Below are 72,089 nucleotides of genomic sequence, written 5' to 3'. Positions count from 1 at the left end.
TATTTTACGCGGGATATTGTTGGTTCAAAATGTCGGAAGAGGTGCGACGATATGGGTTCTTCAAATGTGACTCATGTAGACGTCGATGGGAAAGTGCCAATGTGTATTGCAAAAAGGATTCATTTGAGGTGAGCGTGAGCTTTGCACCCACGAAATGGCTACAAAAGTAATTTCAGCACTATGATAATGTATATACTTTGTTGAGCGTGCTTAAATAAATTTAAATAACTTCTTGCCTCAATTACATTTAGCTATGATATTTTGCAGTAAACCTTTGACGAGAGCGTATTTTAGGCGTAAATCTCGTATTTACTGCATTGAAATGCACTTGTCTCTGATTGGCCGCTGAGGCGATCTGCTGTTGCCGAGTGGAAATTTATGAATGAACTTTTGCCGCACGCATTGCTAGCTCCAACCTTTTTTTCTTTTTCAGTTTTTTGTATTTTATCTGTACTTGGAGCTGGTGGGGGAGAGAAAGCATAAAATACATTGTTATTTTTAATAGCTCCAACTTTGCAACATCACGGTAGTATGCGCTTGTCAAAGGTTGACTGCAAAATATTATAATTGAATACATATTAACTTAACCAAAATTAGCAATAATTGCATTGACTAATTATAACTTGATACATTATAGTTAACCAAACAAATTTGTACAAGAAACTCAGGCAACTCAAACCAATTGGGTTGTTGCAATTAGGGATATGAAAATAATGACACTTTGATTTGTCAAAATAGGCTTTGTATGGTCAGGAATGTTCCCGTTGCGCAGAAGCAGGCAATGATGACGTAATGGTGTTCCCTTACCGAGTTGAACGTCTAAAGTGTCCACGCTGTGGATCCAATGCAGGATGTAGCTGCTTCGAAGAATCATCTGAAGGTGAGGATATAGAACTGACTCACTTTAATTTTAATTTATGCCTCCCGGGGGGGGGGGGGGCACTCCCCCTTTGGAGGTGAAGCGTAGGGCTGTTAAGATCAGACCCCACTTTTCAGCGTCGCTGTCACCCAAAGACCCCATATTGTTTACGAACACATGTTCTGTCACACGAAGTCCACTATTTTTCCATTTGATCTGTCACCCAAAGACCCTAATTTTTCAATTTGAACAGTAACTTTCATTTATCACTGATTTTTTTACTTATCATGCTTATTTTGAAAAAAAAACCGAAAGAAATTTGAAGCCATTTAGAGCTGGAAATTCGATGTTCGAGGTTTCGGTGGCGCTGTTTCGGCTCTCACCCAAAGGTTCCATTTAAAAAAAGGTAATGTTCGCACCCAATGACCCCATATGTTTTACCTTTTCTCTCTCACTGAATGCCAAAAATCGTGCTCTCACCCAACATGCCCAATGACCCCATATTTTGTACATTTTGCTCTCACCAAATGCGCCTTACTGCGAAAGTGCCATGCAGCCCTACACCTATATCCATTTCAAATTGAAGTGCCCCCTCCCCCGGATTTATGCTTTCTAATGTTTGGGAAAGACATGTTTCATTCTTATAAATGTTGCAAAGAATTTAAAAAAAAAAAAAAAAAAAAAAGTGAAAAATAGTGCAGAAATTCGGCATTTCAATGAATGCTTAGACTTGTTCTAAATCTGTAATTTTTGCAACTCGATTGTCAGAAAACATGCCAAAAATGCATGATTTTTGGCTCTTTTTTTTCAAGAAGCTAATAGTAAAATAGTAAAGTTTTTCTTTTTATCTCCAGTTAGTACCAAATGATTAGAATTGAGCTATGTTTCATTTGGCTGAACTTAATAATATCTTTTAATCCCCAAAAATAAGTGCTGTATTTTTCTGAAATGTAGAGGAGCGCCTTCTCAAAAATATAACCGACCGTTTAAGATAGTATCGTAGGATTCCTGTGGCGAGATACGGTGGACATCTTTATCACATCGATTTATGTAATAATTATTATCTTTTGTAGATGATTCAGATGACGATGCACGTCACAATGACCCTACCAAGGCTCACAGATCAGACCTGTGTGGTCGATGCCTCAGTGGAAAACCGTGTAGACATACATGAACTATGGCGGTGAGGAGGAAGAGGAGGGCATGCTATTAAAGATTATGAACACGATTCTAATTATTATCATAATGATGGTCATGGGAATGCAGAAGATGATAAATTATGTTCAATTTGATGATCATCGCCAAAATCACGATGATGATGATGATGATGCCGAGTGCACATTGAAGCTCATTGATATTTACTGCTGTAGCAAAATGTTGAACCAAAAAACTAACCATATTAGTTCCCTAGACGTTACTAAAAATATTATACCATAAGCAAGGCTTCGTGATTCATAAATTTTAAACGAGAACCAAAAAAGTCGACATAGACCACCTAAGCATGGACTATCGCAGGATATCGCGTTTTTGCCAACATTTTAACGGCGAAGCCAGCTGAAGCAGTACCCCGTCCTTCCATTCGTTCGTTCATAACAAACATTCATTTTCGTTACAAACTTTTGGTAAAACACCGCAAAAACTTAGAGATATGTAGTGTGTGAAATGTATGCAGTGAAGAAGTTTTGCGTGCATGGAATTGAAGATTTGTTGCTCTATTTTCTGTCAAAATTTTGCGACACGTGCAATGGCGGTAGATTTGTTTTGCTACTCATTAGCAGGCTAAACAACAATGCAACACATTAATGTTAATGTGTATTGCCCAATTGAGTCTATTTGTAGTTTCCCAATTATTTCAGTGACAAGTGAACTGATTTTGATGACTTGCGCACCATTTTATAGAAGATGTTTTTTGAATCATTTTAATTTTACTGCTGATATTTTAAGTAATGTCCCCCAATCCACAGGGCCTATTCTTATTGAGACACCCTGTATATTTGGTTGATGGCATGTAAAACTGTAGTCATTTTAAAGTAAAGTTGAACAATGATGGCGCTATTTATCTTAAATCTAAGGTGTAGACACGTGTACAGTGGAATTATTATAGCGAGATTCACCCGCTTCGCGTTGCCACAACACCCCCAGGCCCGCGGAGGGGGGGGGGGGGTGGTGGTGGCGTGCGAAATCTGCAAAAAGTCTCTTTTGTCTGTAAACAATAGCAAAATTTGGCAAAAAATGTCAACAAGTTAGATAAATATACCCCGAATCATGAACTTTCTGTGAAATTTATCAAAAAATAGGATCCAAATATCAATTGCAGTGGGGAAAAATTTAGGTCTATTTTTGACCAGAATGAAGATTTTTCTTGAAAAGGTCTGCATTTGGAAAAAGAAAAAAAAATCCTACACCCCACCCTTAAATAAACGGAAGCAATCACGGGAGTGCATGATCACTAAACTGGTGACATACAGAGAAGGAAGTAAGTTTTGACTACGCAGAACTACGCACGGCAATATGACACGATATAACACACTTTAGCGCGTGCGTGTCGACGCGATAATTGTATTTGAACCAATCGGAGGTGTATAGCAACAACGGGACTGATCGATTCTAAGCCCTAAGTAATGTAGGATTTAATTTGATTAAAATTTGGTATACTTTAATATGATTAAAATATTATTTGAATTGAAGTGTTTAAGAATGAGAATAAAGGTATTGTTTTTAGCCGCTGTCGTGCATCTATCGTCTCATATGTGGTGTGATCAAGCAAAATCAGTCTGAAGTCGGTCATATTCAATTTTCAGTTTCTTATTGAGTTGTAATAACTTAAACATTTGCAAATCTACAGGTTGTTCCTGAAAGAACTGTATCGTCGGAAAGTGATTTTTTTGAGTATTTTAACGCATAAACCAAACATATCTAAATTATCGACGTGGTTGAGGAATATATCAGCTATCACATATCAAACATGCTGCATTCAGCGAGTTTTATTGATTTACTCAATACCCTTTTCGTTTTTTAAATCATAGCAACTTTTCAAGTGGAATAATACCCTTTTTGAGCAGTGTACTTGTAAATTATTAATTATTAGTTATAGGCCTACTTGTAATTATGAGCATGAAATCATATTATCAGATAACTATAATGTGACGTGTCATGTCAAAAGGAGACATTTTTTGGCAGATTATGAATTTTGAGGTTTTTACATATCTTAAATATAAAGATATTTTGCTCCACAACGCCGTTTTCCCCAATGAAATCGGACATTCCTAAGCGAAGATATTGAGTTCGTAAGTTATGGTATTATACAAATATTATTGACAATGTTGAGTGTACGAATTACCTTGAAAAATATCTCAAAAAATACAAGATGCCAGTTATATTCCGGTCTGAAACAATCAGACAATATTTTAAACATTAATAACATCACAAATTCGCAACAAACCTAAATTGTGAAAATATCACCCCGGGCACATTCTTGGCTATTTCTCCATTTACGATCCTGCCCAAAAGTGTCTCCTTTTGACATGACACGTCACATATATCTGCTCCTGACGTCCCGGGCACAAAGTTCAAATGAAATTAACAACTACCTGCAGTTGCAGGGTCGTTTAGAGTTTATATTTGTACAACATACATGTTATTATTAGTTGTTAGGGGAATTCCCTTTCAGATGTACAGTCACGTTGCACTGAGTTTAACGTATTGCACCATCAATGAATAGAAATAACGCTTTCTGTCATTTCATCAATTTGCATTGAATTTATGCAGAATTATTCTAAATCTAACGCGAATTGATCAGTATTTGCGCGTGGATCTACTTGTACGACGTCTATAACACCACGACTTGGCTACAATCATAATTGCCGCTACATTTGAAGTAGATATTAGTATTTATAGTGCAGACTAGACTGCATCGGAAATATATATATAATTGTAGATTTTATTTATAGTGACTCGACTCAAATTCTTACTGTGGGGTCATTACAACAAACATTAATCTGCAGAAAAATGCATTCGGTGAACATGAACAATATTAACTCCGACTTTGATACTGAGGCGTTTTGTTGAATTCCATCGTTGAAAACATGTCTCTACATCGACTTGTTGATAATCAAGACGATTTGGTACGTCGATATGGCTACTTTCAGTGTCCATGTGGTCATCATTGGGAGAGTAAGAATGTGATGTGCCTTCGAGGAACCACGACAGTAAGAATGACTTTAAAATCAAGGGTTCACATTCTTTACCAGGGTTCTTTCACTTGAAGTAATGAAATCAGGTTTCTTGCTTGCAGACAAACATCATAGACATAGGCTAACCTCTTCGGGAACCTCTTTAAGTTATGATTATGTTAAGATTTATTTACAATACTCCCTCCCCCTTAAAACCCCAATATTAGTAACTTGCTACCACGCAATCAGCGTAAAAGGTACGCGGCAAAATAAAGAACATCAACTCAATCACACAGTATGTCTCGAAACTACCAATTTTATAATGTTTTTTATTTGGTAAAATGCACCAAAGTGTGTGCAACGTGCCATTGAAAGTAAATACCAGGGGTCAACTCTACAGCGGGTTCTTTCTTAGGACGTACTTGCACTCAGCCACAATGGCAGCCTTCAGCCACAATGGCAGCCTTCAGCCACAATGGCAGCCTTCAGCCACAATGGAAGCCTTCAGCCACAAATGGCAACCTTCAGCCACAATGCATGACAACCTCTATAATTGAAGACCGAATTAAAAAGACTAGTTTGCGTATGACGTCCTGTCAACCAGACCAAAAAATGCAGTACTGCACAGATTAGCAACCAATCACGTCGCGCCTTTGCCCCGACGTCAGACGCAAAGTATTATTATCATCATACTTTTTATATATTTATATAATTTTTATTTTTCATATTATTATTTCTTTCTTACAGCCTGGTGCTGGTCAGCGTCAGTCGTGTTTCAAATGTGGAATTCCCGTATCCGCTTACAAAGTAGAGACTCTAAAATGGTCATTAACAGGCTACGCCAATAACTTCAGCGAAAATAGAGGAACTACAATTAGGGGACAACCTCCTATGATTGGACAAAACTGGCGACATACTCAACCATTCTTTTCCATCAGGGCATTTATGCCGATCATCATCGTCCGAATAGTTCTTTGTATAGGACCAGCTCCAAGACAATGGGGGATGAGGAAACGAATGATCTTTTTGATCATTTTGTACGTAACCTGGACTAAATCAATAGAACTCTTTCTGTTCACGTTATTCCTTTCTTGGTTTTTCTATTTCTTTTGAAATTATGACACATTGGATACATGAAACGTAACTGAAAAAACTATTTGGGCGTGCGCGAGCTATTGTGTGTGAGAGGGTTGGGGTATGTTTATGTGAAGGTTGAGTCATTTACGTTTGTTGACTTTGATCTGACTTTTTACCGCCTAAATGGGAACATACCATCAGAGGACGTCCACGGTTGTCGGAATCATCCCCAAATATAGTTATGTATACCTTATTTATAAATTCGAATTGATAAATTCAATGTGGGGGACATGGGCGCAGCCATTACACAACTACCCATGAGTTAAAGTACCTAGACAGTTATTCACTGCATGAAATGAATGAGAAAAGAAGATGGCGGTATTCCTGAATTTCCACAAAAGTGCCTACTGCAAAAAAGATTGGGGGATCCTGTAACTTAAATTATGTTTACTAAAGTTATCTAAAACATTAAAAAAAGTTATCGAGTGTCGTTAATTTTATAATGGTTTTTATTCTGGAAAACACCAAATTTTGAGCGACAAGTTGCTGAGATCAGCAAGTACAGGAAAGCTATTCACTATGCTAGGATCAGCTCTCCAAACATACAGGGACCAGCAACAATGTCAGTCTCCAGTGGTTTCTCTCACCGTAATTTATAAATTCCAATTTTAAAAATAATGGAATACATAGCTGAAAAAGCATCGGTAGACTAGCCTTTTAAGCACATGTAGGGGTATGCGAGCACGCGTACGTTTATGCCTCTAAACGTGGACAATTTCATGAAACCGGCACACGACCATTTTAGCATAAACTAAGCCCGGATAGAAAGTTAAGGTGGCAGTGTTAATTTATTGTTGCTCTTTAATCAATTTGTTTCTTTTATCAAGATGGAACTGTATCTTGCTTGTATTTAAAGGATGTCTCCGGCAGTCACAACATTATGCCGTATTGATTAATTATCAAGCACGAATCATGTGGTTGTATTTAAAACAAGCTCATATTCACCATAAAAACCAATTCATACAGTCGTCTCTCTACACAACACGCCATATTCAAAATTCCCGGGTGCCGAAATTGTCCAGTGCAATGGCGTCCTAGTAATACAATGAAGTGAAGGCTAGCAACAATTGAGCAAAGTAACCATGACGTCATGGAGTCATCATTTAAAGAGATCGGTTATTTGCAGAGACAGGAAACAAGACAGTCACAACGTATCATCATTCTGAGACACATAAATGTGCAGCATCTATTTCTTTGTTCATTTAAAGGGCACCGATGTGCTCTGTTTACTTAACCATGAACTTCACTTTATTTTACTCCTTCGACTTCCAACTTCAATACTTGCTACCCTTTACTTATCTCTGACTTATCTCATGAACTCTTTCTGCTGACATCTCAATACTTGGTGTGCCCACCATCACTGTCTATCACTGCCTGGATTCGTCGTCGCACGCATGGTCACAGTACAACGCATTTGGCTTGCATAGGAGCTAAGTGCAACTTTCAACATCCGACTTGAAGCCACTCAAGCGCCCATAACTCGACCAAATGATATCGTAGAGCAACGAAAGAGGTATCAAAAGGAGAAAGCTGCGCTGTTTATACATTAAATAAGTTTTTGCTATATATTTCAGTTCCCGATATATCTGACCATCTATAATCGTTTCGATACTTTCTGGGTTGAGTTTATATATATATAGCACTTGATCAATTGTGACATGAAAATTTGTAGATAGTTCAGAAATACAGTATTATAAAGTCTTCTGATAAATATGTGTGATTGTTCACATGAACAACCTACATCAAGTACCAAAAGGTGTAAAATTGACCCCCACACCCCACACCCCTTATCACCAAAGATATTGAAACTCAATAACGTTTACACTGCATAGTCCTTCTCATATACTCGGGTTACCACAGCAACAGTATGATGATTTGTAAGAATCAAGGGAACCTCAATTATGACGGATGCATACGGGGCTGCAGTGGCAAATTTGACTAATTTGACATGCAAACATCTTACATTTTGTATGTATTTCAAATTTACTTGCCATTTTCATTTATTATTATGTGATTGTACATAAATGACAGGATATCACTAGAAAGTGAACTTTATCAAGATTCATTGCCCATATTGTAGTATGACATACTGTGCTTTTAAAGTATTAACATTTTTGCGACATGTTCAAATCGTGTTGCATATCAAGGGATAGCTACTTTATCCCCCTTTACAATGACACCATATTTAAAACAATTACCTTTTTCACGGCTGAATCCACGTCTTGTGAATGTAGTAGGGTCACAAACAGAATGTGCCAAATTGACCATTATTCTATGCTCAAGCAACACAACAGCGGTAGCCTGGTCACACGTTGCTGTGAGATGGCATTCCATTCTGCAACCAGTAATCATTGCAGGTCATTCAATGTGGTTGGCTACTCTGGCATGCACAGCACGACCAAGGTGGTCCCACATGTGTTCAATCGGGTTGAGGTCTGGGCCCATGGCAAGCCATTCCATTCACTCTACTCCATAATATTATATAGGTAGTCGTTGGTTACCCTGGCTCTGTGTGGGTGAGCGTTGTCATCTTGAAGGATTGCATTAGGTCCCAGATTGTGAAGATATTGGATTGCAGCTTGCTGCATAGAATAATGGCCAATTCGGCACATTCTATTTGAGACCCCATTACATTCACAAGACGTGTTCACACAGCCGTGAAAAGGGTGATTGTTTCAAATGTGGTGTCATTGTAAAGGAAAATAAAGTAGCTATCCATTGATATGCAACACGATATGAACATGTCACGATTAAGCTGAGATATAGATGCTTGAAAATACTTTTGTTGAGGAATTTATTAGAACCATATTGCTGCTTCATAGTCTGATTAAAAATTATTAAAGACATCAGTTGAAGTATTTTGTAATCAGTGTGTTGACTCTGTCATTAAAAGTCAGACGATAGCTAACCGGTAAAAACACATCCCAAAAGACATTGACCTTCTCCAAATTCATGAAACAAAAGGATACTCTAAGGTGAGCCAGAAACATTCCATATGGATACTGAATACAAGCCAATAGGATTTTACTGCATCTTTCCAATCTTGGGTTACTGTCATTTAAATGTACGCTGTGACATCAATTTTAGGACCATTGCATTAAATGCGATGTCATAATCGGCAGAAAAAATTTCTGCTTCCAATACTTTTTATAAATTTGGCATTCGACAACCCGTTTTGGTATACTGGTCATTAATAAGTGTGTGTGTGGGGTGTGTGTGGGGTGTGTGTGTGGGGGGGTAATTACCTTTTGTGATGTGTTTATGCACATACCACCATAGTTTGCTTTAAAGACAGCCCAAATACGTAACAAAATAAATTCTCAGAGCCCAATACGTAACAAAACAACATTCTGACTCCAGAGGAAAAACATTGACAAAGAAAGACTCAAAATGACTCAAAATGGGTTACTGGGTCAATACAAAGTTATTCAATAGCAAACATGTGCACCTACCTCCCACAACTAATTTGCTTTTAAAACAACCAGAGCCCAATAAGTAACAAACGGTCTTTTTTTCACTACAGAGGGAGGGGGTATGAATAATGTAACTTTGAGATGATTAGTTTTGTTACGCATTAATTGGGCAGGATGATATTTTTTGTTTTGGGTTTAACCCGTATTGACACAGTGAGGGAGTATAAATAATATAGCTTTTTAGTTTTGTTACGTGTGGGGCAGTATGGCATATTTTGCCAGTTTTATAGGTGGAAGAAGTTTGGTTTTTACATCGACATGGGTGTTGAAATAATACCCAGTAAGCACAATAAGTAACAGGTAAGTTTATTCATGCTATTACTCCCAATTCCAGAAAAAAATTCAACACTAATTTTTGGAATAAAAACAATATTAAAATATAGAGCTCTAGATCTTTTAAGATCTAGAGCTCTATTAAAATTAAAATTAAAATTAAAATTCTTTAGTTCGCTCTAGCGGCCTATACATGTTCAATTTTATTGATCAATATTAAAGACCCTAGATAGAAGAGTGGATACAAAATATACCATTGTGCTTTAACTTTCGTCTGTACAGTCTACAATGGTATATTTTGTATCCACTCTTGTATCTAAGGTCTTTAATATTGATCAACAAAATTAAACGTGTAAAAGTCATCGTCAATATTATCGTCATCTGAATTTTCATAAGCTTCAATTATTACTGTCTCGTTACACACTTATTCATTTATCAGAACCTTATTTGAAATTACTGGCAAAGAGCCATACAGTTTCTTGTGCCAATAATATGGCTTTTTGAAGAACACTATCTTGTCTCATCACCTGAATGATATTTTCAACTGAAACATTATACATAATAATTGAAGACCGAATTAAAAAAAGACTAGTTTACGTCTGACGTCAGAGCAAAGGCGCGACGTGATTGATTGCTGACCTGGGCAGTACAGCATTTGTGGTCTGGTTCACAGGACGTGATACGCATACTAGTCTTTTTGAAGCAGCGCCCGCAGGCGATGCTTCCCTATTTAATTTCACCGAAATGACTTGCATACGATAGGTGATATGCCTCAACTTTTGTTTATACACCATTCAAAATACATACGATAATCGAGCTCAAATGAGATCGAAAATTGTAGGTTAAGCGCATGCACATTCTGTATTTCTTATGAGTTTGTTTTGTATGGCAGTACATGACTGAGAAAGAGATTAAACATAGTTGGTCTTTTTAACAGTCATTTGTCATGGGTTTGTTTTACATATGTCAGTAACTGACTGAGAAAGAGATTACATGAGAGTGAAAACATAATGCATTGCGAGTCAAGCATACTAGCGACTGATAACAGCTGTTACGTCATCATTTTCATCTGGGTTGTCAGTGCAGCATGGTCAGTTGATATAAACAGTCTTATCTCTCACAACTCAGTCCCGTATTTTGCGTGTGAGTATAGGCCTAGATGTAGTTCACACAGTATTCAGTGGAATAAACGAATTGGAGTCGACAGTAATGTGGTCATGAATAGCGATGGAGCGCCAAATAAACTTGTTCTGCATAAAATGTTGTCAATTAGACCTATAGCAAACAATTGCCTTGGATATCGATTGGCAAAGCATTCTTCAATCTTCGGATGATTGATGTATAGGGGTGCTCATGACGGGGCTCATGATTGTAGTTTGATGGAGACGATGGGGTCAAAAACTAGGTTGAAAATGTTATTTTGTCGTGCCGCCAGTTCATGTCATGTCATGATTATACTTTGATAGAGGACGGGAGTAAAAAACTTTGATTAAAAAGTGTTATAAACACAAGGAAAAGCAAGGTTATCGGAAATATTCAATTATTCTCATGATCATACACGATACAAAATATACGTGGGGGGGGGTCTCCCTGGTTGGAGGTATACGGGGATGTGCCACGGTTTTAGGGTACCCTACCTTTTCAGCGATTTTGGTATATGCTTATGGGTGGGTTTTAAGTGCATTGGACCAATATTTAAATGATAAATCCTTGACGCTGCTTAACCCTTTAAAAGGGTTTTTCTTATTAATTCGGTCTTCAATTATTATAACCTCCAGCTCACGTAGAAAGCTTTCCTTGTCGATGGTGGCGCACTCTAAAGAAATTTCAATTTTCGAGAGTCGAACAAGAAAACCTTTCTAATAATTATTATTTTGTCGACTTTTTTAATGTAATTATATATGACAGGCCTATGCTTATCCTTAATTCATATGCTACCCCAATAAATTTTTAATGTTCTCGTGGAATCAAATGCAACCCCTTTAACGGATGCAAGCCTACATGGGTAGTAAATAACGTCCGGTGAATATACACAGCTCTGAAGTCATGTTAAATTTGGCTAGCACGATTTCCCTGAAATTAAATTTTGTCAAACTGGCGCAAAAAGGAAACAACAATTTGTGATTATTAACCATTTTCTTCGGGGATTAGGCCTATTAAGTTTTTATGTAGATATTGTACCGTCATTCCAGTGTTCGTTTCCACTGCTTGAAAAAAAGCTTTTGTACAAGATACTAGATATTTTGGCATATTTGTAATGTCCCAACTTACACCTAATCAGATTCAGCCAAATTTGATGTGTTTTTAGGACAACAGAGCAAGTTTGAATCAAAGTCATAATTATGGCTTTAAATCCACATAGAACACCACAGTTAAGCAGCTAAGAAAGTAATCGAGTTTTCTTTCATTTGACCCCATTAGTTTAGCTTAATGACCACAAAACTTTCCTGCTTCCATTTATACTAATATTATTTTATAATATTTGGCAAGGAATAACGAAATTAAAATATGACCTCTATTGGAGCTTTAATATTAAAATATACTTTAATATCAGGGCTCTTTTCGAAAAGATAATTCCCAAAGAAGACTTCCCAAAGTCTCAGCATTAAATTCGCGTTATTTAGAAACTTGTCACCATGGCGTACAGCGGTGTGGCATGTACAATGTATATTGCGACATATGGGGATTCCCTGGAAATATATTTTTAATGCTGAGGCTTTAGCATGTACAATGTATATTACGACATATGGGGATTCCTTGGAAATATATTTTTAATGCTGAGGCTTTGGCATATACAATGTATATTGCTACATATGGGGATTCCCTGGAAATATATATATTTTTAATGCTGAGGCTTTGGCATGTACAATGTATATTGCGACATATGGGGATTCCCTGGAAATATATTCATATAGATATGAATATGGAATTTCGGTGTTACGGAAATGACTTTATGGTTTGATTTAAACAAAGTCAGTCGATATATAATAATGAATCTACGGACACGTTTTGCAAATCAAGTATAAATTCATCAGTTTATATTGAGCTACCTGCTGAACATAATATTTACAGGAGGGTGTGCTGGATCGAAGCTCATAATTGAATTGAAGCCGATTTAAACCGAGTTACTTGTTCCGTGTTCTTGTCTTAATGGAATATGACTCAGAATATGCTGAATATCCAGATTTGACTTGACTCCTCCAATTTTGATGCTACATACGATAAACAGGTATGTATATAGCCTATATATATAAAATAATTAAATAAGTTTAATTAACACATCATGGCCACTACTCCGAGTTTCATGCTACAAACACATTGGTACTTTGGATTCTAGGGAGTATTGTACAGTTGCAAGAAATTTTGGTAAATCATCCACAGCAAAGTGCTCAACCAAGAAGGGAGCTGGAATACATTTAAAATAGACTTGGTGATTTATTAAAGCATTATTTACAATATTGTTTCATGCAGTCCAGCCGAAGCCGACCTACACTCATCAGAATATGCTTATCACTGGAAACTGATTATGATGCCCCGATTTCTAGCGCGGAATGCTCACGCCGCGAAGTGGCGGAGGCGACGGCGAGCGCGAAGCTCGTTCACCGAGCGTAAAGTGCGCGGAGCTAGTGCTAGATTTAGACAGTTTAATTGGCATAAATGTACTGGTCAAAAATGGTTACATAACATAATATAAGCAATTCAAGTTCATGAAGGCAGTCAATACTTGATATATTGATCAGTTGTAGTTGATCAAGAGATGCTTCTTCCTGTGTCTACAAGTGTTTATTAGCTCATTTCCTTTGTTCAGTGAAGAGAGATGAGGCTTAAATATGATAAGGTATTTTTCCTCCAGACAAAGAGTGCATAGTTTGTTTGGTAGTTGAATAGGCCTTAGCCCGACTAATTAATTTCCATTTAGTTGAATAAGATATTTTCTTATCCTTTAATTTCCAAATGTACTCGCTCAATGTTGTTAAACAATTGCCTTGAAGGGGACAGTCAACTTGACTCGTTCAAAACACGCTTTAATTGCCATTCAAGACAATTGTTTAGCTTCCAGTATAATTTACCACCCGACGGTAACTCGACTTGACAATTCACATCATGAAACATATATTGGACTAACCGCTAACTCGTTCAAAACACGCTTAAAATTGCCATAAGAGCGACTTTAATAACAGTGACAAAAGGCATTCAACAACATTGAACATTGCAAAATTTCCTGTAAATAGAGCTTAAAACATTACAAAATGCTATGTAAATAGAAATTTAATAATTCATTTTTCATGGATGATCTCAACCTCAAATGAACAGAAAATTTAAAAAATAAATTTCTCACTCAAACAATGACCTCTCTCTCTCTCTGTACCACTACTTTTTGTAAAAATGTAACAAGAGTAGAATATTCTAGGGAGACTCCCGTTTTAATGTTTAGGGATTAGTCAACAAAACTGGCAAAATAAATTTCCACGTTTGCTATTGTTGGCAATATCAAAATGTTTATAGAAAGAAAAGCATTGTTTTTGTCAAAAATAACACATATTTGAAACCTTTCCAGCTCAATCAAAGATGGGTTGATGAGCTCGAAGTTTGTGTTTTACTACCATTCCATACTTTAATTGCTGAGAAAATCTAAAATATACAATACCTCATTTCAGCCTCTTATTTCTCTTAACAAAAACGACTCATTTTCAGCCAGTGAAGGTATACCCTTGATTTTATATTAATGCTGTTACGTAATCAAGTGTGTGATATAATTTTTTACTTGAGTTGTTTGAAAGACAAAGATACAGTGTTGATGTGATCACAGAAAAATGCCATGAAAATAATTCATATATAGGGTTACCAGTCAACTCTCATTACATACTGACTGCCTCTCGTATCATCTGAAGATAAGAGTTTGTGTACTTATTTATTAACCGATAATATTATGATAAATAATAAATGAATTATTTGAAGTATAATTAAGATTCATGATTTCCAGTTCAGCAGTATTGTTTTGACACTGACCAAAATGAAAAAAGGACAGGACCGGTCTTCGCAATAATTAATGATGACGACGCTACATAGTCTGCATATTGAGCTCCTGTCTTTAAAACAAACCTTGAAAGCTTGAAATTTAATAACAGAGAAAAAAGAATAATATCTACTATAAACATTAGTTGAATGATTAACCAGAAGGCAAAGTGTCGATCGCGGTCAATAAATTGTTTGCACTTTATCCTTACGGTCGGCATTATGTTTTTTGGCTTGAAATGTTTTATCACAATTATATATATGCATGCTCCCACTTATTTTGTCATAGATCTACTTAAAACGGATTGGCTTCCTCTAGGCTATTGAAGAGTAATGGCTAGCTACTTGGAATCCGAGGGGTCCGACGAAGACTCCGACGAAGGTACGTAGAGTTTATACTGCTAGTGTTAGTGTTTAATACCAGAATACCCTAGATTAAAGCAACATGGTTATGTAATATTTTACATTAAACATCTAATATTCACTACTCGCTCACAAAAATAACAGAACATTGCTATGGTTGTATGTAGGAATAAACATGAAAAATGACCGCAAATGAGCGCAAGACCGCAAATGAGCCCTTACATGGCCTTAAATATTAACCCACTATGGCATTCCTTAGTCTTAGAATAGATTATTCTTACAATAATTCGTGTTTGTACTGCCATCTGTATCATTAATGTAGGTCATATAGCGGATATTAAACATACCCATTCCTAAAAAATGGCGGATATTATTTGTGTTGGGTGCTAATTATTCTGCATACACTATACTTTCAATGTCATTTTATACATGTTAAAAAAGTGCAATATTTCATAATACGATTTTAAAGACTTTTATAATCAATTTTCTAAATGTTATTTCAAATTGTATATTTTTGTGTGGTTTATATCTTGTGCAATGCCTTCCTAAATATTTAATTCTAATTGTTCTTATGTGTATTTTTATATTGTAATTTATTGTATGTAATGTGGCCTACGGGCCACGAATTGGCAATAAAATAAAATATCAATAGATATCGGAGTTGAAGTTGAAGTTCTGAATGTGGTCCAGGAAGCTGTTCCATGTCAGTGCATTTTGTTGTTATGTCAGTTGGACAACTGTTTGATTACTGACCAGTGTTTAGAGAAGAGTATTGAAGTAATCCTGTGTGCAATATTGGTTAATTTTTATGGACAGGATTTTAAGATATGACCTTGTGAAAAATTATAAGTTTCTTTTTGAGGCCAGTTTATTTACCACCCAACGTTCTTTTTGTTGATTCAACGTGGTATCTTTTCCCGGACTCGATTGTATTTGTTTACTCCACGCATTTGGCACTTTCGGTGTTCAGAGTCACGCGACATCGCAACTACTTAGGCTAATCTGTCAGCCAAATCGCGCGAAATTCGAGATCTAATTGTTGTTTGCAAGTAAACTTCTCGCACTGCCGTTCAACCACTCCTCATGTAAAAGCGGGCTGCCTTTATCCTCTCCCCCTAAAAGTTTCGATTCAGCATTTCTCATGATGTTGAAACGATGCCATTTCTTTTTTCAATCTGATAGGGGGCAGGGTCAGGTACCGTAATACGGCATCCCAGTAAATAAGACAGATGATTTTTCAACCGAGCAGATTTCCTCGTCGATCTTTCCCAACTGCGCACTTTGTGAAGGCACGGTTGTTAGATGGCATGTAGAACTGTATTCAAAGTTGAACACTAAGTTGACCCAACATTTGTTAAATCTTGTTTGCATCTTTACAAGGGGTAGACACTTGCATAATGGCATTAAAAATCATAAAAGTTATTTTAGTAACGTATATATAGCAAGGAAGTATGCAAACTGAAGGTTTTTCCTGACCCAATAGTCGCAGATAAGCTCAGTTTACAGGATGAAAATAGTGAGGAAAAGGAGATATTTCCTGCATGAGCAGTTACACGGGCAATGAGTAAGTGGGCCTCATTAGAAACAATTGAGGACAGCCAAATTGATGACTTAGGCTACAATTTGGAAGACACATTTGTGTCAACGTTGAATGAGAAAGGAGATAAACTTCCTTCTCTAGGGGATAAAAAAAGACCCCTAAAATGACACAGCTTCTGTGCATTAACAAATTGGGGAAACTATAAAAAAAACCTTTAAGTCATGACAAGCTAATTCTGGAGCAACAAATTGGCCCAGAACTCAAAGAGATCAATCAAAGGGAATTGACCCTTAGTCCTTTTGAGCTAGTGTATTCGAGTGGACACACATTGCGCGGGCCCTTAAAGTTGTTGAAAGAAAAGTGGCTAAATGAGAAATCAGATAACAATTTATTGGATTATGTCTCCAATTTTAAGCATATAGGCTTAACAGAGCAACTGATTTCGCCAAAGAAAACTTGACACAGGATCAGGCCAAAATGAAACAATGGTATGATAAACATGCCAGAAAAAGAGTGTTCAAACCAGGTGACAAAGTTCTAGCAGTGTTTCCAATTCCAGTACACCCATTGCAAGCTAGATATCATGGCCCATGGAGGTAGAGTCGAAAGTGGGTGAAGTAGATTATATTATCAAGACTCCTGGTAGACGCAAGAGCAGGCAGTTATGCCACATAAATGTGCTCAAAGAGTATGTTGAAAGAAATGATAGTGACATTTCAAAACCTGTGTGACAAAATAATGTTGACAAAAATGCCCATGTAGTCAAACTCGCCGCTGTACTGTCTATATTCAATGTAAACAAGAGAAATGATGGCAATTCTGATGTCACATTTGACCAGGATAATGAGCTGGAGCACAAAAAGTATAGCTGAGTATAATGTAAAATTGAACAATTCTGACGTGCTTACTAACTTACACCAAAACAAAGTGAAATTGCAAATTTGCAATATATTTCCAGATATGCCAAGTAAAACAAATGCTGCATTTCATCATGTAGATGTTGGTGATACAATCCTTACAGAGTCAATCCCTTGAAAATAGAACATCTCAAAAATGAGATCAATTATATGCTAGACTATGATATCATAGAACCAAATAGTAGTGAACGGAGTTCACCCTGTATCCTTGTTTCTAAAAATGATGGGTCATACAGAATAGTCGCAGACATGAGAGCTGCAAATGTTCAATCAAAGACAGACTCGTATCCTTTTCCGAGAATTGATGATTACACAGACAAAATTAGGAATGCAACATTTGTTAGTAAATTTGAACGTTTGAATGGGTACTGGTAGGTTCTACTCACAGATCGTACAAAAGAGATTTCTGCCTTTTGAACACCATTTGGTCTTTACCAGTACAAAGTTATGCCATTCGGTTTGACAAATGCGCCAGCCACTTTCCAGAGAATGGTGAACAAAATTGTGGCAGACATAGAGGGATGTGAAGCGTATGTAGATTATTTGATTGTTTACAGTCAAACTTGGGAACAACACATGGAACAACTCCATCAATTGTTTAAGAAGCTGTATGAAGTAAAATTTACATTTAATCTCATCATTGGTAAAAAGTGAGTTTTGCCATGCCACAGTCACATACTCAAATGTTATAGGTCAAGGTCAGGTGAAACCTATCAAAGCCAAAGTTGAAGCAATTGAGCATTACCCCACACCTGTAAACAAGAAGGCACTCATGAGATTTCTAGGAATGGTTGGCTATTATAGAAAGAAATTTGATAAGTTGAAGAAGCCTGATTTATTAGCACTTGCCAAACATTATGACTTGAAAGTAAAGTAAACTACAAGAAGACAATTAATCAAAAAGGTCTTGATTGAGGTTTTGGTTGATGAAGAGTATTTTGAGGATTCTATTTTGGGCAAGAGAAAAGAGGTCGAAACTGAAATCGGTGGGGACTCAGCAGTTAAATTGAAAGAGTTGGAAATTCAATTAGAAATGAAGAAAATGGAAATGGACCAAAAGAAAATAGAAATGGACCAAAAAGAAAAACTGGAAATGATTAAGTTAGAGAATGAAAAACAAGAAAAGATAGCTCTTGAACAACAAAAACTAGACATGGAAAAACAGAAAATGGCTGTGGAAGAAAACGCGCGCCAAGAAAAAATGGCACTTGAAGAAAAATTGCGTCAAGAAAAGATGGCGATTGAGCACCAAAAATTAGAAACAGAAGAAAAAGAAAAGGTAGCAAAATTGGAACTTGAAAAACAAAAGTTAGAAATGGAAAAAAAAGACAGGTAAGCAAAGCTCAATTTGGAAGCACATTTGAAAGAAAAAGAAATTGAGGAAAAATACAAGTTTGAACAAGAGAAGTTGGCAAAGTTAGGTGACAAATACTAATCTAGTTTCTCCTTAAAGTCATGGTTTGATGTTACAAAGTATGTAAAGCTGGTGCCTAAATTCAAAGAAAAAGATGTTGACGAGTATTTCCAACATTTTGAAAAGGTAGCTACAAATTTGAAATGACCTCCAGAGCATTGGACCCTACTGTTACAAAGTAGTTTTGTAGGGAAGGCCAGGGAAACTTACTCAGCTCTACCAATAGAGAAGTGTAACAATTATGAAGAATTCAAACAGGCAGTCCTTAAGTTCAGAGATTCAAGAAAGCAAGCAGATCAAACCCATGTAGAATTTGCTAGAGTATAAAAGAACAAATGTTTGACAGGTGGCTTGGTTCAAAGATGATTTCGGCCAACTTAAGCAATTGCTTCTTATAGAAGAGTTCACAAAATGTGTCCACGCTGACATTAAAACCCACTTGGATGAAAGCGCTAGCAAAATTAAGACTCTAAGTGACGCGGCGACGATGGCTGACGATTATGGCTTAACGCACAAGTTGAATGCAAGTAAATTTAGTCAAAACAGAAGTTACTCAAACTGGTTCAGCCATAACCAACCTAGAGCAAATCAGGGTGGTACACAAGAAGGGAGATCTCAGTCTAATCACAGATCCTGGTCTAATTCACAGCATAGTGCTGGTGGTAGAGGGACCCCATGGAATACAGGTAGCAAACCAACAGGTGGGACTGAATTTAAATCCCATTTAATTCGCAATTTCTGTAAGAAACCAGGACATACAGTGACCACGTGTCGAACCTTAAAAGCCAAACAAGATGCACAAAAACAGCAGCAAACTGCTAGTAATACTGTAGGATGTGCAGTGTCACTTGAGTCAAAGAAACAAGTCAGTCAAATCAAGAAACAAGAATTCCCACAAAAGGGAGGTGACACAGACGAGGTGTGTGAGGAATTTGAACCATTTGTGTTAGAGGGAGTAGTATCACTAGGTGATAATGGTAGTCCAAAGCCCATTAAGATAGTGCGAGACACATGTTGTACACGGTCTATGATTCTGGAAGGAACTTTGCCCTTTAATGAGGATAGTTCAGCTGGTAATGCTTTGATCCAGGGTATTGGGATGGAAATAATTAGTGTACCTCTCCACAAAATTAACTTGACATCTGACTTGGTTTCTGGTCCTGTAACCATAGGAGTTAGACATGAAGTGCCAGTCAAGGGAGTGTCCATGTTGCTAGGAAATGATTTGGCAGGGGTGAAGTTTTTTCCTGACCCAATAGTTACAGATAAGCCCTGTTTGCAGGAAGATAATAGTGAGGAAAAGGAGATATTTCCTGCATGTGCAGTGACACGGGCAATGAGTAAGAAAGCCTCATTAGAAACAATTGAGGACAACCAAATTGATGACTTAGGCCGGCTACAATTTGGAAGACACATTTGTGTCAAAGTTGAATGAGAAAGAAGATAAACTTCCTTCTCCTGGGGATAAAAATACCCCTCAAAATGACACAGCCTCTGAGCATGAACAAATTGGGGAAAACATGAGAGACCCATTATTTAAGTCATGACAAGCTGTTTCTGGAGCAGCAAAATGACCCAGAACTCAAAGAGATCAATCAAAGGGCATTGACCCTAGAAGAAGCAGAACAAAATGCTGTCTGTTTTTACAAACAAGATGATGTGCTAATGAGAAAATGGCGCCCGCCTGATGTACCTGCCGATGAAGAGTGGAAGGTAGTGCACCAAATAGTGGTACCAAAAGTCTACCACACTGAAGTTATTAACATAGCACATGATAGTCCCATGGCAGGGCATTTGGGTGTTAAGGAAACTCATGAAAGAATTCTGAAACATTTCTGGTGGCCCACTCTCAGAAAAGATGTTTCTGAATATTGCAAAACATGTCACATATGCCAAGTAGTAGGGAAGCCAAATCAGAAAATACCTCCTGCTCCATTAAAGCAAATTCCAGCCTTTGATGAACCATTTAGCAGAGTTATTATTGATTGTGTAGGCCCCCTACCAAAGACTAAGTCAGGTAATCAATACCTTCTGACAATTATGTGCGGGTCAACACGCTTTCCTGAAGCCATGCCCTTGAGAAATATTAAAGCAGTGACTATAGTGAAAGCTTTAACTAAGTTCTTCACATTTGTGGGGCTCCCCAAGTCCATACAGTCAGATCAAGGATCAAACTTTACTTCTGGAGTATTTCAGCAGGTCATGTATCAATTTGGTATAGAACAGTATACCTCAAGTGCTTACCATCCAGAATCACAAGGTGCACTAGAAAGGTTCCATCAAACGTTGAAAAACATGATCAGGACATATTGTTTGGAATTTCAGAGGGACTGGGATGAGGGAGTGCACTTGTTGTTGTTTGCTGCTAGGGAAGCTGTTCAGGAAACATTAAAAAAGAAAAGAAAAAAAGCGCAGTGATTTATAGTGCGCTACGCACAGGCACAACGCCTAGACATTGATCCACAAGCCTCAGCACACTTTACAGTTTGTCGCTGACCACTACGGCCCACATCATTCCATAAACCATTTAACAGCTAATCAGGGACTTTGCTGCTACAACAAGAGCGCACACCCTAGACATTCCACAATTAACCATCGCAACCAGGATCAGCTCCCCGAGTTTTCGTACGGGTTACAACGAGACAATTAACAGTGAGTTCCTTGTCCAAGGGAATTTCAAACTCAATTTTTCACGAGAGCATACTAAGCACCACCGGGGTTCGAACCCGCAACCTCTCGTACCATAGTCGAACGCCTTATCGATTGAGCAAACTTGACTGCTTTTAGGATTTAGTCCTTTTGAGTTAGTGTTTGGACACACAGTGCGCGGGCCCTTTAAGTTGTTGAAAGAAAAGTGGCTAAATGAGAAATCAGATAACAATTTATTGGATTATGTCTCCAATTGTAAGCATATAGGCTTAACAGAGTAACTGATATCGCCAAAGAAAACTTGAAACAGGGTCAGGCCAAAATGAAACAATGGTATGATAAACATGCCAAAGAAAGAGTGTTCAAACCAGGTGACAAAGTTCTAGTACTGTTTCCAATTCCAGGACACCCATTGCAAGCCAGATATCATGGCCCATGTGAGGTAGAGTCAAAAGTGGGTGAAGTAGATTATATTATCAAAACTCCTGGTAGACGCAAGAGCAGGCAGTTATGCCACATAAATATGCTCAAAGAGTATGTTGAAAGAAGTGACAGTGGCATTCCAAAACCTGTGTGTACAGTAAAACATGCTGATGATGTAGACAAACATGCCGATGTAGACAAAATCGCCAATGTAGACAAGAGTAAAGATGACAATTCTGATGTCACATTTGACCAGGATAAAGAGCTAGAGCACAAAGAGTATAATGTAAAATTTAACAATTCTGATGTGTTCACTAATTTGGACTCAAAGTTAGGTCATCTTTCTCAAGATCAACAAAGTCAAATTGGAAATTTGATTCACAAATTTGACAATATATTTCAAATGTTGCATTTCATGACGTAGATGTTGGTGATACAAAACCAATCAAGCAGCATCCTTACAGAGTCAATCCATTGAAAATGGAACATCTCAAAAATGAGATCAATTATATGCTAGACAATGATATCATAGAACCAAGTAGTAGTGAATGGAGTTCACCGTGTATTGTTCCCAAGCCTGATGGTTCATACAGATTGGTCGCAGACATGAGAGCTGCAAATGTTCATTCAAAGACAGACTCGTACCCAATTCCAAGAATTGATGATTGCATTGACAAAATTGGGAATGCAAAATTTGTTAGCAAATTTGATCTTTTGAAATGGTACTGGCAGGTTCCACTCACAGACCGTGCCAAAGAGATTTCTGCTTTTTGTACACCATTTGGTCTTTACCAATACAAAGTTATGCCATTCGGGTTGAAAAACGCACCTGCAACATTTCAGAGAATGGTGAACCAAATTGTGGCAGACATAGAGGGATGTGAAGCATATGTAGATGATTTGATTGTTTGCAGTCAAACTTGGGAACAACACATGGAACAACTCCATCAATTGTTTAAGAAGCTGTCTGAAGTACAATTGACAGTCAATCTGGTAAAAAGTGAGTTTTGCCATGCCACAGTCACATGCTTAGGATATGTTGTAGGTCAAGGTCAGGTGAAACCTATCAAAGCCAAAGTTGAAGCAATTGAGCAATACCCCACACCTGTAAATAAGAAGGCACTCATGAGATTTCTAGGAATGGTTGGCTATTATAGAAAGTTCTGTCCAAACTTTTCAGAGATAGCAAGTCCTTTGACTGATTTGTTGAAGAAAGATACAAAATTCATTTGGTCAGAACAGTGTGAAAATGCTTTTCACAAAGTCAAATCTATACTCATGAGTTCACTAGTACTTACTGCACCTGATTTTCAGAAGCAGTTCAAGTTGACTGTTGATGCCAGTGACACAGGCTGTGGAGGTGTTGTGATGCAAGAGGTAGACTTCTCCGTAAAAAGTCCACTTGCCCATTGTGCATACTCTGGATATTGCACTTAAGTGTAAAACTCCGATTTAATTAATGTGTGCACAATTGATAGATTTTCACAATTGATCATCTTTTCAGTCACCGTACTCCCTCTGTTTGTTAGCTTCCCAAGTGGACTACTGACATTGGATTGCGGTCAGAATGCTTAACACGGCTGTCTATGAGCTTCTATGGATGAGATTGTCGGATTCCTGGCCTACCAAAATTGGCCATGATGTAATGCATCTTTAAATGGATCTGGCTTGTGATTGGTCGCACAGATCTCGTTATTGTTTAAATACTCCGGGCACCTGCCATTACCATTAATAACTACATGGTACAGAACTATGCCGCCTTTGTGTCGGCGGGAACACTGCGCGTCTTGTACCATGCGTGTATTTCCAGGCTATGTGCGTGCGGTTAAATTGGATGATAAACAAGTATGATTGACAGTGTTTGGGTTAGGGATCGAAGTTCCTTTTAAAATTCAATGTCCATAGTCTATTTTTAACTGGGACTAATATGCGATTAATAAACTGGTAGATTCTAAAATCAGAATTGTTCAGTATTCAGACTGAAGTGTTTATATAATGACATTATGATGTTGCATTCAATAATATAAGCCTACGTATAATTTACTTTTACTGTCACTAATATAATTATATAAACTTTTTCATAACAATTTTATACTAGTATTTTGATGTAATAAATATCAGTATAATTTCGAGTTCAACATGATTAATAACATGTTTTATTTATCAAAAATCGACTATGGCATAGTCTATGCAAGATCAAATTGACCACCATACTTTTCAAGGAAATTCAACAAGCACCAAAGAAATTACTCCACAATTGAGAACGAGTGTCTAGCATTGCTATTAGCACTGCTACATTTTGATGTGTATTTGGGTACCACAGTATACCCTGTGCTTGTTTTCACAGATCACAATCCCCTCACCTTCATCAACAGGATGAAGAACCAAAACCAAAGACTGGTGAGGTGGAGTTTGACCTTGCAAGAGTACAATCTGGACATCAAACATATTAAGGGAAAAGACAATGTAATGGCTGATGCCTTGTCCAGAATTGCATAAAACTGACAAACAAAAATTCCTTTAAAAGGAACTTGTGTGACAAGTAGTCACTGTGTATATTGAGTTAAACACTCAAAGTTAATATTATGTTGAAGTTGATGTAAAAGAAGAAAACAATTACGAAAGTTTTCATTACATTCAAACTTTCTTCTTTTAAGGGTGAGGGTGTCATGTGCCCTGAGTAATTTAATTTGATTATCTTTGTTTACATGAGACATTTGAGGGATTCCCCTCTCAGCAAATTGAATGGATAGCTGGGACTTCCCCTTGTCAGTATGTTGCACAATTGGAAAGTCCCCTGAGATTGTAAATTGAAAATGATGTCATGGAATTCCCCTAAGGAAGTGATGTAATGAGAAAGGTTAATGTTATAATTAAGGCTTGGGAATTTCCAAGATCACATTTGGGCTATTAATATTTGGGATTTCCCACTGCTTGATATATAAGAAAAGGTAAACACATTTCTTCACAGTTTATAGTGTTGATCTGGGCTAACTAGCTAATATGCTTACAGTCCAATTCCTTCAGAGAAAGGAAATTGCAAACCAGAAATATTGTATGTAGTCAAAGTACTACTATTTGCCAGTGTTGTCGGAGAAGATCTAGAATACGTCAAAGAACGTACTTCTTCCAAGAAAGGAATATATTCTTCTGTCGACTTGCTGAAGTCTGGTGTTTTGATTCAACGCAACTGTCAATATAAGTGGGGACTACTGCATCGCAGTCCTGCTTCCTGAAGATATTGTGTGAAAGATGGAAATAGCACCAAGTTTGGAGAAAGCAGCGCAAGGAGTTAAGTTTGGAGAAAGCAGCGCAAGGTGATAACGGTTTGGAGAAAGCTACCCCATTTTTGTGTGAGGATTTCATACGCAAGGATATTTATAAACGCAAGTGTTCACTGGACTTCGCTGATTTTCGCAGGACAAGTGAATAAGGATATATTATATCAGTCGTCCAGAACATTGCAAGAACTTTATGATCACCAAGAAGAAGAATGCTGGCTAAGTACTAAATAGATAAAGAGTGTCTATATTTGATTATTGTGTATGAGCATTTGTTGTCATATATTGTACCAATCATAACGTGCTTTAAATTAAAGACTTGGATTTTGTTAGCTTAATCAAACAGTGTATTTGTGTTGTGCATTCGTGTGGATTTGGGTAAAAGGTGATTTTGGCCTTGAGTCAAGTACGACTCGTAACAGTACCTCTTCCAAGATATTCTTCTGTCGACTTGCTGAAGTCTGGTTTATGAAGCAACACATCTGTCAATGTAATGTAACTATGGTACAATGATGAGATACATCAGGCTCGTCGTTTGCGGCGAAAACTAGAGCGTCGATGGCGAAAGTCGCAGCTTGAAATAGATCGCCAAGCTTATGTTGAGCAGCGGAATGCCACAAACTTGCTGATTGAACATTCCAAGCAGGTGTACTATAAGCATGAATTTAAGAATGCGGACTGCAAAGCTATTTTCAAGAAGGTTGATGGCTTACTAAATAAAACTACAAAAGAGCTTCCAGTCCGTGATTCGGCAAAGGATCTCAGCAATGACTTTGCAACTTACTTCAATGATAAGATCAAAGCTATTTATCTCTCGCTTGAAGATGGGCTGACCGATCCTAACTCTAAAGGGTCTGTACCTAGCTCTCCTTCTCTTTCTGAGTTTGATCTGTTAAGTGAGACGGGCGTTCGCCAGATGATAAATAAAGTTGCTAAGAAGTCGTGTTCGCTAGATCCTGTGCATACATGGTTCCTTCATGAAAATATTGACTCTTTTGTACCAATCATAACTAAAATCATCAACGGTTCTCTATCGACAGGTATTTTTCCAAGTTGTTTAAAACATTCTATTGTTACCCCACTCATCAAAAAACCATCTCTTGACCAAAATGATTTAAAAACTATAGACGGGTATCAAATCTCTCCTTTGTATCCAAACTGATCGAAAAACAAGCTTGTACCACTATAACCAACTATATTGATAACTATCATCTAGGTGAAGAATTTCAATCAGCGTACAGGAAGGCACATAGCACTGAGACGGCACTCATGAGAGTTAAGGATGACATCATGAAAATCTTGCTCAACGCCAAGGTGTCTTTCTAGTGTTGCTAGACTTAAGCAGTGCCTTCGACACTGTCAGCCATGAAATCCTCATTAACAGGCTTGAGTTTGATCTTGGTATAAAGGGTACTGTTCTTCAGTGGGTCAGGTCATACCTTTCAAATAGATCAAGCAGTGTGTTAATCAACGGTGTGCTTTCAGACCCTATGTCTTTAGAGTTTGGTTTACCACAAGGGTCTATTTTAGGACCACTTGGCTTTACTTTGTATGTTCTGCCACTTGGTCGTATAGTTAGATCTTTCGATTTGAATATTCACATGTATGCAGATGACATACAATTGTACAAAAATTTGGGGATTTGCCATTTGGTCTAATACCATTTCGTCTAGTATCCATTTCGTCTACATCCATTTCGTCTAAACCCATTAAGTCTATATCCACCACGTCCAATAATCATTTGGTCCTTTAACCATTTGGTCCGATAACCATTTGATCCGATAACCATTTAGTCTAATAACCAATAAGTCTAAAACCATTTAGTCTAACTACCATTTAGTCTAATACCCATTTGGTCTATAACCAATAGGTCTAATAGCCATTTGGTCTAATACTCATTTGGTCTACAAACCATTTAGTCTTACAAGCATTTAGTTTATTAATAAATAGACGAAATGGTATTAGACTAACTGGTTATTAGACCATAATGAGTATAAGACATAACGGTTATTAGACCAAATGGGTAATAGACCAAATGGTAATTTAAGAAATATTAGACCAAATGATTATTAGACTATATGGTTAGTAGACATACCGGTTATTAGACCAAACAATATTAGACTAAATAGACATTAGACCATATGATTATTAGACTAAGTGGCAATTAGACTGTCTGGTAATAGATCAATTGAATATAGACTAAACGGGAATTAGACCAAATGGTGTTAGACCAAATGGCAATAGACCAAAAATTTTAACTATTGGCAATGGGGTAGGGTTTGACTAGGGTCAAACAAAACTGACATTCAGCGTATTCAACGCATCCAGAACTGGGCTGCGAAGATGATATGTCAAGTCCGTAAACAAGATCATGCAACTCCATGTTTGGAAGAATTGCATTGGTTGCCTGTGGAAAAATGAATTGTGTTTAAAGTACTTTTATTTGTTTACAAATGCCTGAATCATATGGCTCCCAATTACATCTCCTCTTGTATCACTCTCAATCAACCTGGTAGAGCTGGACTGCGCTCAGCATCTGACACCACACGACTGACAGAGCACAATACATCTAAATTGCTGAAGTCTGCTGAGCGTGGGGCCTTCTACTATAATGCTCACAGAATGTGGAATCGTTTACCGATCAATATCCGTGAATCTGCATCACTTGCTGTTTTTAAGAAGGTTCTTAAGACACATTTGTATAATTCTTCCTAATTGTTCTGTAGCTCTGTATATATTTTGCTTGTGTGTATGTAAACAGGAGGATCCAAGACAGTCCTGTTTTCCTGAGGAATAGTGTGAACGGTGAAAATAGCAGCATTTTGGAGATAGTCAACTGTGCGAGGATTTTATGCAGAGCATATAAAAGTCGTCAGTGGACTTCGCTTAACAGTGATCTTCGCAGAACAATTGAATCAGAATATAATTATATAAGAACTTTGAAATCAACAACAACAAGAAGGCTGCTAGCTTAGTAACATTATTAAACATTTGTATTTGAATGATTCTGAATGATTGCATGTATTTATGTTCACTCACATGATTATTGTTAAGTCATACTTTACTTTTGATTAAAGACTGAGATATTCTTAACTTAAGGGATGTGTAATGAGCGTGAACCTGGTTTGGATTCCAGCGGGAGTGTGCCTGTAACAGACACTAAGCCAACGGACTATTAGCTGTGAGAAGTTTGATAGTAATCCTTGATATTGCTGAATAGAATAAATCAATACTGATAGGCTTATTTATCTAAAGTACGATGCTATTCAAATTGATAGACGTTCCATAGGGCCTATAAACTAGGAATATAATGTGAAATCGATAAATCAATCAAGGTTTCAAGTTATCAACAATCAATAATAAACCGATGAATCATGGAATATTACTAATTACTTACTAATCTACCAAATAAATAAATAAATAAATAAATAAATAGGCATAGGCCTAAATAAATAAATAGATACATAATGCAGAATGCAGTTAGTATTTTAGTTAGAAAATTCCAAACATTCTTTAATATTATAATTTTCTGCTATGCACGTAAAGGACCTGTGCTTTTAATATCTGCGCCTAATCAATAATGGGTCTTTCACACATGTTAAACTACTGACTGCATCCCTGTAGGATTATCTACTGACCAAGTGCTAAACAACTCAGTAAGGGCGTATTACACCAAATCACTGCGCGGAAGGTGCAATGGTGATGAGTTCTGGTTAAAAGTATCATGCTACTGGAGACAATGTGGTGTCCTTAGGGACCATGTTCTTCGTGAGTTTGGCATGTTCTGATTTAAATGAAAGATGCTAACCTATCGGCAGCCTATTACGACAATGGTCTAAGTCATCCGTTGTAAGTTTGAGAACAAAGTACAAAATATGATTCAAGCATGCATTTAAACATTTTTATTCACCATTATTTGCACAAGAACAAATGATAATGATACAAATTAAAGGGAATAATCAGAAATAATTAGGATGAACTGATTACGTAACTGATGCATGCTTGAACCACATTTTGTACTTTGTTCTCAAAATTACAAAATATGACTTTTGTCAAAAATGACAATTATCGTAATAGGGTGACGATATAGCATTTTTATTTTTTCATTCCAGAAATGCTTATTAAAGTAAGATATACTCTATCTAATGAAATAGACGACTTTCAAGTACGGCCCTCCACCAAGGTCGGCGAGCTGAAGTTAATACTTGGTTATAGGTTCGGGATCCGACCGACGAATCAACGTCTAATCGTTGGTGATAGACCTTTGGGATATGACTCGAGGACACTGTCTTATTATGGAATAAGAGATGAATCTGTCATACAATTGATAAATATGGCCAGGGTGGTGGCTCTGGTAAGTTGCAAAATCCTTTCCATTATTATGCGTGAACTTATTTGCCGGAAATTTAATTACAACTCCAGGTACTGCTGGAAATCATTTTTAAATGGATCTGTATCTTCAAATAAATTGGGTATGAGGCTATAAAATAGCAAATTAAACCATATTAGACATAGAGGGTGAGTCCTATAGAGAAATTCTATATCATGAGAAGCAACAACTGAGTACCTTCAATAGGAATTTTGAAAATTAATGTAGTATTATAAAGAACTCTCATATACTGTCCAAAATGGTAAAGCGGAAATCAAGATTGAGAAAAAAAAGCTGAATATTACAGTGTGTGTCACAGGTGCAAATCCCCTTCACAACCACCCTGCCCTCCTCTACACACAACTCCCGACCACACAATCCCTACAGAATTATGCAGTGACCATGTCCAAAAGGGGATAAAAATAATGTATCTGGTACTCTTTCAAGCATCTTGCTCTACGAGCTTATTGACTGCCCCTTGTTTCTATTGAACCATATCATAAAAAGAGGATACCCCTTTCAACATATAAACACTAAATTAAACACCTATAAAACTAAACTAAACACTTTGGAATAAACACATCAAAGCATTTATAGTCTAAACACAGTGCAAATCACATTGTCAAAAACAAAAGAGAGACATATGAATTTACCCCTACCCTACATTCCCCCACCCAACTCACCCCACAGCAACCCACCCAAGAGCACCAACACAAGACATGAAGACAGATAACACGAACCCTTTGCACTTGCTTAATCAGCTTGTTTTATTTTTACCATCGAATCTTAAATTTTTTTACCGTCGAATCTTAAATTATTGATATGATCATTTTAAGACCAGTTGTAGAATGATTAATACGATCATATTAAGACTGTATAGGACTCCTCCAACCCATTGAGGGCATTTACTTATTATTGCACAAAATAGATATTTAAAAACAACATAAGATGGAAATCTGCTCAGGGTCCTCGTCCAGTCAGACATATGAATTTACCCCTACCTACATTCCCCACCCAACTCACCCCACAGCAACCCACCCAAGAGCACCAACACAAGACATGACGACAGATAATACGATCCCTTTGCACTTGCTTAATCAGCTTGTTTTATTTTTACCATCGAATCTTAAAACCATTAATGCAGCAAGTACAACTCAATACTTTGACATGATTGGTTCGCCTGCAATGGAAGGTATCGATTATACTGCTGAGCGATTAACATCAGCTGGTGGAAAACTTCAACTGTCCTGTGGACCTGTGACTTTGGATATACCTTCAGGAGCACTTAATAGAAACGTTTACATAACTATGTCAATAATATCTCCAGACACAGAAACTGATCTTCCGTCGCTTGGCGACAAATTTCTTGTGGCACCAATTGTCCGATTGACTCCTGACTCACAGAAATTCAAGAAACCTGTTACGTTGACAGTTGGACATTCAGCAGAGGATTTGACACGTGCAGATATTCAGGTTTGGTACAAATCCGAAATTCCAGGTATATATGGTTTCATTTCCTTATTATTTTCCATGTATAGTACGAATGTCATCAATTCGGTTTTTCTTCCACAGAACAGGCACTCATTAGAAAATTATTTACATGTATAGATATACCCGCATATGTTTGAAAACATCACGTACACACATTTTATCAATTACGTTTTAATTACAACCTTTGTATCGGGGCAGGGAAGAAGAATTCATAATTTCTTATTTCTCGACCCAAGGGCTATAAGAGGAAATTGATTTTGTTGGGAATGACCTTTCTTTTCCTTGATCTTTTTCGTCATTCTGTTTTGTTCTAGTTTTCTCCTCATACAGCCCAGTATGCTTATAATAAGCTTTAAAAGCTTGGCTTGAGCAATTTCTGCAGACAGAGCTCGAATCCTATGTTGGGTTATGATCGGCTTTCCATAGTATACCATTTTGTTATACAATTTACATATCGAAGTTTTTACGCGATTTCCCGGCCACGTCACTAAACCTTAGTAAGACTTGCCCAATTTTCAATTCAGTGGTGCTTTACTCTAACACAGTAGTCAATATTCTGTGATTTTCGTTGCCTACTTATAAAATCAAAAAAATATGCCGGGAGTTAGGTACCATTATGTCTGATTTGTGCAGATTGACATTTTTTTTTCACATGTGGACACAACTACGAACACACAGACAAATACGACACCATGATAGAAGGTCAGGTGAAGTGTCAAAGATTTTTCGTGACTTCAAATACTACTTGTATTTCATATCTTATACCTGCCAGTAGGCATAAAATACAGTGTGATATAGAATAATACTATGTAAGAAATGTATAATAGGTACAAAATATACGATTCTGTATAGTACAAATAATACTATGTAACATGATAATAATTGCAGAAAATATGACGTATAAATACGTGTCAATTTAGGTATGACCTATTTTTTATGTTCATATCTGATGTGTATTGAATAAGAATATAACAGGTGTCAAATGGTCACCTTTTGGCATTCCCAGATATCCAGGGTTAAAGTTTACACAGGTGTCAAAATTCACAATTGTTCCGATTTGGTTAAAATCTACTTTTAAATATTCCTATGGTCATAAGGATTCAATAATTATATACCTATCTACGGACACACCATTTGATTTTTTTACAATTTAATATACCTTTATACAGAGTTGGGTGTGGGATAGGTCGAAGGTCAACATTTTAAATCCACACGGGACAAAACATAAACATTTTTCGATTTTGATGGAAATGGTCTCGAATTGTTTATCTCGGTAAAACAATCCCAAAAAGAATAGTTTGCCCCATGTAAGACATCTGCTACAATCAACATACCGTAGCATGTTGATGCCACTTGCACAGAAATGATCCTTGTGACATCCTAAACATTTTAAAAATAATTGTGACCCAAAGGTCAAAACTTATGGGTTAAAGGTCAAATTTTAAAATTGGTCCAATCGTGCTCAAATTCAAAAGGAATGTTCCATACGATATTCTAAACATTTTAAACTGAAGGCCTATATATAATAGCATCACTGCTTTTCTCCATCTGACTCATTAGCTCAGTTGGTAGAGCATCGGTCCAGTGATCCGAAGGTCACAGGTTCAAATCCTTGATGGTCAGTGAAATATTTTACTGGCTGTCATTATGTATGTGGAAACTTGTGTTAAAAACCTTTCTCATATCCTAAAAATATTTATGACCCCTAGATCAAATTTTAGGGGTCAAAGGTCAAATTTTAAAATTGTTCCAATCGAGCTCAAATTCAACAGCAATGATCCTTATTACGTTCTTAACATGTTAAGTCAAAGTTTATGGGTCATTTCTGTTTAACGGCTAGGCTCAGATCTATAGCTAGATCTAGTTAGTCTTTGATTTCTTCTTCTTTCTCCTGGCCTCTTCTTCCGCAAACAACATGAAATCAAGCTGTTATTGATGCATTGGTCACTACTTGCATGGGTATTCAGGGTGTATACAGTTTGACCTTTGTTGTATGTCCTTTGACCTCGTAGTGGCTTGGAATGGCAAAATTGCTAAAAAAATCTTATCTCTAATATGCAACCTTGTTGACCCCACTTGCATATGTGTATTGTCATTAACAAGCTTTTAATGTGATTACGCAGAATTGGGGTCAAAGGTCATTTGAGGTCATTTCCGGTGCCCTGTAAAATGGTGCAAAATAGGTAATTTTTGGCTATATACTTGGCTCTATAGTAGCAGCTGGTCCATTAGTGGCAGGTCAATATTATAAAATGTGTAGAAGACACCTATGGTGTATTTTACACAATTAATGTTATTTCCTGACCGGCGGCTTGTATCTAGTTTAATATTTTTCCATGGTAACAAAAGTCCTACATAGTGCAAACTATTCTGTTTCTGGATTACTTCATCAAGATAAACAATTTGAGACCATTTTCATCAAACTTGGACATTTTCTGGTTTTGCCCATATGTGGAGCCTAAATCTTGACCTTCGACCGTTTCAGTAATTACTCCAGATTGATAGATACATTTGGAATCCTTATTACCAGAGGGGTAATAATATTTGGTAATGGTTTTATTACAATTTGAGCAATTTGAGAAATTTCGAATTTTGATTCGAGACCTTATGTAAAAATGCTTAAATAATAACAACACTGTGACAGAAAGCTCTTATTAATATGTAGACCTACTTTTAGTATTTTGTTTTTGTTCACGCAGGTGACAATGAATGGAAGCTTGACTTTGATGGGGAAAGCGGGATATCGGATCCTAACGTAGTAGTGTTGAAAAATAAGATAAAGCTACGTATAGATCACTTATGTATATGGTGTATCTTCGGGCTATCTTCACTGACAATGCATATTTTACCATACGTTTCTAATAGCATGTATTCAGCGTATGAGAGGACATTAACGGTCTTTGTGGTATCAAAACACCAAGCAACGGTGAGACTGTAATCATTGGCTTTATTTTAGCCCAACCCCCAAAAAACCTAAGAACACACACACACACACCCGCCACACCCCCACACACCCAGCCCCACCCCCACACACCCACATAATTATATAAACAGTTCATGTCATAAAACGAATGTCGTGATCACAAATTATGTGAATCCATTGAAGGACAAATTAAAGTTTTCAATAAATTCATCTCTTTGACTTTGAAGATATGTCATCTGTCAAGTTGGTTGCAACGTGTGTCTTTGGGCATTTGGAAAATATGTAAAGTTTGAACTTGGGTAAGAAGATTTTCAGGGTTACAGTTGCTTTGTATAGATAAGCTTAGGCAGGGGCGAATCCATGTTTGTGAAGGGGGGGGGGGGTACTGCAAATGCGACGCCTCAGTAAACACAAACATGTTTTACAAGAATTTGTCTTTAAAAAACAAAGTTCACGGATCAGGTGTATAGTACTTTGAGTTACTTTGATCTAACATCAATATTCATATACGAACCTACTCTGCACTGATTTGACAATAAATAAATGATTTCAGGCATAAATGATAGTTGCATCTTGACTATGGAAAATAATTTTCAAAAAACCTCATTTTGCATTTAGGTTTTTAAGTCACCTACAGGAAACAAATTTGGCCATTACTACTACGATACTACGAAGAAAATGACATCAAATGTGCACTGTATCAGCCCAACAGATGCTATTTTCCGTTAGACGCCCCGTTCCTTTTTAAAAAGAAGTTTTATTTGGAAGCAATGGGTTTCAGGAATACTGCACTCGGAATACTGCATTTTGGCAATATCTCAAATTATTTTGTTGAATAGTTTTCTATACAGATGCTAGATGCATGCATTATCACTAAAGTAAACAAATTACACTAAATTGTGGTCTGGCTAGTTTTTGTCCGGGATACATGGGCGTATTTTCTTGGGGTGGGGGTGGGCTTTGGGGGCGCGAGCCCCCCGGGGTAAAAGCGGGGGGGGGGCAGCCAAAACGAAGGGGTGGCAAAAAGAGAGGCGGGGGAAGAAGAAGGGGCGGCAAAAAGAATCAGTAAAGAATAAAGGGCGGAAAAAATTTGAAAAAGTATAAAAATTTGTGACAAAATGGTACTATACATGAAAATGTGTTGCTTTTAGGGCGCTAGCGCCTATATAAACCTATATAAACCACCGAAAAAAAAATTTGGTCAGCCTTTTCGGGCTGTTGAGGAAGGGGTGGCAAAATTGAACTTTCTTCAGCCCCCCGGGGCAGGAGCGGCCACGGTACGCCACTGGGATATTTGTTTTCTCTGGGCTATTTGCTATTTTACACAATAAGTCTTTTGTGTCTTAGATCCTATTCCTGGGTATTGGTTGGGTCGCAAGGTAGGTGGTAACAACACACTATACAGGTAACACAACTTCTAATAGTGCTCAGCACTATGTCGAGTCGTGTGATTTCGGTGTTAAAAGCAAACTTTCACTTGATTTTGTCTCTTGTGGGGGTAAATAATGGGAAAAAAGATGTTTTCATTTTTTTTTTCGTGGGAAGTGGTAAAATCCAAGATGGCCGCCAAAATCCTATAAAACTGACTGACATATGCAAAAAAAAAGCTATATATCACTCTCAAAATATGCTAAAAATGTAAATTTCAAACACTGGAACTATGTAGGCTTGTGTCAGACACTCAAAGAAAGATTTAATATTTCGGGGTAAGTGGTAAAATCCAAGATGGCCGCCAAAATCCTATAAAACTGACTGACACATGCAAAAAAAGCTATATATCGCTCTCAAAATATGCTAAAAATGTAAATTTCAAACACTGGAACTATGTAGCCTTATGTCAGACACTCAAAGAAAGATTCGGGGTAAGTGGTAAAATCCAAGATGGCCGCCAAAATCCTATAAAACTGACTGACACATGCAAAAAAAAAAGCTATATATCGCTCTCAAAATATGCTAAAATGTAAATTTCAAACACTGGAACTATGTAGCCTTATGTCAGACACTCAAAGAAAGATTCGGGGTAAGTGGTAAAATCCAAGATGGCCGCCAAAATCCTATAAAACTGACTGACACATGCAAAAAAAAAAGCTATATATCGCTCTCAAAATATGCTAAAAACGTAAATTTTAAACACTGGAACTATGTAGCCTTGTGTCAGACACTCAAAGAAAGATTTAATATTTCAGGGTAAGTGGTAAAATCCAAGATGGCCACCAAAATCTTGTAAACCTGACTGACAAATGCAAAAAAAAAAAAGCCATATACCGCTCTCAAAGTATGCTCAAAATCTAAATTTCAAACACTGGGACTAGCATTGTGTCATGCACTCAAAGATAACTTTAATATTCTAGAATTAAGATTATTATTCAATATGGCGACCAATATGGCTGCTTATATACTGCTTAAATGTATATAAATGCATGAGTTTGTTTTATGATCACGTTTCAAAGTGATTATGTCTTTAAACCAAAAGCACAATGTTTTATATAACCAGACCCTTGCCAGGTCCAAGATGGACGACATATCAGATACAGTACCTACTCATGGCACTAGTGCATGGTTATACACCACTAATAGGCCTGGGCGATGCATGGAAATGATGAACTATTTGTTTGCGTGGCATCTGAAAAGACTGTATAAAATCACTGTAATTGACCAAGTTATATTGCCAAAAAAGTACATTTTGGGTTTTGATGCTTCGAAATGGTATATTTTTCTCATTATATGACACCTTTTAGCATATATGCGCCCTATCTAATTAATTGCATCTTTCAGCTTCGAGGGTGCAATGCCATTTTGTTTGCGGTTCAGTGCATTTAAATAAGAAAAGTCTCATTTCAACCTATGTTGAGTTTTTGATCATTTTTGATTATTAAATCATCTAGTTTCACCTGATATTGGTGGCGTTTAACTATATTAAAGCAGGTGAGAGTTCTAAATTTGAGAAAATTTCTCCCGAAATCAGCCATTTTGCCATTGACAACAGTGTAATGGGTTTAGGGGTTTAGACTGCGTTATCCAAGATTCACGTCCCTTATCGGGGGTTAGGGCACCTTATCTGGGGTTTAGACTGCATTATCCTAGATCCACGTTCCTGATCTGGGGTTAGGGCACATTATCTGGGGTTTAAACTGCATTATCCTAGATTCAGGTCCCTTATCTGGGGTTAGGGCACCTTATCTTGGTTTAGATGCCTTATCTGGGATTTAGACTGCCTTATATGGGGTTTGTGTTTCTTATCTAGGGTTTAAGGTGCCGTATTTGGGTTTTTTAAACTGCCTTATCTGGAGCTTACGTCCCTTATCTGGGGTTTAGATGCCTTATCTGGGGTCTAGACTGTGTTATCCCCAGTTAACATCCCTTATCAGTGGTTAAGGCAGCTTATTTGGGATTTAGACTGCATTATCCTATATTTACATCTCTTATCTGGGGTTAAGGTGCCTTATCTGGAGTTTAGGCTGCCTTATCTGGGGTTTACGTCCCTTATCAGGGGTTAAGGCGCCTTATCTGGATTTAGATGCCTAAAGAATGGATCTGGGATTTATACTGCCTTTATGTATGGTTTACATCCCTTTTGGGGGGTTTTACATCCCTTATGGTTTACATCCCTTATTTGGAGCCTTATGGGGTTTAAATGCCTTATCTGGGGTTTGGATTGTGTTATCCTAGGTTTACGTCCCTCATCTGAAGTTAAGGCGCCTTATCTGGGATTTAGATGCCTTATGTGGGATTTAGATGCCTTATCTGGTGTTTACGTTCCTTATCTGGTGTTAAGGTGCCTTATCTGGGGTTTAAACTGCCTTATCTGGGGTTTACGTCTCTTATCTGGGGTTTACGTCTCTTAGCTGGGGTTAAGGCGCCCTATCTGGGGTTTAGGTGCCTTATCTGGGGTTTACGACCCTTATCGGGGGTTAACGATCCTTATCTAGAGTTAAGGCACCTTACGTGGGGTTTAGATGCCTTATCTGTGGTGTATGTTCCTTATTTAGGGTTAAGGCACCTTATTTGGGGTTTGGACTGCTTTATCTGGAATCTATGTCCCTTAATCTGGGGTTACGGCGCCTTATCTGGGGTTTAGATACCTTATCTGGGGTTTAGACTGCGTTATGCTAAGGTTAAGGTATCTTAGCCCCAGGTAAGGATCGTAAACCACTGATAAGATAAGATAAAGGCTAAATTCTACATTTTAGTGGTGGTTATTTTTAAATTTTGGTGGCCATCTTGGGATTTAAGGTCCTGTGCTGTTTTAGATTATACCAATGGATTTTTAGACCCTGTAAACATGGGTATAGACACCAGCATCATACTTCTAGGACTTTCTGCACCCAAGATATAGCCCAATTAATTTTCAATGGCGGCCATTTTGAAATTTTGGCAGCCATCTTGGAATGATAGGTTAAAGGCAGTTGTAAATGACTCTATTGGATTCCTTGACCCTGAAAACATGGGTATAGACATCAGAATCGTGCTGCTGGGTGCTTCTCTGACCAAGTTATGGTGATTTTAAGGGATTTTGGCGGCCATTTTGAAAAACGCCCTCTACCAAGAGCTCCCCACACTTTTCGATGGTGCAGACCCCTCTCATTTTATTCAGCGTCCTCAAATCTATAAAGAAACACCTTCAAAACTTCTTGTACTCAACCCTAGAATGGGACTTCCATTCTGTATCCTACTAAAGCGCAATTTATGAGTAAAATATGGCAAATTTTCAATCACGGCGGCCATCTTGGATTTTAGGCACTAAACGGTCTTTAAAAAAATGAAAACATGTTTTATTTCAATCTTTACCTTCCAATGTAATGAAATCAATTGAGAAATTGCTTTTAACAAACAAATCGCACGACGTCCCCTTCATTCAACATAGCGCTGTGCACTATAACCCCCCTAATACTTTTTAAAATAAGTCAAAAAATATTTTACGAAATGTAAAAATTTAAAAAGATATGTATAGCCCTGTTTGTTTTACCCCTGTGGACCAATTTATAGCGTCACACATCATTGCGTTCAGTCACAATGGTTAACTATGTAAGAAAAGAGGCCGTTTTAAAAGTTGCACCTGAGCCCATATCACAAGTTCTAAGTTCCCCGTAAATACTTTTTAAAATAAATCGAAAAATATTCAACGAAATGCAAACTTGTAAAAAGACATGTGTAGCCTTATTTGTTTTACACCTATGGAAGAAATTATAGCGTCACACGTCATTGCGTTCAGGCACAATGGTTCATTATGTAAAAAAGAGACCGTTTAAACTGTGTTAAAAGTTGCATCTGAGTTCAACTCTCAAACAATTCAGCAGGCCAGGCCTATTCATGTGTTTGTTCAACAACTTGTCCTATGCCCTTGTACAGGTGCCAATAGTTGTTAATCCGTGATAAATCCACAATTTGAAAAAAGGGTATACGCGAACGCAAGTTAATGGAAGCGCGTATACGCGATACGCGTCAGAAATTTGCCATACCTGGAACTTGTGTGCGCAAAATGTTGTTTTCATTATTTTGGAGGAAGCGGCTAAATATTGCTCTTTTATTCTGTAGTTATTTTGCTGCTATCAAAGCATCGATCTTCTTGTGTTTAGTGGCAATGACTAAACTGGTCATTCCTCATGAAATAATCGTGTGAATTAGACGATCTTTATAGCTTGTTTTCGTTGTTGAAAGGGATTCGATCATGTTTCGCCGTTGTTCGTCATCGATTAACAACTAGCGCCTGGCGCGTCTGCGTTTACGACCTCGCGAAGACGCATCGTTGTTAGTCAGTGATGAACAACGGTGGAAAATGATTGAATCCCTAATTACAGAAACCTGACTGCTATGGGCTCAGGTGCAACTTTTAAAACGGCCTGTTTTCTTACATAATTAACCATTGTGACTGAACGCAATGATGTGTGACGCTATAAATTGGTCCACAGGGCCAAAACAAACAGGGCTATACATATCTTTTAACATTTTTACATTTCGTAAAATATTTTCCGACTTACTTTAAAAAGTATTAGGGGAACTTAGAAGTTGTGTTACCTGTAGGTCGAACGGAGGGAGCATGGCCAACCTTGAATTGGCTTCGCCTGGCTCCACTCAGATTAAAGGCCAGTCAGAGCGGGACAGTCCTGGTTGATCGCAGCCAATTTGTGTTCTCGACTCGTGCTTTAAAAACTTCATTCAAACATTGTGTTAAAATAGTTAATGTGATGTGCCCAGATTATGTTAATCATTTATCTTTATTTACTATTTAAGCTACTTCAGGAAAGTTGGGATTCTCCTTAAACAAAGTCAGGACTATGGATGGGGAATCCCCAAGATTGTAAAATGGATATGACATCATTTTGGGAAATACCACAGGAAGTGACATTTTTGTGTTTAGTATATAAGAAAATGTAAACACAATTATTACAGTGTTGTTGTGGGCTAGATAATGTCCTTACAGTCCATATGCCTACAGAAAGTTAATTGCGAATCAGACATATCTTATGTAGTCAATGTACTACTATCAAGTAATGTCGGAGATTATCTAGAATACGCCAAAGTGCGTACCTCTTCCAAGAAAGGAATATACTCCTCTCACCTTTGTTCCATAACCATTAAGGTGTAGCCCCCGAATGAAATGTACTGAGTATTTAATTATGTTTGTACTCACTCCGGTAGTAGCATTGTATGTGCATTTTACATCCGAACTAAAGTGCTATTCTAGTTTTATGGTCATTTTAGTGTCTAAAATGGCCCAAAATGAGGGTTTTTTAATTACTGCCGTTCATTTCTAATCGTCATCCCCATAGACTTTACATGTAAAATAAAATAATTGAATAGCTCTTAGTTCGGATGTAAAATTCACACAAGATTCTGTTTGAGTGATTATAAAGATAATTACATACTTTTCATTCGGGGGCTATGTGGATTTTGTTTTGTTGCTTTACTTGTACAATGTCATAATAGGTCCTCTCACAATAAAATGTCCATCTGAAACAAAGATGTTCTGTCGACTTGCTGAAGTCTGGTTTGTGAAACAACACATCTGTCAATATTAGTGGAAACAGAGCAGTTAATGAGGCAGGCCTGTTTTCCTGAAGAAATAGTGTGAAATGTGAAAATAGTACCATTTTGGAGATAGTCAACTGCGCGAGTATTTTATGCAAAGGATATAAAAGTATAGTCTTTAGTGGACTTCGCTGAACAGTGATCTTCGCAGATTGATTCTGACTGATTGTATGTATTTATGTTCACTCTCAAAATTATTGTCAAATCATACTTTACTTTTGATTAAAGATTCAGATATTGTTAACTTAATCAAACAGTGAGTTTTGTTGTGCACTCTGAAGGGAATTTGGGTAAAAGCATACATATTAGGCCATCTGAAGCAGAACGTAACACAATTTTGTAATAAAATTCGTATTATAGTTCTAAATATGATATGGGGTTCATATGCTACATACATGTTATGCATTTTTTACATAAGTTGTGTACAAAAATACATAACAATTATGTAGTAAAAGACCTAATAGCTCAGGTAAAAAAATCTACATAAAAGTTATGTAAATATTTTACCTAATATGCATAGTATTTTTTTACTTATCTGTTATGTTATTTTTACATAATGGTTATGTAAAAAATACCTATTTGTTTTGGCGTTCATATGCTACCTAATGTTATGTATTTTTTTTACATTACCTGTGTAAAAAACTTTCTGTGTGTACAAGCTGTATCAAAATGATTGATACCCATCAGTTTTCATTGATATTGAATGAGTATGACACATCAAAATTCAACATAAGATGGAAGGAATTTGTACAATAATTGTATAACAATACATTCTGTACATTTCAAGAGTATAATATGTTGTATTTTGACGAGACAGGCTTTTCAATAAACATCAAACTTGACGGGTACCAATTATTTTTATACACCCTGTAGGTGTAACGTTCGCAGGCTATTTTAGCTCATTAAAGTATTTAGTTCCAATCGTTTTAAAAATCATTATTATGGAAAACAAAATGAGTCCTTACCAATCTCACAATAATTGCTTTAATTATCTTGCCTTGTTATTCAGATTATAGAAGAGATGCTCACCAATTCGGGATCATTCATTATGTGTTGTAGGCCTAAGAAGCTGGTAAAACGGATTATATTGCAAAGATGTAGACCTTTGCGAATTGAAGTCAAAGGATTGAAGGATATGAAAGGCTCGCAAACGCAATGGGAGATCAAACACGCCATAAAGGTAAATGATCTTAAGAAATCTACAACGTGTCTCAATAAAAAACACCGGATGCTTTTGTTTTGTTATAATTCTAAAAGTATATAATTATCAAAATCATAACATTTAAAAAGGAGCATATAACTATGGTAACACTATCTATTTTCTACATATCAGTGCATATTGCGTTTGATGCAACACAAAGCGTAACGAAACACCATTTTTTTCATTCTTTCCCTCATTCTCAATCTCTCCCTCTCCTTCCACTCCTGTTTTTTTCCTCCTATCTCCATATTCTTATATCCCTCTCCCGTTCATCTATCCTCGCTCTGTCAAACTTTATAGTCTTGGCCCTGTCCTACAGACCCGTATACATTTTTCAAAGAGGAAAGTTTGAAAGTTGATTCGAGTAGGGTATGCATAGGTCTTCCAAATTCTACTAGGTGGAAAATTCCAAACCCGGGCAAACTATGTATATGGTCATTTTTCAAAATGGCCGCCAAAATGTACCTATGAACCAGGTAAAATGACAATAACTCTGAAACTACTTGACCTAGAGGGGTGATTGAGGTGTCTATCCCCACTAAATCAGGGCTGTCTGATTGAATGAAGGGGGTTTCATGGATGTCTGAGGTTCAGGACACCTGTAATTCAAGATGGCCGCCCATAGCAACCATAATCATCATATTAGCCAGATGATATGACAATAATTCGGAATCTGCCTGACCTACAAGGGTAATTGAGGTGTCTATCCCCCACTAAATCAAGGCTGGCTGAATGAATGAAGGGGGTTTCGTGGATGTCTGAGGTACAGGCACCTGATATCCAAGATGGCCGCCCATAGCAACCATAATCATCATATTAGCCAGATGATATGACAATAATTCGGAATCTGCCTGACCTACAAGGGTAATTGAGGTGTCTATCCCCCACTAAATCAAGGCTGGCTGAATGAATGAAGGGGGTTTCGTGGATGTCTGAGGTACAGGACACCTGATATCCAAGATGGCCGCCGATAGAAACCATAAATCATCATATTAGCCAGGTGAAATGACAATAATTCGGAATCTGCTTGACCTACAAGGGTAATTGAGGTGTCTATCCCCACTAAATCAAGGCTGGCTGACTGAATGAAGGGGTTTCATGGATGTCTGAGGTTCAGGACACCTGTAATCCAAGATGGCCGCCCATAGCAACCATCATCAAATTAGCCAGGTGAAATGACAATAATTCGGTATCTGCCTGACCTACAAGGGTCATTGAGGTGTATATCCCTACTAAATCAAGGCTGGCTGAGTAAATGAAGGAGGTTTCATGGATGTCTGAGGTCCAGGACACCTGAAATCCAAGATGGCCGCCCATAGCAACCATAAATCATTGAATGAAGAGGGTGTCGTGGTTGTCTGATGTCTAGGACACCCACAATCTAAGATGACCGTCCTAGTAACCATATAATATTCACATTAACCGGGTGAAATTACAATATCTCGGTAACCATTTAATCTAGAAGAGCAATTAAGGCGTGTAACTTCGCTAAATCAAGTCACACCAAATCCAGATGGCAGTCATAGCAACCACTATAAACCAAATGAAATGTCATCAATTATAACCTATGTACCTATGAAAATCAAGGCTAGTTTCCATGGTTATCTGAGGTCTTGGACACCTGAAATACAAGATGGCTACCCATAGCAACCACATGCATATTTCCACAGTTATAACTCTTGCAAATGATTTAACATGAAATGTTGCCCACTAAACCAATGTTACGTTATTGATTGTTAGTTTTGTTTGTTAATGTTACAGGTGAGTAGAGATTGACAGACATGACAGAGGAAAAGGAAGAATGTACATCTAAGATCGATGGACTTAATCTTGGGAATAAGGAACCCATCGATCTCAGATGTAATTTCTTCCTTTTCCTCTGTCATGTCTGACAAGTGGGGGTAGACACCTCAATCACCCCTCTAATTCAAGTAGTTTCAGAGTTATTGTCATTTTACCAGGTTCATAAGTACATTTTGGCGGCCATTTTGAAAAATGGCCATATACAGAGTTTGCCCGGGTTTGGAATTTTTCCACCCAGTAGACCTATGCATACCCTACTCGAATCAACTTTCAAACTTTCCTCTTTGAAAAATGTATACGGGTCTGTAGGACAGGGCCAGGACTATTACCCCCTCTTATAATGCCCCACTCACACTCCAGGGCACTCCAGTTTTTCCCTCCTCAATGGCGATGTCAGGGGTTTTTCTTTTAGGAGGGCGTGGGGAAAACATTGACAAAAATGGGTAAAACGGCCTAAATCATAAAATATCACGGCGGCCATCATCCAACAGACAGGAAGAGGGTCAAGTATGAGGACAAGATGTCCCATGGGGGAGCTGTTCGTCCTCTTGGCTACCGCCACTGAACCTCGATCCCTGTCCACTTCCAGTGCCCTCCCTCTCGTCCTCCTTTCTTACCAGACGCTACCATTGACATGTTCTATTTAAAATATGCTCTTCCAGAAGTAGGTCACACTGATAGCTCCAGTAAAAACAGACCATTTATATGGGAACTTTATCCCCTTGCCGTTGAAATTATTAAAAAGCTTCATTTCTGAATTTGTGTACGTCATGAGCACACACAAAAGTATACAGAGTGTCCCAGAAAAAAATTATCTTGTACGTAAGTCGAGAAATAGACATAAGAATCCAATAATGTAAACAAGGCAGTATATTATTATTTCTGATTTTTATCAATGATATGCCAAATGTAGTATCACATGGGAAAATATCTATGTACGCAGACGATACCACTCTGTCTGTCAGTGGTACTGATACTGATATTATTTCTAAAAAGATCACTGACGATTTTTCAGCAGTTAAGGCATGGTTAAATGTTAACAAATTGTTTAATTCTTAATACTGACAAGACAAATGTTATGGTCATTGGTAGTGAGCCTAAGTTACGCAATGATAAATGCTATGCTTTTTCAGTTACCATTGATGATTGTCAACTTGTAAGAGTTCATAGTGCCAAATGTCTTGGATTGAAAGATTGATTCTAAATTACTTTGGCACGATCATGTTAATTCAGTCATACAGAAGTTATTTTGTAAAATAGGACTCATGGGACGTCTTAAAATATTTCTTGACGTTCGCACTCTTAATGTTTCATATAAGGCTCTTATCCAACCGCAGTTCGACTATTGTAGTGTAAATGGTTTGGTCGCTTCAATGAAAATGTACGTAAAATATGTGTTTTACAGAAGCGATGTGCTAGAATAATATTGCGTGCCAACTATCTTACGTCTTCTGATATTATGTTTCCTATATTAGGATGGAATCACTTCCAAATCGGGCAATGTGTTTCAAATCTCTGTTAATGTTTAAATGTCTAAACGATATATCTCATTCTCCACAGTACCTTACCAACAGATTTTCTTATGTGCATGAAAAGCATAATGTTAACAGCAGACAAGCTGCGTCAAATTTATTGGCTCTACCGCCTTGTACAAATGGTTATGACACTGGATACTTTAAATCATCTTTTTCGTACAGTGGGGTTGAGGTTGGGAATAAGCTGAGTAATGATGTAAGAAGTTTAACAAATGTGCAGACTTTCAAGCAAAGATTCAAGTCTTAAAATTTGAGCATGTACTTGTTAATGATGTGTTTTTATTTACTTTGTATGTATTTCTGTATTTTAATTTTGTATCTAATAGTTGTATATTTTATATAAATTGCATGTTGATAATTGTTGCCTTTTAATGTCATGTAAATGTATTGCAGGGTCCCATCCCAGCAAACACAAAAACGTTTTTAAAACGTTTTAAATAAGTTATATTTTGGCTTTTGGTTAAGGTAAAAACGTTTTAATAACATTAAAATGTCGGGTTATATAAAGGTCATGAAAACGTTTTAAAACGTTTTGTGTGAAAACACACTACAACAATATTTCTAAAATGTTTTCAAAAATGTTATTGTAAACTATTTTTTCAAACATTTTTTGCCAAATATTTTGTCAACACTTAAATAACATTATGTCAAAATATTTGCCACCAGCAAACACAGAAATGTTCTTAAAATGTTCTCTTCAAAACGTTTTAATAACATTTAAATGTCGGGTTATATAAAGGTCATAAAAACGTATTTAAAACGTTATTGCAAATATTTTGGGCAAACATTTTTCGCAAAATATTTTTTCAACAAAAAATAACATTCTGTTTAGAATGTTTTGTATCAGGTTTTCAAAAATGTTTTTGGAATGTTGTTAAAACGTTTTTATACCCTTTATATAACCCGACATTTAAACGTTTTCTGTAAAGCGTTTTGTGTTTGCTGGGCAGTAGCTTATCAAAAAATGTTTTTCAATGTTATACAAACGTTTTATACCCTTAATATACCCTTTATATAACCCGACATTTAAACGTTTTCTGATACCTTTTATAACCTTTTGCGAATGATGTCGAAAACGTTTTGTGTTTGCTGGGATGTTAGACCAGCTATTTGGCTGAATTGGGCTACCCTGGATAAATATGAATAAAATAAATAACATAAATAAATAAACATCAGCGCGCATTATGTAATCGTTAATATTTTTCGCAACGAGTCAACTGAATCAAATAAATAAATAATTTTCGAATGTGATGCACAATAAAAATAGGCTATGCGCTACATTTTTTTAATTTTTTTATTCTGATGTCTATTTCTCGCCTTACGTTCAATTTTATTCATTAGGCAATTTTTTCTGGGACACCCTGTATACTAAGCTTGACGTTTGGAACAGAAAATTATTTAAAGAAAGGCATTTTCAGTGATTTGCTCATCCGGACGATCGTAAAAATAATCAAAATTCAGATTTTGGTACCATTGTCATTGTCATAGATGTGGTAACATAGCCTGCTGGTGGTTTAGCCGAAAGCCGTGTATTTAAGACAAAGTAAGGCATTTACACGAATCTGTAATTTACTGACAGTATATAAATTAGCTACATGTATTTGAATAGGGCTTCAACTTGTTTGCTTTGTTTTTTGCCAAATTGTTCATTTCAAAAATATCAAATGACAATTTGAATAACTTATCCTTCATTTTAAAGCAATTTATAAACGATTAATTTTTTTTCGCCCAGGCTCTAGCCTGGGTGATATTACATTCAGTCAAGACCTTGCCCTTTGAACCGAAATTGGCTACTTTGAAACGAAGTAGGCAAATGCATTTGATTCGTCCTCATTAAATGATTTTACAGGATAGTATCTAATAGATCTGCAGGCTACTAAAAAAGTAACCTCACTCCCCATGACAAAATTCATAAAACTGTATTCAGTAGTGTTTGACTTTACTAGGGAATGGATGGAATAGTAACCTCATTCCCCATGACAATTATTCATAAAGCTGTTCAGTAGCCAATGTTGAAGTTATTTTTTGACCTAGGGATGATGTTGCAATATGAAAGCTGACAGGTGAATGTCTGGAAGTTTGAAAGAAGTCACTAAATTATCAGTAATACTTACCATGGCTACTAATTCATGAACTTGGCTAGCTGACATGTCTGAGGTCAACTTCTTAAACATCCATGAACTTGCATTGTTGGTCTTATCACAGACTTAATATACAAGGAACCATTAATCTACTACTATTAAAGTATGCCTACTATAATCGGATACTAAATTAATTTAAAAAATCCCTTTGCTCCCATCATGCAAGTTATTCCACTTAGACTGTTTGATATAATTGTATCAAAATATTGCACATTAAGCATTGATGAAGCATATTGCCAGTGAAACAATCTCACTCACAAAAATATAATGTTTTGATATCCTAGATGTGACCTCACATAGTAACACCACATGCAATGCATTCATATGTCATTTATACATTATACAAACATATTGGGTTAAAGAACTGAAACAATGGGGACTAATGTTACTCTGACTGCAGTCGGAGGTAGTTTATAAACCTTATTCAGCAATCATAGCTCAAAAGAGAGAGAGAGAGAGAGAGGGAGAGAGAGAGAGAGAGAGAGGGAGAGAGAGAGAGAGAGAGAGAGAGAGAGAGAGGGGAGAGAGAGAGAGGGAGAGAGGGAGAGAGAGAGAGAGAGAGGGAATAGATATGCAGTACCATTCGATTTATATTATCAATAAGCTTCAATATACGTGTAGGCCCTAGCTCGTATCCCAGGATCGTTTTTGACATCTCGAAGGCAGAGCAATAGAAAGGCGCTGAAACAGTGGTGTAGCTGTAGGGAGTGGGGTGGGGGGGGGTGGGGGGGCAAAAATAGTCTATTTTCTATTTGGGCCCCCGGCCCCCCCCCCTAGTGCACTGCAGGGAAAAAAGAGAAAGGAGGCAGAGAGAGAGGAAAAAGAGAGGGGGGTGGGAAGAGGGAGAGAGAAGAGGGAATCCATACGATATGTATAGTTCCATACGATGTCTGATCCCAGGATCGTTTTTGACTTCTCGAAGGCAAAGAAATAGAGAGCTATTGAAAAGCTGATTGCACAAAAAGTACCTATAGGAGCAGTAACTTGACTAGTAAAAATAAAACAATAAAATGGCCAACCCCCCAAAAAGTCAAAAAAGGTGGTCAAGAAGGCTGTGTGCGACACAAAATTGGCCGATTTAGTCATTTACCATTGGGCTGCAGTTCAAACGCAGGGCTGGATTCGGCCAGATGGGCCCGGGACCAGGGCCCCTAAAATTGCCTAATGTAATTATGTTTCCTTTTAGCCCCAAAACACCATGTTTTGGACCAAAATATGGTAACATTGCAAATGAATCTTTCTTATATATTTTCCATTTTGCAGGAAATATCCACAATTGACATGCAATTGGACGGTCGTAATTCGTCCTGCGATTTCAAGTTAAGAATAGGTGTTAACAAACCTGATAGCTTGCCCATAGCAGGTATCGTGCATGTCTCGCAAATTTATAACTACCATCCAGTGGACATTCCTGTATATATTGGTCATGACGGTGAAGACACAGGTACTATTTTTTTATATAAATAATGCTATAACAGTACTTATGATACACACTAAAAATATTAAATTGCATATTTGATTTAAAACATTATAAGTTATGTACTGTTTACTAAAGCTTCCAGACCATGTTTGATCACATCAAGCTTGTACCGCGTAATATATATAATTTGTATATATGATTATTGAAAAAAAAGTCTTTTCTGATGCTTTATGTTTTCAAATACTTAAGGCGTGGGGTATGGGCGAACTTGAAGTACAGGTATCTGGAGAGGGGAAGCAACAAGTTACCCCAAATCACAGCGGCAGATATTGACTGGGCCGTCAAGTGCGAATATGTATTTATTTTGGAAGATTCGTGTTTGTTTTAAATTTTGGGCCGTTTTTCCAAAAGGCGAATATCTTTTCACGCTCCTTTCAGAATTTTTACCTGATCGTCGGCTTTTGCAGGCAACAGAATGCAGACTGGCTCACGATTGATGTCGTATTCCTCTATGTGGGTCACTTGATGATAAAATTATATACTTTGAATTCCTTGTAACAACATACACATTTTCGTCTGGAAACAGGGTTTCAGATTAATTATGGAACTGTTGTAGTCTTCAGCGCCGTATCAAATCTCATAATAAGGGCATTGTTTTTTGTGTTTTACTGACTTATTTTTTTTTTGGTAGATTAGTAAGTAATTAGTAATATTCCATGATTCATCGGTTTATTATTGATTGTTGATATTAACTTGAAAACTTGATTGATTGATCGATTGATAGCCATTTCACATATATTCCTAGTTTATAGGTCCCTATGGAACGTCTATTAATTTGAACGGCATCGTAAATTAGATAAATAGGCCAATCAGTATTGATTGATTCTATTCAGCAATATCAAGGATTACTATCAAACTTCTCACAGCTAATAGTTAGTTGGCTCAGTGGTAATGCACTGAGTTTTACAACAGGGAGTTTCCGGGTTCGATTCCCAGCTCTGCCTATTTTTTTCAAGGCTGAGAAAAAATGCAATTTCTGAACTGTAAACTTATTTGGCGCGCGATCTGAGCTGGTCCTTTTCTGATGGCTGTGTCTCTTACAGGCACACTCCCTCTGGAATCCAAACCAGGTTCCCGCCCATTATATATCCCTTAATAACTACTATATGTGACTGGACACCACGAATCAGCCGTAAAGTCGGCCCTCGGTCAATTTTGTTTTATTTCGTGTTTAGAAAATATATATCATAAGCTTTAAAATGGTATATCATTTGACTTCAAACGATATCCAGAAGCGGGGTTATGTTTTGTTGAACTCTGTTCCTTCAACAAAATTGTACCTTTGTTCGGTTCTACATGTGTCTCATTTTCCACATTTCTGGTAATAAATATGAAACGGTCATATTTGGCGGTCATTTCAAATCATCCCCAAGTCAACGAGGTTCTGAAAGCGTCAAGAGCATTTGGTAAACACAATTGATAGTTTGAGATCTGAAAAGAATGCTTCCATCATTATTTTGGGTGATTTTAATGAATTTAATACATCTCTTGTGGAATGTCATGCCAACATGAGCCAGCTTGTTACCTTTCCAACGAGGAAAGATGCCACCCTTGATAAAATTGTCACTGATATCCATTCGTTTTATCAAGACCCAGATAAACTTCCTGCCATTGGTAAGAGCGATCATTGTTGTGTTGCCTTACACCCAAACAAACAAGTTCGCAAACCTAAAGCTGATCGTTCGTATGTGCGTCCTTTAACTGACTCTTCAATTCTCAGCTTTGGGCATCTGTTTTGGAAGAACTCTTGTTGGAAAAATTCCATACTCATTTTCCTGAGAAATGTGTCAAACACAGGGAGGATGACAAACCCTGGCTGACTGAATCCATAACGCGGTTTATAGACCAGCGTCAGAAAGCCTATATGTGTGCGAATATGGACACCTATAAACAGTTACGTAATAAAGTGGAACGCGAGATAGTCAACGCAAAAAACAGCTTTTACAATAAGAACATCGATGGGTTGCGTTGTAACCAACCGGGTAAATGGCACAAATATGTTAAAAACATAGCTGGAGGAAAATCCACTGCAAAGACCATAGAGATCGATGGAATCTCAAAGGATCCTCCTATTATCGCTGAAGCAATCTACAATCATGTTGCTGATATTTGTAACCAGTTACCCCCGATTGATCTTAGGAACCTGTCCGCTTATTGCCCTACTCTACCTCCGCCGCGGATATTACCTGGTGAAGTTTAAAAAAAATTACGTAACATTAAGTCTAACAAGTCCACGCATCCGGCTGACATTCCACCGCGAGTCACAAAGGAGTTTGCATTTGAACTAACTGAGCCATTAACTCACATATTTAATTGTTGTTTAAACCAAGGTGTGTTCCCAGCAGTATGGAAAACCTCATCAATAACTCCGATACCTAAAACACCTAATGCTAAAAGCCTTGATCAACTAAGGCCTATCAGCCTTACCCGCCTCAACGGTAAGATCTTTGAGAGCTTTCTGGCTGAGTGGACTATGGTCGACTTTTACCCTCACATTGATAAACAGCAGTACGGTAATGTGAAGGACAGCTCTACTACTCACTACCTAGTGGATGTTGTAGACACGGTCCTTAAAGGTATTGATGAGGCTGGCCATTATGCAACCTTATGTGCTGTTGACTTTACCAAAGCCTTTGACAGGATTAATCACAATATTGCTGTTCAGAAGTTAATTGATATAGGTATTCGCCCAAGTATTATTCCTGTCATTAGTAGCTTTTTGTGTAATCGCACCCAATCTGTTAGAATCAAAGGCAGGTCATCAGCATGTCAATCTATTTCGGGGGGAGTGCCTCAGGGCACTAAATTTGGTCCGATTATTTTTTCCGCCATGGTCAATGATGCTGCGTCCGAAGCCCCCCTGAAATGGAAATATGTTGATGACCTGACGTTTGGTGAAGTTGTAAATGCTAAGACAGGTGGTTGTTCACAACTGCAAAAAGATCTTGATGGTTTAGGTGAGTGGTGCAACAAAAATGACATGCTACCAAAACCTTCCAAATGTCATATTATGCACATCAGTTTTTTGAAAAGGAGCATTCCTTCAATCCTTTGACTCTCAATGGATCTGTTTTAGATGTCACTCAGAATATGAAACTTCTTGGTATCACCTTAGAAAGTGATTTTAGTTGGACTACTCAAGTCAATTCAATGATATCTCGCGCCTCTAGACGAATGTATATGCTATATGTTTTGAGACGCTTCAATGCTTCGTGGGATGATTTATCTTCAGTTTATCAAATGTACATTCGGCCTATCATGGAATATGCCAGCCCTTTATGGCATACTAGTATCTCCAGAGCACAGTCTGAGCAGATGGAGCTCGTCCAGAAGCGGGCGTGTCGTATCATCCTGGGCCAGAGCTACACATCTTATCGGGCTGCTTTGGAGAAACTAGGTTTGGTTTTCTTTATGTGAGAGGAGAGATCAGCTGTTGGTGCGATTTGGCCAAGGTTTGCAAGCGTCTGCTAAACATTCTCAAGTGCTGCCTAAATCCAAAGGTGATCGGCACAGTAGGAATCTTAGGTATGCCCAGCAGATTGATCCTCCTCGCTGTAAGCGAACCATGTACATGCAATCTACCATTCCTCAAGTTGTTCAGCGTCTTAATAATCTGTGATTTTTGCCTTTGAATGTTATGCTATTGTATGCATTTTGTTGTTGCTTTGTATGCTGTTTTTATACATGTTTTTAATTGTTACCCAGGCGTATCAGGTCTGTGACCTGCTTTCTGGATTGCTTTATACCTTAATAAATAAATAAATAAATAAATAAATAAAATGACCTCTCATTGTTAATTGTTGGTTATACATACCTAGACAAAATACAATGCTTTGTTATCCCCACTTGAACAGGATTTAGCCAAAGCAAACAAAGACAAGAACTATTTAAGGATTCTATAGAAATAGGTAGAAGCTTATTATCCTTTTCAGCAATAGTATTATTGATTGATTTAAACAGTGTTTGATGAGATACTTGTCGCACCAAATAGAGGTACCTATGAATACGACCGTCACGCACATTTTACACTGTAACTCAGGGTACAATTTGCCGACTTTACGGCTTATTCGTAGTGTCCAATCACATATTATCATTTTTAACAATTATTAATAAAACAAGTGCTGAAATAGCTAAGTGAACGTGAAATATAATCTGTCTGGTTCGCTTTCCGTATCGACGCATTCTCCGATTGTTTTATTCTTGGGTTTGCTCTGGTTCTTATTTCGTTTGGCTCATATTTGTAGTATTGGAGTTAAATGTTTCGTTTTTGTTGTTCTGTTTATATTTAGTTTCTTCTTGTATCATTAAATTGATCTGGAATTTGTTTGTTCTGTTTCACAATCTGTCAATCTATTACATATCTTTAAAACAACAGTGCTGAATTAATACCGAGAGTCTCGTTACCATTTTGTGTTTAATTCAGCGTTCGATTTTGACGTATTATGTCAATAAAAGAAATGCCTTTACTGGTTTAAATTCTTCTTCACGTTTTCAAAGTACTAAATGGACTGTCTCCGATCTATCTCACTGACTACATCGCTACCTACATTCCACCTAGGAGAGGCCTTCGCTCTGAGCTGGATATTACTCGCCTTGTCATCCCCAGGAGTAATAGAAAAATTGCTGATGGTTCATTTAGTGTGTCTGGTTCTACTATCTGGAACCAGTTACCGGTTACCTTACGGACTTCTCTCACAATTGAAACTTACAGAAAGGGTCTTAAAACATATATTTTCTAATGTCTTTTGCTGTTGTTATTTTTTGTATATGTTGTAAAGCGCAATGTTCATTTTATTTTGGTGTTGCGCTGTTATGTTATTGTTTTGTTATGCTGGATATTATCAATGTCACAAAAGGAAAATAGAGTCAATTTTGTACACTTAGCTGGTTTCTGCGTGCTCGGGTGTATCGAGGTGGAAACTGTGCGTAGATGCATTTATAAGATAATCGTTTTTGGAGTCAAACCTTTTCATATGTCGTCGAGTCAAAGTGTTCCCTTCATCCAATCAGAATTTTTTTTATATCGAATGAAAGCTAACACTTCCCCCTAAAACACTTTTTTTCATTGGGTCAACAGATAACGCAATTTAATGTTTATAGCAAGGCGAGGTAAATCTGTTGAAAAAGACCTATCCCAGCACAATTTTTGACCCAAAGGCCAGTGTAATGGGAGAGAACATGGAACTTCTCGAGCATCATTATTTCTGAATTGTATGTCAATTATTGGAAAGGAAATGAGTCAAGGAATCCCATGGTGACGTCAGATTTGTTAAAAAATCTCAAGTTTTTGAAAAAAATCACAAAAATTCACTTTTTTACCCCAATTTTTTGTGACAACTTATAAAAAAATCCGTTCGGAGTAAAAAAAATCAGTTACCTTTTCATACGCGCAGAGTTGCGCCGCGTCACGCGACTCGAATCGCGTGCGTAATCACAATATTTCGCATTCGTGCATTTCTGACTCATTACTTCCCGCCAATTTACTAAGCTGTCTGGATCCATGTGACTTTTTAGAGTTGAAAAGAGTGAAATAAATTAAACAAAAATACGAGTAAATATTAGCAAGTTGTATTTTATCAGTTTCAAGTGAAAGAATACATCTTAGTGTTGATAAATATCAAGAAATCTCAAATTCGGGCGTGGACGAATGTGTCTTCCATTTCTCTGGCCTTAAAAAGTCAAAACCTCAAGTGTTCCTTGCAATATTTTTCAGATTTTATGTCATTAAATGAAAGAGCACACCTATGTTGTCCATATACTAACCTCATTTTAATGAGCAATGGCCAATTCTCTTAAATTGCAAATCTTGTGCAAAAAGTTACTATTTTCGCATGTTTTGTCATACGGTTGTAAATTCAATGAACTATGACTTTGCTAAAGTGCGCTTACAAATTGATATTTAAATTTTTGCGCACATTAACAAAGTTGGCGACAACATTAGATTCACCCAAGAAGGTCTGACGGACAAAACTTCCATTTGTGGATTGCTTGATTACTATCAAACAACATCACACTCTCTCAGTATCAGTATTTCGAAAACCAACACGTCAGTACTCATCAATATTGGCAGTTCAGCTCTAATCATTGGTCCAGAAACTTGGTGTGGTCAACACACTTTACCACAGGGCTGATGCCATCATCACAAAATAGACTCTGAAACGATCTCTGAGCACCAAGACCTACGCCACGCCTTGAAAACGTGTTGAATGGGAATTTGACAAAGCCCTTAATCGTGGTGACAAAGACGCTAAACCAGTTAACAAGGACACCACTTCTTATGGTTCCGGTACCAAGACTTATATCACCATTCTCTATCATGGGGATGTCTTAGAGAAATTAAAGAGGATTTACCGCGATCACGGCATCACCACACACTTTAAACCAACCAATACCCTGCGACAGTTGCTAGTGCACCCAAAAGGACAAGCAGCCTAAGGGCCGCATAAGTGGTGTAGTTTACGGTGTCAAGTGCGCTGAAAATCAGGAGCGCCAAGGATCTTACATTGGCGAAATCAGCCAACCCCTGCAGAGTCGCATGTCTCAACATAGACGCGCCAGATCAAGTGGCAACGATTCGGCTGTCTACAAACATCTTGAGGGTGTTCACAGTTTTGACATTGGCGACGTTGTCATCTTGGACCGTGAACCCCGTTGGTTTGAACGGGGAATCAAAGAAACAGTGCGGGTAAAAGCCATACAACTTTCCATCAACACAGAGGAGGCTTAAAGGCATTCCTACAATACACTATGATTGGGAAATTTGATCAATATAGCCTAATTTCAAAGGCAAAATCTAAATTTACCACACACACAAAATGGTGATTTGAAAATTGCAGCCAATAAGTTAATAGTCGAGACTTATCAAATTAAATTTGATTTTCTTATAGGTAACATTCATACAGGCTGAGTCAAAAAGAAGTAAACTCATGTTTGAGGGGCTATAACTCGAGATCTGTAATGAATCTGCTAAAATGAAAACACCACTGGAAAGAGCAAATTCTACAAGTCTTTGAATACAACCACCCATTTTTGTAGCTACACACGGTTTCACTTCCCAAGTAGGGGCCTACCTATATTGATTGGTAAGGCACGATATTAAAATGCAAATAAAGTTCTGTGGCAGGTGTGGTTTCGATCAATAATTCCTACATGTTAAAAGGCTCTTTTCAATGTGACTACAATGTGACTACATTGCCCTACATTATAATAAAACCGGCCAAATGACAACATGGCACCACAATTTACAGCACGGGAGCGCACGTTTCTGTCGACGCAGTATCATGAAACTAAAGAGTCCCAATGAAGTTCAGCGTCTTTTTCGTCTCCAATTTCCTACAGCTAACCGGGTTTCATGTAAGGGAGCAGTATATAAGAATTTGAACAAGCTCCATGTGCATGGGACACTAAGGAACAGACAGCCGGAAGCTTCAGGCAGACCACGAACTGCTAGATCACAAGTGAACATTGCTAGAGTTAGACATGCGTTACAGCAAGACCAAAGATCAGCTCAATCCTTTACCCAACATTCCCAAATCAAGCTTCTGCCGGATCGTTCGTAAAGACTTGAATTGGTATCCCTGCAAACTATAGTACCGTCATGGACTTTGTTGAATATTAATTAAAAGCAAAAGTTGTCTTTTCAACAATAAATCCTGTTAGCACTTTGCTGATTCGTCGAAATTGAAATGGATGAAAATTAGCCGTGTGCAGCTACACAAATGGGTGGTTGTATTCAAATGAGTATAATCTTTAGTTTGCTGTGAGCAATTGCAACAATTCGGTTTTTTTTATTTAGACGTATAGACGTATTTTATTTTTAGCAGATTTCTTGCAGATCTCGAGTTACAGCCCTCAGACATGAGTTTACTTCTTTTTGACTCAGCCTGTATTGTCTCACTGCATTAATTTTATTCATAAGTCTTAATGTTTTGAATGGTAAATAAAAGGATGAAAATACCAGATATTTGCACACAATCCCAATGCAAGGTATGGTCAACTGTGCCACATGTGTACAATTTCAGACATACCAAGGTCAGAAAGCCCATTTGGGTTATGGGAATGTCTTTAAACATCCTCTGCCCTCAACAGGAGCAAGGGCGTTAGATTGAATCTGTCACATGGTTGGGATCGGGTCAGCAAGCAGCTTCCTCATCAATTGACCTCAGATAACCCTAAATCATCCACCCAGCTGAAGGCCAAAGGCTTTGGCCGCAACGTCGGTGATAACATGAGTTTTTCTAGTTGACATGATTTATTTAATCACAATTTACTACAGACTATCCATCAACAGTCAAAGTCCCCATGCTATATGTGAATTCTGTCACATTCAGGAAGTAGGGCCTATCAGTACAAAATATTGCTTTAAAAAAGGAGGGGGTCATCGACTATAAAAAAAAGAAAAAAACCGGATCATTGGGTATAACAAAATTATAAAAGGGGGTCATTGGGTATACATTTTGAAAAAGTGATCATCGGAAAGAAAATTCTCTTACTCTTTCTGGACAATCGCACCCATTCATATATTACATACTGTGCACACGTTGATCTATCGCAGTGTACCGTGGTCCTACCGACCGACCCTACTTGGCAATTCTGTCCCTCCGTAAAACAGGGGTTTTCGTCGTCGCATAAATGTGCCCTATAGAATATTATAAAAGAAGAAGATGACCATGTTGCCTCGAATTCGTAGAAACCAATTTGCACATCATCTGACTAACAGATCTAACTCGTTTGTTTTAACAGGATCTTTTGCTAACATTTCATTGCTATTCAGTATAAACATTATGATTCCAGATTTGTGATACAAAGCTTTTGGTTGTTTCAGATAATATGGACGCATTGACGGAAAAGTTATCAAGCAGCCGGTCAGGAAGAAAACGAGGTAATGCTATATAATAAGCTATCATATTAAAGGGGGTAACCCTATTGGTTTTGGATATGGATTGTCTTTAAAATTACATAATAATATCAAATATCGCCCCTTTATGCTGCTTTGTGAAAAACGAGAGCATTTTCAGCGTAAATGTGAATAAATAGCCAAATTTGCAATCCAATACCTTGGTATACGTGAATTGCATTCTGGGCAGGCAAGCAACAACAATAATTCCCGCTCGTATGACGAATGCTGACATGCTGTACAATGCCCAGCCCGTATTGAACGGAAAATATTTGGGTTTTTTTCGTACCGTTTCAGAAAAAAAGGAAACAAAATATATTTCCCCTTGCAATATGTACATTTCAAATGAATATAAAAAGGTTTGGGTTAAAAATAGAGAGGAAAAAATCTTCCGATACCGGATTTTGAACCGGGTACCTCACGGTTGAAACCTGATGCGCTAACTAATTGAGCTATTCGGCCCACTACGAGCGACGTGGAAGTTTTATAAATATATACGGCGCACCGTCTCCTCAGCAGTTAGTGTGGTTCGCTTTTTCACAGAATGTGTATGACGCGAAACCAAAGTAGCTGTTGAGGAAACCCATGATTCGCAATTCATTCCCTACCCAGAAATCCGAAGTAAGTTTTAGTATTTACAAACTGGTAGCCTGTAAAAGCCGCTGTGTTTCATGATTTCTCCGAAAATACATCGACTTGGAGCGTCAAATTTCAGGATAGTAATGAGAAAAATAGTATCTATCATGTGATACCAAAACCTCATCAACAATGAAAAAAATCGGGGGGATCGGGGGTTACGGACCTTTAAATGGTTTGCCCTTTTTTTCTGCCACACACTGAACCTTAACGCGGCTGTGTACTCTAGACGTTGTTTCTTTCGCGAAATTGAGCTTTTTCGATATGTATGTGCTCTGCACTGTTTTATGGATTTTCTTTCACTATTTCACTCGTGTTCGCTATTTAAAAGGAAAGAAAGTCTTTGTTGTACCAGCGGGGTACACGCGCGCAACAACGCACCGAGTTTCGTAGTCGCGCAATTTGTTAACACACATATACGCTACACATACGCGATACTTATCTGCATGCGCGGCGCATCCTATAGAAGCACCAGGGAAGCATTGATTTTACAAAAACCTAGTGGTCAAAAATGGCTCCGTTTTAGTTGGTAAAATGTGAGTTTTTTCAAGTTTTTTCCCTCGATTTAAATATCAATATCCAAATGCACAGAAGCTTTACGATGCAAAACGGCAACATATGATACACACAGCAGCTATTGTATGTGATAGTTTTAGTCAGCTAAGGGCCGTACACCGATGATGTGTATTTTGCCAAATTGTCGCCCCCAGCCAGAGGTCAAAGGTCAAGAGCCACAGCGGCCCAAATGTAATCATATATACGGAGAATACTGTTTCTCAACCACTAAAATAGCATTATACATTCACAAACTTATAGGCCCATACATGTAGGTCATCTAGTATGGGCCCCACGGCGCAAGGGGCTTGAGGCTGACAAGGCTAGCTCTAAAACTACAAAGGACCCATGGCCCATTATGTGGACTGGAACACTTAAAGGCCTTCCCCCTACATATGACTTTTGCCAATTTTGGTCCTATATCCAAGGTCAAGGACACCCAGGGTGGGCCCAATTGTCAAAATAAAGCTCCACTGATATCACATCACAAAGTATTTTTACATGGTACATAATAAGCTCCAAAGGTCAAATATTATGGGCCCATGACCCTATGTTTTAACATTTATGGCCTGTGCCCCAGTAATTTAAAAGTAATTTAAAGCAAATATAGCAGCTACTTTGTTCTGAGTTGGTACAACCACAACACTTGAGCAATACATATTTACATAGGTACATGAGCCATAATATCTGGCCCAATTGTTATAACAAAGGGTTAGCCGCTTCTTAACAAATAAAACGGCTTCAGGACACTGCATTGGTATATGATAATACATTGACCCACATTATGTTGAAAAGTAAGGGCTGTCTATATTCATGCTGGTATGCTTTTAAATGAAATGGCCGAAATCCATCAGCTTCAAGGGGCCTCCGCCCCTGGACTCCACCAGAGGCTCTAAGACGGCCCCTGGACCCTATCCTTATATACGGCTTCGCACCACGGCGTTAACGCGAAGCGTGCATTGGAACCAGTGGCGTGCCTGAAGGGGGGGGGTCGAGGATTTCCTCTGACAACTCAAAGAAAGCAAAATTGTTTGATTGGCGTAACCCGACCGACCCTAAAATTAGGCCCGACCCTAAACTTTTTTTTTTTTCGCAAAAAATAAAAAATAAAAAAATATAATAAATTGATAAAAAAAAAAAGTTCCAAGATCTTTATCAAACGTAAAAAAAAAATCCCGACCTACCTACCCTTATTTAATTTTTATGTTACGCCAATCAAACAATTTTTAGGCCTTATTACTGTTTAAATACCTTCACATTCGGTAAACACCTGGATTTGGGTGTAAAATAATGTGAGATTGCAAAATGAAAACAATGTGTAGGTCTATCAATACTTTATAACATATAATATATATTGTGGTGTTTTACGGGTGGCCGGAATTACCAAGTAGGGTCGGTCTGGAAGAGTCTGAATCACCCGAACAATCTCTGACAGCGTGAACAATCAAAGAAAAATCGTAAACTTGTTTAACGCGGCTGTGTACACAAGACGTTGTTTCTTTCGCAAAATTGAGCTTTTTTGATAGTTCAGTTCAGTTCAGTTCAGTTTTATTTTCATCTCAACACACATACATATAAATAACATGATATAAAAAAAACATTTTGTAATAAATTAGTAACAATGCAATGCCAAATAATTTATAATTGAGATACCAATATTAATATTACAAAATAATATTTTAACAATGTGGTATGAGAGATGTGGATGCCACAGAAACGCAAAGCGTGTAAAGTTGTGGCACCCATTTGAAAGTTACAGACAAGTCTATAGCTTAAATACAATATTCGATATTTATAAGGTTACAAATTCTATGAATGCCATAGACAGACAACATAAAGTCCGAAAAATCAATGAAGCATAAAATGCGAACTAAAGCAGCGCATGTAAATCCATCATGCAGGAGAAAGCACTTTAAACATCATCATGTAAATATCCATTGATGAGGTTTTGTTTGAATGTTTTTTAAATACTGTAGGAGACGGGATGAGTTTAAGGGATTGGTCAAGATCATTCCAGAGGAGAGCACCATGTGTTTTGATGGTGTTGCTAGCAAAAACCGTATTAAATAATTGGATGTGAAAGTCTTTAGAATGTCTGGTATCGTGTGTATGGATGTCGTCATTAGTAGTAAAGAAGTTGTCGTAGAGGTCATTTGGTAGCATTTTGTAATGAAATTTATGCATAAAAATGCTGTTTGAAATTTGAAAATGTCATGGATCTTAAGGGCATTTAATTGGTGGAAAAGTGGGTCAGTGTGGGCGAGCCACAAAGAATTTGTGCACGTCCTAACAACTCGTTTTTGTAGGAGAAAAAGAATCCAGATTGGCGTTGTTTTTATCTGCCCAGACAATTGCACAGTAAGTTAAATAGGGAAGCACAAGTGTATTATATAAGGTTTGCAAAGAGGCCTCCGGTAGAAAAGGGCGGACTTTACGTATAATACCATTATATTTTGACACAATTTTAGTGATGTGTGTAGTGTGTGATTTCCAGCTGAGGTTATCATCAATAAGTAGGCCTAGAAATTTGGTAGTATGAACCAGATTTAATTCTGTATTATCTATTAGTACTTTTATATTGATTTCAGATTTATTATTGTATTTATTTTTAAAAAGCATATAATTAGTTTTTTTTTTTTTAGTGAAAGTTTATTTAATTTAAACCAATTTGATATTAAAATAAGCTCAGCATTAATGATTGATTCGAGGTGATGGTGATCTTCATGCGAGAAAAGTATGTTGGTATCATCTGCGAAAAGGATAAAATGTGGGATTTTGGAACACAGGGAAGGTCATTAATATATAATAAGAAGAGGAGGGACCAAGAATTGACCCCTGTGGAACTCCGCAGGTGATATTCGTGAGAGGAGAAACTGCTTCATTAAATACCACACATTGTTTCCTATCACTGAGATAATTTCGAATCCATGTATTGGCCAGACCTCTGATACCATAATTATTATTATTATTATTATTATTAATTCTTTCTTTATTGAGGGTAATACTGCTTCAGTGACAAGCACTGCTTTTCAAGCAGGCCCTCAAATGATCGAGTTTGTTCAAGAGGATGTTGTGGTTTAAGGTATCAAATGCCTTACTGAGGTCAAGAAAAATGCCTGCAACATGATGCTTTTTATCAAGGTTTTCTGCAATTTTGCAATAAAGCTCATTAATGGCCATATATGTGGATCTTTGTGGCCGGAAACCAAACTGATGAGGACTTAGAATATCATGAAGTGAAATAAAATTTAAAATATGATTATAAATAACTTTTTCAAGAAGTTTTGATATTGAAGGTAGAATTGATATAGGCCTATAATTAGAGAAATTGTGACAATCGTCTGCTTTAAAAATGGGTGTGACTTTAGCAATTTTTAGTTTTGAGGGTACAATACCGGATGATAAAGATGAATTGAAGATGTGGGTGAGAGGAATACTTATTTCGAAGATGATTGATTTTAGAAGATTGGAGCTTATTCCGTCTGCACCAGAGCTATAGGTGTTGTTAATTTTGGAAGAGAGCTTGATAATTTCCTCAATTGATGTTGGAGAAAGGAAGAGGCTTTTGTTGTTTGAAAAGTCATTGAAGGTTGACGGGGAATTATTATCGGGTTCCGGAATTTTTCTGCCAATAATGGTCCAATATTTGTGAAAAAATCATTAAATTTCAATGCAATGTCTTTATTATTAGTGACTTTATGACCGTTAACGGTATCAGTAAAGAAATCAGGAAATTTCGTTTTTTTATTCCTACCTAAGAGTTTATTTAGAGTTTGCCACATTTTTTTCATGTTATGACTGTGAAATTCAATTTCGGATGTGATATGCAGTTTCTTTGAGGTACGAAGCAGTGAGTTTAAGTAGTTTCTATATTTATTATATTTCAGTTTATTCTCCACAGTGGGTTTAGAGATATATTTTTTATAGAGTCTGTCTTTATTTGATCTGATATTTGTTACTTTGTTATGTTTTTTATAAATACAAGGAAAGAAAATCCAGATTTATAAACTCCAACTGCGCTATTTTGTGGATTTTATTTCACTATTTCATTCGTGTTTGCAATTTTAAAAGAGAGAAAATCTTTGTTGGATCAGCGGGGTACACGCGCGCAACAACGCATCGCGCTGCGTATCGCGCAATTTGTTAACGCACAGATACGCTACGCATACGCGACGCTAATCTGCATGCGTGGCGCATCCTTTGGAAACACTAATTCCAAGTGGTCAAATGGCTCCGTTTTAGCTGATAAAATGTGGGTTTTTTCAAGTTCTTTCCCTCGATTTGAATATCAAGTTATGAATGGATTTCGCTCAAACTTCTCGAGGGGCTGTGGATTTACCCGATGTTTACGTAATATAAGGTAAATAAACGAAAACTGCCGCATTCTCCTGTGAGATTCGATGAAAGGGCAAAATGTGACCACTTTAAACTTCAACGGCCATTATTTCAATGTTCATTTTCTCGGTAAAATGACGATTTAGGTACACGATAACTCAATAAAATACAGCATCTATAGGTAAGCAAGTATGATCATCGTAAAAAGCATGATCGACTCAAGAAACGGTTTCTCATTTTTTATATTTTGGTCTATTTCCGATTTTAGGCTTCATTTTGTGCAAATCGGCGTTTGTTAATTTTAAAAAGTTCAATTTGATGCCTTATATGGTCAATATCTCAAAAACTAAGGCCAATATCAAAAAAAATATATAAAAAAAAACGTTTTTGGAATGGAGCCTCAAGATTGAGCTAAAACAAAATAAAATATTTTGGAAAGAGTGTTTTTTTGTGATTTTCTTCATAATTGTTGTTTTTACCCCAAATCTGTATTTATATTAAGATTTATTGATGTCTTGCCTTTATAAAAATGTATACTTTTATATGTCTTGCGCGAATAATTACAAAGTTATTGCACTTTTACTACATGCATGTCTGAGAGTACACAGCCTCCTTAAATCAATATTAGCGAAAGAATAAGATGACCATGTTGCCTTAAATTCGTAGAAAACATTTTGCGCATCATCTAACTAACAGATCTAACTCGTTTGTTTTAACAGGATCTTTTGCTAACATTTCATTGCTATTCAGTATAAACATTATGATTCCAGATTTGTGATGCAAAGCTTTTGGTCGTTTCAGATCATATGGAAGCATTCACGGAAATGCCATCAAGCAGCCGGTCAGGAAGAAAACGAGGTAATGCTAATAAGCTACATATGGTTTGTCCTTTTTTCTGCCACACGCTGAACCGTAAAGACAATAGAAAAAGTTTCTTGTTCTTTAATTCCGTATTCAAAGCTTAATTATTTTACGATGCAAAACGGCAACATATAATAACATGCAGCAGCTATTATAGGTGTTAGTTTTGGTCAGCTAAGGGCCCTACACCGAAGATGTGCATTTTGCCAATTGTCGCCCTAGCCAGATGTCAAAGGTCAAGGGTCACAGAAGCCCAAATGTAATCATATATGGTCGAATCCAACCAAAAGTGTACACGGCATGTTCAGGGCCATAACTTAAAAGTATTAATCAATTGGCATTCGTTTTTGTATTGTGTTTATTCGCCTTGATCATACGCTTCGCGCCATATATAATAAGACCCCTTCTGTGAAAAAACTTAGACACAGAGAACCCAAAACATGCTATTTTTACACATTTTTTCAAAATATTTCTTAAAGTATTTTTAAAACATCTAAATCAGTTATGAAAAGAAGTCATTGGATTGAATCTAAATTGATTTCCTGAAAGGTGTGTATTCAAAGATTGCCTGTTCAATTTTTCACATATTTGTACATAATTATGAATTTTTTGTGATAATTTTTTGAGTGGTATTTTTTTACATTACCTACGAATACAATTTTTCATAGCACTCGATATATCTTTAAAAAATGGAAATCACTAATAAATGCGCAATTGATACAAGCTTTGATATGTCCAATACTGAAATGCATTGCATTCGGACATCTTTATTATTGTGTTTAGCTGCCAGAAATTCTAAATGGCACAAAGGTAGGTTTGGTAAAAATATGCATTACCTCCGAATACATGTTAAAAGCTGTGCCATTTCCACAAAGTGAGAGAATAGTAAACAATAGTTAAGCAATAGGTGCAGGGTAATACACTCTTTATTTCTACCAAGTTTCAATAACCTGCGTTTAAATATTTCTGAGATGTCAACAATAAAAGCAAGTATTCGTAGGTAAATTTCGGTAACCGAATGTTACCTACGAATACACTTTGACATCATGACAGTATTGTGAAACACTGCCATTCATGCCAATGCCCATATTGGTACATAACGAAGGCCTTTATGTTTGCTATCAAATCATATGTCAATGAAAGTTGTGAATTCTCATACATGCCCACCATGCAAAACTGAATACGGCTTAATTGGTGAAAAATATGTACTGAAATAGACGACGGTCTGGTCATTTGAAAGAAAAATCAGATTCAAAGAAGATTAGAAGGGATAAATACTTGGATTTGTCAACTGTCATGTGTGCTTCATTTTAAATGTTTACCGACCTTCTGGTTTCTGAGTAATTTGTGTCCAAATTGATTTATTCGAAGGTAACTTTTGACGTTTTCGCTAAGGTTACCTACGAATACCATGGAAAAACGACTGTTCTCATTGTCTCATGATCTAGACAACACATTGATGGACCCTGGTATAAAGCTAATTGTAGTTGCCCTCAAACGAAAGGCCACAAGGCGTAACTGACTCCAAGATGGACTTCACAAGTCTGCAATAACGGTTTTAAGCGATTTGTGTGCAATTAAGCAAATTAAAGTCACTTTAGTGCCTTTGTTTCTTACTTCAATCCTCTTTCAACCGCTGTGAACCGGCATTATTAATACATGATAGGGTCTAAAGTATCAATAAACGCACATAAAGAAAATAATACATTCAAAGTGCTTTATAAAATGACGTTTTGATTGCGATATCCACCAAAAGTCTAATTCTTACCTACAAATACTGAAATGTTACTTACGAATACAGCATAATACATGACATGTGTAATGAAGTGTCCCTGCCAATGAAAATTAATTGTCAAAAACTTTAAGCGGTACCCCAGGACACTATTATTACCCATATACGGATTCGTTCAACAATTATTTATTATGTAAAATTGCTGATTTACTACTTGTATATCAAAATGAAGTGGTCAAAATCTTGCTAAAAGCATCAAAAATTTTTGATCTAAGGTAAAAGCATTTATTCATTTGGACATACCATCTGAAAGAGATCTAAAAACTACCATTTTATTAATTCATTACCATAATAGCAAAATTTAAACCTATAAACTCAATACAGATATTGTTAAATCGCTCATGTTACCTACGAATACCCGGGTTTCTTCACCTTTTCATTGTATAAAGCGTTAGGTGTATGCGTATAATTCCTAATATTCTTGAAAAACATATATCATACTTGTTCTTATACAATGTGTAAATTGATTCATACTCACTTGATAGATAAAATACAGAAACTGACCTAAACTTCATTTTCAAAAATAAACTAGCATAAATTGACTAAGATCATATTGATCTCGTTATAAAAATAAAAATAAATATTTTCTGGTCGAGTTAGCATTTTCCTGACACCCTGTGGTCTACATTACACGAAAAAAGCGTTAATGGGAATATTCCATTTGTTTTAGGTTGATTAGTATTGCGATAGTGAAAGCATCCTAGTGGTATTCGTAGGTAACATTGGGTTTTGATATCACATTTACTATCACACGTCCTGGATTTATTTTTCAAGATTAGTAATGGCACTTTTGGTTCCTATAAGGCCAATATGTCATCAATCAATGGGCAAAAGGAAAAAATTGTGGAGACATTTTTATTTCGGAATTTTATTTTTGGCCCGTGGACACTTTTGGTTGGATTCGACCATATACGGAGGATACTGTTTCTTAACCTATAAAATAGCATTATCATTCACAAATAGGCCCATACATGTAGGTCATCTAGTATGGGCCCCACGGAGCAAACAAGGCTTGCGCTGACAAGGCTAGCTCTAAAACTCTAAAACTACAAAATCCGTTTGCCCGGATTTGCAAGGTTCAATTTTCAAAACAAAGGGCCGACCGTTTCTAATTAACTAGCTCCACGGATATAACTGAGTATTTTTTTCTTTACATGGTTCATAATAGAGAGATTGCGACGTTCCATACGCAGCACGTAGCCCGTACGTTTTAACGTACGTTTTTACGTACGTTAATACGGTGTTAAATATTGCTAGTCTCGGTTCCAAACTGGATTGTGCTCATTCGTCACGACGGAGAACAAGGCGCCTGGAATAAAGACTGTAGTATTCACTATGCCCTCAATTGACCTATATCAGATTTTATCTAGGTCAATAGAGGGCATAGTGATTTTTTTGTGCTCCCCAAATAGTATAGTTGCCCAAAAACATATATTTTGGTAGATTTAGGATCACTACATCCATATATCATGACTTTACTTTCAAAAATGAGACTTTTTCGTCATGACAATTGGGCGCGCTGCATGAACTTCGACATGAGGCAAAATCAGCATATTTCAACGTGGCACGTAAGTTTTAATGCTACGTTGGAGTCCAATATGTGAAATCACAATGTCATTTTTTATACGCCAAGTATCACACACATTTCAATGGACAATCTCTGCGTATGAACATCGCGTATAATATTTAGTCAATTTTTAACACATCGCTGTACCTTTATTACAAAGATTTGTTACAAACAAAAAGGATCATTATAATAATTACACTTTCCTTCGTATGTTCATTATCCTTTACTGTCTTTAAAATATTGTGAAATGGACAAATTTTGTGCATTTTCAACGATGTATCTACGTTTATTTCGCACGTGGAAAATGTTCAAAACTGGCTAAATACGTGACCTCGCTTCGATACAGGGAGTGGTTTTGAATAGATCAACGTACGTCCGATACCTACGTTTGGAAATTGCAATCTCTCTAATAAGCTCCAAAGGTTAAATATTATTAGCAACGTTTGCATAGTATTTTTTGTGGGACATGAGAGCACTTTAGACACATCATTTTTGAAATTCGCGATATAATACAAATTTTATTGTAAATTATTAAAATTGATATTTTCACAGTTAACAGTCCTCGAAGTAAATTTTATCAATCTAATGATATGTACTTAAAATGTATGTAGCTGGAAGGAAAAGCCGTCCATCATTTGAAAATTTTGACCTTTCACATCCCCCAAGACACAAAAATGTTAGTCTTTTTGGGCAAAAATGTAATCTTTAATACGAAAGGTCAACATTTTCATATCATGGACGGCTTTTCCTCCCAGCTAAATACGCTTTAAGTACATATCATTAGATTTGTAAAGTTTACTTTCATGACTGTTAAATATCAAAAATATGAAGAATATCAATTTTTAATATTTGCCATAAAATTTGTATTATATCGCGAAAGTCAAAATTATCAAAATTATTTAATATCAGGACATTCCTCGTATTCAAAATGCAATATGGTGTGGCTGATGTGCTCTCAGGTCCCAAACATATATTGTGCAAACGTTGCTATCCGATTCCTTAAGTCTGGACAAACTATTTTCACCACACAATACAAACATAATAATATAAGAAAACGTTGGTGGGAGACCAAAAAGAGTAACACTCGAAATGTATGGTCACCAAGACTACAAATAAGGGACAGGACAGTGCAAGTGCCAAACAGGACCAGGCAGGACATTTGCGACTAAACACTAAAGTGAAAGCAGTGATGATGGCATCAGCTTTAGCAAAATACTAATTAAAAGTTACTATAACTAGTTACAAGTAAACAAAATTAGTTTCTGGATCCCAGCAAACACAAAAGTATTCTTAAATGGTTTTTCAAAACGTTTTAATAACATTTAAATGTCGGGCTATATAAAGATCATGAATACATTTTAAAAATGTTATTATAGAATATTTTGGGCAAACTTGTTAAAAACAGTTAAATAACGTTATGTTGGTATGTTTTGTATCACGTTTTCAAAAATGTTTAATGAATGTTATTAAAACGTTTTATACCCTTTATATAACCAAACATTTAAACCCTTGATATGACAATATATATGACTTATATATTCTTTTAAATACATAAACTCATGTTTAATTGTATTTCAAACCAGAGGACTGGGTCTTCTAATAATATTTCTTGCTAAATCAGTGTTGAAAACCACAGGCCACATCAAGCGCAACATTGCTTTCCAATTGATCTTTGCGGTAAATCCCATAAACCTTTCCGGGTAAACCTGAGATGTCACATCGTTTAGCGAACATCGTTACAGTTCATTTCAAAACCTTGAATTACGCAGTAACGATGTCCGATTCGGCGTGATGACATCACAGGTCTAACAGCATAGGCATATGGGATTTACCGAAAAGATCAATTGAATTTCTTTCTTTATGTTTCTTACACCTCTTATGTTTAGGTATGGAGCAAGTGTCTGATTTAGACATCAAAGTTGTAGTGGGGAAAGCTAACCTTACATCAGACAATCTCACGGAGCTATTTACAGAACTTGAAATCCCTTCACCTGAAGTTGAATCAGCCAAATTTGGGGCTTGCACCTCTGACGTCAAACTCCAATCAATTACGGTTTTACGATTCTGGCGACAGACAAATGGGCGAAAGGCTACGAGACGGAAGATACTTGATGCTCTTCGTGAATGTGGCTTTCGTGACGCAAAAGAAATACTAGAAGAAAAATGGAACCTTTAGTTTTGAGTTACATAGTTGAAACCTGTGGGATTTTTATATGGGTTTTAACTTTCTGTAGCGTGCCAACTGTACTTCTGTCCTGTCGTGAGGAGGGTTTAAAATTCACTTTTGAACTTCCACGTAATGGAAGCCACATCAAAAATGAGCGGTTTTATACTTTGATCAGCTCGTAATCGGCGGGCCTTATAACATCGCGGATTGATATCAATATATTTCATTTCGAGAATTGGCTTGTGACATCTAGCCAGAAGTACCACAACATATTAATTCAAGCCCTATACCTTGACTACTTTATTTAACATGCACAATATTGACCAGACAGGTCAACTAAACGTCTAGATCACTCTAAACTTGGGCCTACTTTTCGGCGTAGTGGTAAAAGCCTAACAATTCCCGCCGATAACGAGCTGATCAAAGTATAGGTTGTTTTTCGTATGTTGTGACAATCAAGCACAACGACTTGTACTATTTCAGGTTATCTATTCTGATATTTAGAGAACACATTTTCTAATATATTTTATAACCAATTATCATCAAAATTAACATAACAAATTAAATTTATGAGCAAATTCATAGCCTGTACTCGAAATTTTCATTGCTTAGACTTGTGCAAAGTCCAGAGCCGGATTTACCTTTTTTGGGGCTTGGGCCAGGTCAGATTTTGAAGGCCCCAAAACTCACCGTGAGGAAGGCATGTGCATTCAAGTGGCCAAGTTTTGGTTTAGAGGGTGACGAGCATAATTGTTACGGTTTTACTAGGACGTTTGCGTGCGAAAAGTTCCAATTTCAGGCCCAAGATGAAGGTGAATTTTGCTATACAGTCGGCTAGTGCGCGCGAATCTCAAAAAATGTTTGCAATATTACCATATTTTTATTCAAAACATGGTTTGAGGGCTGAATAGGAACGTACACAGGGCAATTTTTGGGGCCCCCAAATGTTGGGACCCTTGACTCGGGCCCATCTGGCCCAATGCTAAGTCCGTCCGGCCCTGGGAAATCTTTGAATTTTGTGACTGCAATAAGAAATCATGCAAAATTGCATGATTTTGGTACATTTTCCCTCAAATCGCAAAACCATTAAAATGTATTGCCAGTTAGAACTAAGTAAAGGATTAAGATTGATGTTGAAGATTTTATTCTTATGAACGTGGATGAGGGAAAGGTAACTGGTGCCATATTTCTTGATCTGAAGAAAGCACTGTCAATCACAGTCTTCTTCTTAATAAGCTCAAGAAATTTGGCATCAGGGACATTAAAACCAATAAAATTGGAATTCCACAAGCGTCTATATTAGGGCCTTTATTATTTATTATTTTTGTAAATGATCTGCCTGATAGTGTTATATGTAAAACAGTAATGTATGCTGATGATACTTCATTGCTTGTTAGCTCATCAGATCCTTTGTGTCTTCAAAACAGTCTCAATTTTAACATGTGTAAAGAACCACCTCACTTTGAATATCAGCAAAACTAAATTGATGATTCTTGGCACCCCTCAAAATCTTAATAAGTACCAAAATATTTCTTTAATTTATGAGGGTGAGACTATTGAGAGAGTTGACAACTTCAAATATCTTGGAATTATATTTGATAGTCACATGACTTGGTCACATCATATTGATTTAATTGCTTCCAATGTCTCTAAACGTTGTGGTGTTATACGTCGTGTTAAATATTATCTTCCAAATTATATTCTCAAAAAACTTGCTGATTCTCTAGTCATGCCACATTTTGATTTCTGCAGTCATGTTTGGTCCAACTGCTCACTTGCTCTGTCAAGCAA

General features: G+C 37.0%; 2 protein-coding genes and 1 long non-coding RNA gene across 5 annotated transcripts in view; all 3 read left to right on the top strand.

Moving 5' to 3' along the window:
• The window catches only part of LOC140145776 (zygote arrest protein 1-like), a 7,131-nt gene extending 583 nt beyond the window's left edge, over nt 1-6,548 (top strand). The window contains exons 1-4 of one of the 3 annotated variants that reach the window (XM_072167460.1): nt 1-128; nt 739-880; nt 1,933-2,042; nt 5,779-6,177. The exon at nt 1-128 is cut by the window's left edge and continues 161 nt beyond it. In XM_072167460.1, the coding sequence (XP_072023561.1) occupies nt 30-128; nt 739-880; nt 1,933-2,033 (342 nt within the window). In that variant the 5' untranslated portion in view covers nt 1-29 and the 3' untranslated portion in view covers nt 2,034-2,042; nt 5,779-6,177. Of the gene's footprint in view, nt 129-738; nt 881-1,932; nt 3,586-5,778 lie in introns of those variants that run through there. The other 2 variants (XM_072167461.1, XM_072167454.1) reach the window with 2 other exon arrangements.
• Nucleotides 6,549-12,845: 6,297 nt separating this feature from the next.
• On the top strand, nt 12,846-29,854 carry LOC140145769 (uncharacterized). The gene is made up of 3 exons (XR_011858133.1): nt 12,846-13,143; nt 15,220-15,312; nt 29,630-29,854. It is a non-coding gene; the product is annotated as an uncharacterized lncRNA (long non-coding RNA).
• A 1,181-nt stretch (nt 29,855-31,035) lies between these two features.
• Nucleotides 31,036-71,421, top strand: LOC140145758 (uncharacterized). Its single transcript, XM_072167437.1, has 7 exons — nt 31,036-31,384; nt 34,077-34,303; nt 42,339-42,509; nt 49,273-49,453; nt 58,314-58,370; nt 64,713-64,769; nt 70,018-71,421. The coding sequence occupies exons 1-7, from the start codon at nt 31,054-31,056 to the stop codon at nt 70,305-70,307; spliced, it is 1,314 nt and encodes a 437-aa protein (XP_072023538.1). The 5' UTR covers nt 31,036-31,053; the 3' UTR covers nt 70,308-71,421.
• The last annotated feature ends 668 nt before the right edge of the window (nt 71,422-72,089 follow it).

This window comes from Amphiura filiformis, chromosome 2 (genome assembly GCF_039555335.1).
Source record: "Amphiura filiformis chromosome 2, Afil_fr2py, whole genome shotgun sequence".
NCBI lineage: Eukaryota > Metazoa > Echinodermata > Ophiuroidea > Amphilepidida > Amphiuridae > Amphiura > Amphiura filiformis.
Note: the sequence above shows the minus strand (reverse complement) of the source record. Positions and strands in the feature narration are given on the sequence as shown.

Coding starts and splice junctions, on each gene's coding strand:
- LOC140145758 (XM_072167437.1), top strand. CDS start 31,054: ATGATTGGTTCGCCTGCAATGGAAGGTATCGATTATACTGCTGAGCGA. Junction 31,385..34,076: donor GTACAAATCCGAAATTCCAG/GTATATATGGTT, acceptor TTGTTCACGCAG/GTGACAATGAATGGAAGCTT. Junction 42,510..49,272: donor AGATCAAACACGCCATAAAG/GTAAATGATCTT, acceptor TCCATTTTGCAG/GAAATATCCACAATTGACAT.